This window comes from Oryx dammah, unplaced genomic scaffold (genome assembly GCF_014754425.2).
Source record: "Oryx dammah isolate SB20612 unplaced genomic scaffold, SCBI_Odam_1.1 HiC_scaffold_13, whole genome shotgun sequence".
Taxonomy (NCBI): domain Eukaryota; kingdom Metazoa; phylum Chordata; class Mammalia; order Artiodactyla; family Bovidae; genus Oryx; species Oryx dammah.
The window spans coordinates 11,174,030-11,226,884 of record NW_024070197.1 but is presented as its reverse complement, the minus strand read 5'-3'; the positions used below and the strand labels follow the sequence as shown (position 1 = coordinate 11,226,884).

Below are 52,855 nucleotides of genomic sequence, written 5' to 3'. Positions count from 1 at the left end.
CCCCAAATTAATGCCAGTGGTCACGCGTGCTCTCTCTAAACCTATGCAATGGGATTGATGGGGAGGGAGCAGGGGGTGGTCGCGGGCAGAGCACAGGATTCACAGTCTGGGCCCCTCCTGGCCACCCCCAGATGAAGGTGAGGCGGGCATGCCCACCACCCGCCGGCTGGCTCAGGGAAGATGGCTGGGCGCTGGGCTGGGGCACTCGTCAGGACGCACCCCACTCTCTGGCTCCAGGAGGCTAGTGGTCACGTTTGGCTCATTTGCTCTTCATGGGCCCCCTCCCCGGGAGGAGGGGGGGAAGCACCAGGGGCCTGAGGCCAGGCCCAAAGTGAAGGAGCGCCGGGGGGAGAGACCCCCGCCCCCCAGTGTCACCGCTGCAGCTGGAATGGGCAGCCAGCACCAGCAGCCTTTCCTGAGATGGTGGTGGGCGGCAGAGGGGGGCAGCTCAGGCCCTGCCCCCTCGGTCCCCGCCTCCTTCAGACGCCAAGTCCGTCAGCCCTCTCTCCCCTGGCCCCTCAGCCAGGGGCCCAGGAGTCCACGTCTCCATCAGTGCTCCCCGGGGCTAGGCCGGGGCTGGGTCGGGAGTGGCTGCCCTGGCCCACCCCTGGGTCGGGCAGGGCTGTAGTCCAGTATGCTACATGGTGCAGAAAGAGTCCCCCGCGCTGGCCAGGGCGTCAGGAGTTGGGAGGGTCCTGCCCCCCCGGGTCCCCGACATCCACCGGGCAGGTACAGGCACCTAATTGGGCTCCACCTCGGGGGCTCCGTGGCCCCCGGGGAAGGGCAGGAGTCCCATGATGAGATTGTACAGGACCCTCCAGGGCGAGGGGCGGTGTCGTTGCCGCTCCTCTTGTCTCTGGGGAAAGGGAGCAGACAGGAAGTTAGACGGGCTAGATATGGACAGGTGGGGCGCACAAGGGGGTCAGGCTGAAGGGCAGTGGGGCAGGAGGCACAGACCCTCCACCAACCTGCTCAGGGTGGTACTGTTATTATCGTTCATTGGGTCATCTCCTGGCCTGGAAGAGACTAGGAGGGACAGGATGTGGACGAGGCCCTCAGCATAGGGCCCGTGCGTATCAGCTCTGATCTCCTAGTCCCTGGTCTCCAGATGAAGACAGTCACCCGACCAAAGTCACCGGGGCTTGAGGGGTAGGCTAGACCGCAGCCCACCTGCCCTCCCATTGAAAGCTGATGAGACAGACACAAAGAAGGGAGCATAGAGCCCCCCTGTCTCAGCGATTCTAGAATACTCTGTGCAAGAACTGGGAACTATTCAGTGCTGAAGCTGTACAGAAATGTTTGGGCCAAGCAAACCCCCAGCCCCTTCCTGAGTGGCAGGATGAAGGCTGGGGGCAGCCTCTGGGGCTGTCACAGTTCCACAATGCTAGAAAAGTGGGAACGAAGGAAGCTAGATACAAGAAAAGGTTGCCCTTCAATTGAAATGAACAATACTCAATACTTATGGAGAGCTACCGTTCTCTCCACTCTGTGCTGAGTGCAGGCCTAGGTCCTGTGCTAAGGAACTAATCTCATCCCCACCAGATGGGAAGAAGAAACCCATTTTACAGACGTGAACAAGAAGGTCAGATCAACCATGCTAATGATCTTAATGGGCGCCTGGGGGTGGGCTGCCTGATACCATATTTGTCTCTGCCTCAGTCCCCGGCGAATTTTCCAGCCAGGAGAAGGTGACCAAGGGGGCACATGAGATTGGCAGAAATGCCACCGTCCCACTGTGGAGTGCCACTTGGCACAGTCACCTTGCTGAGCAAGCCAACTATTATTTATCAAGGCTAGGGGCCGGAAGACCAGCCAGGTATCTACTGTGGAGACGTGTGTGCTTGGAGATACGCATTTTTTGGAAGAGCCAAAAGAACAATAAAATTAAATTACATTTAAAAATTTGAGACACTTCTGGAATATCCTAAATACCCACCAATGAGAAGATGAAGACGGATACTACATGGTGATCCGACAGAATGCTATGCTATGTGGCAGTGAAAATGAATGAACTGAAGCTCCCTTGTCTGTGGCTGTATCTCAAGCAAAACACTGAGCAGGTGGGAGCAGCTTTGAGAACACACCAGATCACGTTTAAGTCTGAAACGCCTCGCAATCCTAAGTATTGTTTGTGGCCTGGTGAATGTGTTGTAAAAGAATCAACACCTGCAGACCAATGGGACAAGCCAATCTGTGAGGCTTCCTTTGAAAGCGGGGAGGGGAAGAGGGTCAAGGGGCTTCGCAACATCCGGTTTTTGTTTTTTCCCTCGAATAAGCAAGCAGTATGGCTGTAATATTCAGGTTGGACAGAGCTGGGTGGTGGGCGCCCCGGTGTCTGTTATTCTCCGTTCCACCGCCTTAGGCTTCAAGTATCTGGTAGTAATGAGAGGCCTGGCTGAGGGCCCCGGGGGCGGGGCCTCCGGGGGGCGGAGCTCCAGGCCCCGCCCCCAGCCCCTGGGAAGCTGGGTGGCGCGCCGCCGCCGCCGCCGCCGCCGCCGCCGCGCGGGTGGGTGGGAGGGGCGGGCGCGGCCGCGCCGCCGCTGCTGACTCATCGGCTATAAATAGCCCGGGATATATGAGCCGCTCCACTGAGCGCCGCCCTCAGTCCCCACGGCCGCGGGCCCCCGGCGCGCAGCGGCGCTTGCGGACGATCCGGCCCCGGCCCTCAAGCCGGGCCGTGCCGGCCACGGCGCGGGTCCTACGGCGGCGGCTCGGCGACCACGCCGCCCCTCCCAGCTGCCTGTCCCCGGCGCGACCCCGCCGCGCAGGGCAGCAGCTGCCGCACATCTGGCTGGGCCGCCGCAGCCTCCTCCCCGGCGGGAAGTCCCACCTGCCGTCTACCCCTCCCCCAGCACTCACCCGCCGCTCGTATAGCGCGTTGAGGTCGTCCGCCATCCGCCGCAGCTGGGCCCCGATCTCTCGGGCCCACTGCTCCTCCTCCCCCCGGACTCCCGGGGCCGCTTGGGTGGGTCCGCCCGCCAGGGCCCCCGGGGCGCTGGGCACTGGCGATTCCAGGTGCTGCTCCGCGGGCGAGAGTGAAGGCTGAGGACCTGGGAAAAGCCGGGGCTGGGGTCACACCCACCACCCCTCTAAGGCCCTGCAGTGGCCCGGAGGAGGGCCGGCTGGCTAGGACTTGCTTCTCCCTTTTCCCGTCGCCTGACTTCTCTTCGGCTCCCCACCTCATCTCGAGCGATGCCACTTTGCCCTCTTAAGAGCTAGATTTCTTAGCTCCTACTTCCCGGGGGAGAAAAAAAGTGCTGGGGAGGCCTTCCTGGGCTCACCTGTCTAGCAGCCAGCTACCACCCCACTCCCCGTGTTAGTCTGGAAGTGCTTCCTCTTATCCTACCGAAGTTGTTTGTTGATGTTTAGGTCGCTCGGTCGTGTCCGACTCTTTGCGACCCCATGGACCATGGCCGGCCAGGTTCCTTCCAAAACGATTGCCAAATTTGACTGCTCTACTCAACCGACAGGGAAACTGAGGCTCACCCTAGGAATGGGGCCCAAGGTCACACAGGGATACGGTGACTGACTACACCCCGAGTCACAAGCCTCGGGTCTCCTGGCCTCTAGTGTCCAACCACAGTGAGGCCACACCCCCGGATGTGGCAAAGGCCTGGAAACCCAGAAGGCCGGCCTGTGTCCCCCTGTGAGCCTGGAGGCTAGGATGCGGGACGTCCACACGCACTTTCTGAGTTCCTCTGACGACTCTTCCTCCCTCTGTCACGCCGGGTCCTGGCCTAAGGGATCCCTGAGAACTAACCTCAGGGCCTCAGTTTCCATGCCTGTCATTCTGGTCTAGGAACCGGGTCTCCTCCAGCCTCCGCTGGCCAGGGAAGTCTGCCCTCTCCTGACCTCTCCGGGTTCCGGGGACAGGTGGGGAGGGACGCGGAGAAAACCTCTCCCTTGCCACCGAGCGGGCCGGCCGGGCACCACGGAGTTAACAGCCCAGCAGGCAGGGGACCTTTAACCCTTCCCTCCCCAAGACCCGCCCCCCCTACCCTTTCCCCCAGACAATGGCCCCTCCCCCTCCTTCCTCCTCTCTGACTGCAGAGAGGGCGGGCCCTGGCCAAAGAGATGCAGATAAAGGCACCAGGCCACCCACGACCCCTCCCCGAAGTCCTGAAGTGACAGTCCCCTCTGCCCACACTCTTTCCAGCTGCAGTCCTCAAGGGGCTCCCGGGGACCCAGACCTGGAGAGGGTGGGGGGCTGGAAAACAGCTGTTGCCCCGGCCCCGGAAAAGGCCGTGGGCTGCAGCTCGCGGACTGCAGTCCGATTCCAGGAGGGACTTCCCAGTCGGCCTCCCCCCACCCCCCAGCCTCCCACTCCGTCTTCCTGCTTCTTGCAACACAAAGACCACACTAGCCACACCCTCCCCGTGGCCCGGCCGGCTCGCCACCTCCCCCGACTCGCTCCCCTTTCCCGGGTTGCTCGGGGTCTCTCTTTTCCCAGCTCCCGGCATCTCGGGTGCGGGGCAGGCACTCACCGTCGGGTCGCGGGCCTCGGGGCCGGCTGCGGGGACCCCCAGGCCAGCGGGGGGCCCCCAGGGCGGCAGTGACGGCGGGCGGGGCGGTGGGGGCGCAGAGGTAGGCGGCGGGCAGCAGGGCGGGGGCGGCGGGGGCAGCAGGCAGGCCGGGTTCGCAGAGGCCACAGGACACCGCCGAGGGCACCAGGCGGCTGAGCGGGAAGGGGCGCGGGCCGTCGCGGGCCAGGCCCTCTACGGGCTCCGGGGAGCTGCCCTCCTGGCGTGCTCGGGCCATGGCGCTCCCTGGGGCCTGCGGGACAGCGCAGATGGGCACGCTCAGCAGCGGGGCAGTGCAGGGGGAGCCCCACGAGGTACCCACCCCACGCGGGGTACACAGGGTACCCCACTTCTGCCCGCACGGTGGGCTGGGGCAGACCACGAGGGTCCATGACACACAGAGCTGTGATGGAGGGGACTGATGGCCCCTCACACAGCCCCTCCCCGGGCTGACCCCAGGCCCAGCCAACCCAGAGAGCTTCCCCCAAACATGGTGACCGGCACACAGGAGGGACCAGGGACAACATGGTGACCGGCACATAGAAGGGACCAAGGACGAGGAGGCACAGGACAGTTCTCACAGCAAAGACGGGCTCACGCAGGTCCCAGACTTGTGGGCCCGTCAGCAGTGTGTGTATAAGGGCTGAGAGCCCCCCAACACACACTCAGCCAACCTGGGACTCACAAAGGCCCTGGGCTGGCAGGGTTAACTTTTGGAACACAGCGATGGGCGCGTGCACACACACACACACACACACACACACACACACACACACACACGGAGGGCAGCCAGGCACTGCGATTGTTCCCACAACAAACACCAGGACTCACACAGGACCAAGAGAGGGTGTATGTGGAGGGTATACAACGCACACAGGGCTCATGCAGGACTGGCTCGCCTGACCTCCCACCAGGCCTCCTATTTGTATCCCAAAACACTGAGAAGGTCCCAGGACACACACACACACAGACCACGGAATAGCTATCCACACACTGCATGCTGGCTGGTACACCCCAGCCCCTCCATCTCAAAAACACAGATACACAAACTGTCAGGATGTCACCCACTGACCCGCTGTTAATATGCCCACAGAGCCACAGAGACTCACAATGCGGCCGTCACAAGCACAGACAGAAACACACCAGCTAGGGCACTGTCCCTTCTCAGGCACACGTGCCCCTCCCCGTAATGCACCCGCAATAGATAAGACCTACACCCCTCAGGACTCACACACATTATCAACACAAAACAGACCTCCGTGGACACACAGGGATCCGTACAACTGCAACACACCCACTTGTCACCAACTCTCAGATCCCGGGACACATGTAAAGCAGGCACACATGTCATCAGATCTGGATGAGTTGCCACATGCCAGCAACAACACGGAAATGCAACAGCAGACATCAGCCCACCCTCCTCCCCGAACCTCCAAACACCATTACCAACTGTCAGCCCTGGACACACACGCACACACACACTACAGCTAATCCCACACTGGCCTGGCAGGGCGCACACCTAAAGCACCCTCAGAAAACACTGGTCTCACGTGACTGACATAAACACTACACACACGCAGCCCACATGATACACATGAGCCAGCCGATCACAGAGACAAGCCCCTCAGACTCATCACACTCTCTCTCTCTCCCTCTCACACACACACACACACACACACACACACACGGGCTCAGACATCCCTGTACAAGAGGCTGCCAGCAGCATCTACTGACTGTTCTACTCAGACCCCACAGAGCCTAGCTCCTCAATTCCCAGACGCGGATGCCAGACACACAAGCCAAACACAGACTGAGACAACCCCCCCACCACACACACACACACACACACACACACACACACACACACACACGACGCAGAACTCACACAGACACCTGGACAGAAAAGAGACATCCGCAAACGCTGAGCTGAGCCAGATGCCCTGGAGATAGACACAGACACAGTCCACACAGACAAGACACACAAGCACTCACAAACACAGCCCGTCGGGCAAGACGCACACGTAAGCGCACAAACAGCTCACTCAGGCAACGCGCACACACACTATAGCACAAGCAGGCAACCAGGAGCCAGGGACTCACCCCCAAACAGCACACACAGACAACTCTCAGAGAGAACACACACAAGTGCACCACACATCAGCAGAGCGCCCACCCCTCAGGCGCGGCAGCACACACGGAGAGAACCCCTTCACACACACACGGGGACGACGCCGCACACCCCGACGGGGCCACAGCCCCAGCACGCCCCGGGACTGGTACAACCACTCCCTGCAGACCCCAGCACAAACTCGGAGCCAGACACGCGCACACACCCAGGCGAGACACCTGCAGATCCACCACCCCGCACACGCGCGCTCCCACGGCGGGCCCAGACGCCCCCCTGCGCTGTCACGGTCCCCCCACCCACCACGCCGCCGCCGCCACGTGCGCCCGCCCCGCCCGCCAGGCGAGCGCGGGGCCAATAACCGGCTGTTGCTGGGGCGCAGCCCCCGCCCGCAGGAGCCGCAGACTCCACGGCCCGCGAGCCGCCCCCTGTCGCCGCCCCCAGCGGGCGCGCGCCCGGGGTGTGGCCGCCCCTCCACGCCATCCCCCCCACCCCCAGCCCCCCCCACCCCCCGCCCCTCCGGGACTGCAGGGGCCGGGGCAGTCCGGGGCGACTTACTTCCCCGGGCCCGCGCTGGCCGCCAGGGGGCGCTGCCGAGCCGGCACCCCATTGTTTGTAAACAAACCCGCCGGACCGCGGAGGCACCTGCGCTCTTGGACCCTCAATGCCTCCCGCCCAGGGACCCCAGCCTCGAGGAGGGTGGGGAGGGCAGGGAGAGAGGGGACCCCGGTGTGGGGACGCAGCGCGCCCTGCCCCCGCGCTGTCTCTCCGAGTGCACTCCCGCCACCTCCTCCAGGGAGCCCACCCGGCCTGGCCAATCGCAGCTGGCGGGGACTCGGGGTGCGCACACTCACCCCGGGGGCATGAACACGCCGGAGGGGATGGTGATGCGGGGCGGGCGGCTTCCTTCAGGAGGGCGCGCCCGCCGAGCGCCGCTCGCTGCGGCTGCTGCCGCTCTAACTGCAGTGGCTGTTGCTGTTGCTGCCGCAAGCTGCTCCTGGAACCGCAGGCGCGTTCGCGTCCTGGTCGCTGCTGCTGCTGCTGCTGCTGCTGCTGCTGCCGCTGCTGCTGCTACTGTCGTTGTTGCTGCCGCCGCCGCTAAGCGCCCGCTCGCATGTGGCTCGCGCCGCGTCTCAGGCCGCCCGGCGGATCCCGGGCCCGCTCGGCGGCCGCGCCGCCCCGCCCCGCCCCGCCCCCGCCTGGCGGGTCCCACGCCCCGCCCCCGAGTGACGCCACGGCCGGGCCCGCCCGCCCGCCGCGGACAAGTCGGGACTTGCAGGCGCGCGCCGCGCCCCCTACCTCGGCGCGGGGGGTTTCCCTGATGCCGGGGGCGGGGCAAGGCTTGGGCCTGGGGGCGGAGGCGCGCCGATCGGCCGTCCAGACGGGCAGGACAGCTGGACACACACACACACTGACACACTGACACACTGACTGGGACCCACAGACACACACCCTCAGACGTGTATGCAGGCTGACCGCCTGGCGCTCCAGGGTACGCAAAGTCACGTGCTGTCAGGGCCACGGGGCCAAGCCCACTCGCAGACACGCCAGATACACTCCCTGGACAGGGGCGTGGACGCACAAACTCACGCCCTGACGAGGCACTCACCCATTCAGGCACAAATCCATAGGTAACGTGACTTCCTAACAGTCTCACTGGGACGCAGTGTCAGAGACACAGAAGTTGCACAAACACCCGCACTGCTGAGCACACCTAGGCTCACAAAGCAATCATGTTCACAAGCTCTGTCTAGGTACCCACAACACGCACAGTGGTGAACCCACACAGACACCCACTAAGAGCTTGTTTCATTGGCACACAGAAACTTCCTGATAGGCAGAGCAGGACACACACACACACACACGACACCTGTCACTGGCACACCTGGACACACTGCTTGATCTACAGTGTGTAGAAACACTACAGGGACACACCTCCAGCAGCTTACACACAAACACACCCCCAGCAACTCATAGCTGACACATGAAAACTGCCAGAAATTGACCCTCCCGGACACAGATCAAGTCAGACATAAAAAGACAGACTCCCCCAACAGACAGTCACAAAGTCACACCTGTGACAGGTTCCTAACTGGCCCACTGCTGGGACACGCTCCGGAAGCATGTGCACCTGTCCGCACTCACCACGAATCTGGTGGGGGACCCAGGGGAAGAAGAAAGCCCTGGGCAGCTGGCACGGGACATGCCCGGGCAACCTCTGCAGTGGCTCTCACCCGGGGTTTTCTGCCTTTCAGTTCCCTTTCCTTTCTCGGTCTCCCTTCGTCACTCCTTCCCCCACTCTGATGTGGTGACGTGAGGCGGTGCCTAAAGGCTCTGGGGCTCTGTCTCCCCTGCACCCTCCATTCCCTTTGCATCACGCCCCAAACCCCACGGCATCATCAGAGGGCAAGTGGCCTCTGAGTGCCCAGCAGAGGAGGGTTCTCAGGGGGTTGTCGAGGTTCTCAAGTTTGGCCAGATGCTTCGACTTCCCAAGAGCAGAGAATGCAGGTCTCATGTGTGATCTCCCTCCTTCAGATACTGGGGACCAGTTCACCCTCCCTCTCTGCTTCCTTTCCCTCATTAATTCAATCATTCATTCATTGACCTTTCCTTCCATCCTTTCTTCCAATGTGTTTCTTTTTTTTTTTTTCAATTTATTTATTTATTTATATTTATTTTGGCTGTGCCACCCGGCTTGTGGGATCTTAGTTTCATCCTTGGTAGTGAAAACAGTGTAGTCCTAACCACTGGACCAGATCATCAGGGAATTCCCCTTCCAAACTGTGGGTCATGCCCCATGTGTGTGAACCATGCATTGTGAAATCACTGGTGTGGATCTTATTCTGAGTTCACTGAGATGTATTTACATACCATAACATTTACTCTTTTTACGTGTATAGTTTGGGGAGTTGGGACAAATGGACATTGTTGTACATCACCACATCCAGATTTGGACCCTGTCTGTCGCCCTCCGCAAGACTTCTCTTGTGCTCCCCCCTTTTTCATTTTTTGGTATTTTATTTATGTATTTATTTGGCAGGATCTTTGTGGCATGTGTGCCTTTGTTGTGGCATGTGGGTTGCTGCAGGCAAACTCTTAGTTGCCACATGTGGGATCTAGTTCCCTGACCAAGGGTGGAATCCAGGTCCCCTGCATTGGGAGCACGGAGTCGTAGCCACTGGACCACCAGGGAAGTCCCCCCTTGTGCCCCTTTATAGTCAATCCCTTCTGCCTGCAACTTTAGTGGCTCTTGACCAGACTCAAAACAAAACAAAATGATATCATTTTAAAAATGTTGCAGTCAAAGGAAAATATGTTTTTGTGAAAATTTGATTATAGCGGTTACATACCAAACCACAAAGAAAATGGATGTATTACTGCCTATAGATTGAATTTAAAGGCGTTTTAGAAATGCTGCTTTAGACATTTATTAAATGAGATCACGCGTGGAAGTCAGTGAGTACAATGTCTCATGTATGTGCATGTGTATATGCTCACAGGTATAAGTGCCTAATAAATGTTAACTCCAGGGAGGTCTCCAGGTGATGCTAGTGGTAAAGAATCCACCTGCCAGAGCAGGTGATGTAAGAGACATGGGTTTGATCCCTGGGTTGGGAAGGTCCCCTGGAGGAGGTCATGGCAACGCACTCCAGTGTTCCTGCCTGGAGAATCTCATGGAGGGAAGAACCTGGCAGGCTATAGTCCACGGGTTCACAAAGAATCAGACACGACTGAAGTGACTTAGCACGTGTGCACACACACTCTATCACTAGTATAACTAATTATTGTCAATGTTTGCTCTGGGCCTGGCAGTGATGAATCAGGAGAAAGGCTCATGGACCAGCCAGGACTTCTTATCCACTGGCCAGTGCCCTCAAGCTGCCTCGTCTTGGGCTGGACACCAGGAGGTCAGATGTGCTGGAATGTTCTTCTGAGAAGAAAATGAGGGTGAAGGAATCTGGCTTGGTGAGTAAGGGTGGGAGAGGAGAAGGCCAAGAATCTACCAGGCCACAGGCAGTGGCACCAGTCAGGACCCTTCCCACCATCATCCTGTTCCAAATTCTGGTATCCTCTCACTCACCAGACCAGGGGTCTCAAACTCAAGACCATCATGAAATAAATGAGAGAAATGAGTCCAGTGTAATACAACAGGGCATGGTGGGGACTGTGGCTAAGTGGAAAAAGTATGTGTCTTCTGGAGGCCTACAAAGTCAAAATTAGAAACTATATGGGTGGGCTTGCCTGGCGGTCCAGTGGTTAAGAATCTGTCTTGCAATGCAGGGGACACTGGTTCGATTCCTGGTCTGGGAAGATCCCACATGCTGCGGGGCAACTAAGCCTGTGCGCCACAACTACTGAGCTTGTACCCTAGAGCCTTGGAGCCACAATTGCTGAAGCTCATGGGCATCGAGCCTGTGCTGCGCAACAAGAGAAGCCACTATAATGAGAAGCCTGAGCACAGAAACTAGAAGCTCCTCCTGCTCACCGTAACTGGAGAAAGTCTGTACAGCAACAAAGACCCAGCACAGCCCAAAATTAAAAAGTAGATAAATTTTAAAAACCCTATATGGACCAAAAAAAAAAAATTATGACTGGCCGAAGGGCTGCCTTTTTGAGACCCGCATCCTAGGAGCCCAAGGAGGGATAAGCCCCAACCTCCATCTTCCAGACTAAATTTCCCACCACCACCACCCCAGCAGGTCTCCTGAGGGACCCAGGGACTCCCTCCTCTAATTTTCTGAAGAACCATTCCCTCCAACCCTGCCTCTGGTCCCTGCTCCCCTGGAGAGGGGACAGAGGGTTCTGAAGCTCTGAGGGGTCACCAATACCTTTGACAGAGGACGAGCAACAGAGGCAAATAGAGATACAAAGACAGGAAGACTCAGACCAGGGGAGTGGAGGGAGTCGGAAAGAGACCAGGTGGAGAGAAAATAAGAGGGATCAGGGATGGGTTGGCTGAGGGTAGGGGAGGTCAGGCTTGGCAGAGAGCAAAGTTTTGCTTTTTGGCCCAGCGGCAGGCATGCAGGATCTTAGTTCCCAGACCAGGGATGGAACCCATGCCCCTGCAGTGGAGGCACAGTCCTAACCACTGGACTGCCAGCGAAGTCCCTAGAGCAGACTGCTCATCTCCTTTCTACTGACATGTGAGGTCGGATGAGTCTTTGTTGTGGGGACTGTCTGGTGCTTTGTAGGCTATTTAGCATTCACCCTGACCTCTATCCCCTGGAGGCCAGTAGCAGGCCCTCCCTTTGTGACAATCAAAAATGTCTGCCAAAATAAAAAAAATGTCTGCAAACACTGCTTAATATCACCCACATGCATGCTAAGTTGCTTCAGTCGTGTCCGACTCTTTGAGACCGTTTGGACTGTAGCCCGCCAGGCTCTTCTGTCCATGGGATTCTCCAGGCATGAATACTGAAGTGGGTTGCCATGCCCTCCTCCAGGGCATCTTCCCAACCCAGGGACTGAACCCTCAGCTCTTAATCTCCTTCACTGGCAGGCAGGTTCTTTACCACTAGTGTCACATAGGAATCACCTGGCGGAGGCAAAAATCACTCCAGGTTGAGAACTACTGGCTAAAAGAAAGTCACCAGAATCTCCATAACTGAGGCCCATTCCCCCCTCCCCCAAGAAGGCACAGAATCTCACCAAGGAGCTGATGCTCTGTGGAGTTGATGGCCTGACCTAGAATCCCCAGCTCTGCCACCTTCGGGCTGTGTGACCCTGGGCAAGTGGTCCCATCTCTGTTCCTCGATTAATTTGTGAGTTGGGACAGCACAGGTGCCTACCTCAGGGGATTCTTCTGAGTAAGAAGGTCAGTAAAAATAAAGCACTGGGCTCTAATGGGTCCTTCATACATCATTTCTCTGTGTGGGGGAGCTATTGATTCTCTGAGAATCCAGAGAAGGTCTTCCAGCTAAGACCCTCAAGTTGGAGCAGGGATTTCAAGTCCGGCCTGTGGGCCAGCCATTAGTGTGTTTCACTGGCAGGCACAGTTTCTCAGTTTGAATATTTTCTTTATTTGGCTGCACTGGGTCTTTAGTTGTGACATGTGAGACCTAGCACCCCGACCGGACCTGGGCCTCCTGCCTTGGGAGTGCAGAGTCTTAGCCACTGAGCCACCCGGGAGGTCCCTCATTTGGACTATTAATGCCTCTCAAAGGGACAGTCAACACAGTGAAGATATACACCATCCAGATTTTGGAGCCAGGCTACTTAGGTTCAAACGATGACCTTGAGGAAGTAGCTTCCTCCTTCTGAGCCTCAGTTTCCCCACGTGTACAAAGACGATCGCCATAGGATCCCAACTTCAATGTGAAGATTAATCAGTGAGCTCCGATTTGTAACGCAGGTAGGACAGTATCTTATCGGGCAGTGCTGGGCTCCATGTGAAGTGCTGGGTGAAGAAAAACAACGTCCCAGCTAGTTTACTGCGGACCCGCAACCTGCCCCGGTATCTTGAATGCCGTTCCAGGGAAGTAGATTTCTCAGCACCGGAGAGGGAGTTGGAAAGGACTTAACTTTTCAGAGCAGGCTATGAGTCCTGGCTTTCCGCGGTGGGGAGGGGGGGTCTCCTGGGTTCCCTCGGTGCGGCCGGCCTCTCAGGCCCCGGGGCTGGACTGGAGCCGGGTGGGGGCTGGGCGGGGGCGCCGGTGTCCGCAGGGTCCGAGCGGCCGGCGCGTGTGAAGGTTACCGCTCCCCGGCGGGGCGGGGGCCGCGCGCTGTTGCTGGGGTCTGCGGGGCCTGCCCGCGCCCGAGCCCCCCCCTCCTTCCCGGCCAGCCAGTGAGCGGTACCCGCCGCCGTTGCCAGGGGAAACTCGCCGCCCCGTTACCCAGCAACAAGCCTGGCCCAACCAGGCGCGAGGACCCTCCAGGCCCCGCCCGCCGCTGCCCACCGCGTGCCCAATGCCAGGCGGGCAGAGCCGGCCCGGCTCCCGGAGACGGCGAGCGCGCTCATTGGCCGTTGCCGCGCCCGCCCGCCCGCCCGCCCGGATCTGGGGGAGCCCTCGGCGCGGGGGGCGGGGAGGCGGGCCCCGGGGAGCTGCCGGGCTCACTGCCTGCAAGCCTGCGGCCGGCTGGGGTGAGGCCCGGGCTGGACACTGCCGCCCCCACCTCCCCGCCCCCCCGGCCCGCCCCGTAACTCGCACTCCCTGACGAGGATGGGCACTTGGGATGGGCTGGAAATAGGGGCCGCGCATCCCGTCCCTCCCCAGGAAGGCACGCTGGAGTCGGCCTTGTGGAAACAGGGAGCAAGCCTCCCCTTCTCAGAGGGAGACCTGGGCATCCTGACTCCGCAAAGATAGGAGCTGGTTGTCTGCACATGCCTCCCCCCGCCCCCGCTCAGACCCTCCCCAAACAGGATTTAGGCATCTTGACTTTAAGAAAAAACAGGGGCTGGGGAATCTCTCCCAGAAAAAGATCCCATAAAAATAGGGGTCTCCCCTTCTCCCCAAAGGACTCAGGCATGCCCTGTCCTGTGACAACGAGGATATGAACCCCCCACCAAGGAATGCTAGTTTCCCAGTCCCTGGAAAGAAGCATTCAGGCTGCCCCCAGAAGGGAACCCAGGCAGGTCGGCTTCTGAGAAAGTTAGAACTGAACTCCCCACCCCCACAGGAAGCAGGGACTCTGGTCTTTGGGCCCTCAGGCAACGAGATGTCTCCGAGTCCGTGGGCATCCTGGCGCCTCACCATACTGATGCTGGGAGACTCCACAGATACACCAGTTACCAGACCCTCAGGTGTCCAGTTCATCCAGACTACCACCTACCCAGCCCCAAGGGGTAGGCTGCGAGCTCGCCTCCCCTCCGAGTCATTTCCTCCAGGGTCTAGCTTGTTGATCTCCCAGGTCGCAGGCATCTGACCCCACAGCCACGCCCTCTGCTCCCTGGCACTCAACTTCCCCCCTCCCCCCACCACGCACATGCCGGGAGTCGAAGCCCCAAGTGTCACAGAGCCTCCCCCTCCTCCAGTCACCTGGCGAGGTGACCCAGCCCCTCACAGTGTGCAGGGGGTCCCTTCCAAGTCCTGGGGCCCTGGGATGCCCAGGACCCTAGGTCTGGTAGATCCTGTCTCCCAGTGCTTTAAGTTGGCCACCAGGGATCCGGGACCGCAAGCCTGCAGCCCCAAGGGACCCTGATGTGAGCACCCAGGCTACTCCAGAGAGGCTCAGATTCCTCAGTCCTCACCCCCAGGAGACCCAGGCAGCCGAGCCCCCAGCTCCAGACGCGGGTTGAGTCCAGGTGCGGCCCGCCCCTACCCTGGTACCTGGGGTGTGGGGGGGTGGAGTCGAGGATTACTCAGCCTCCAGAATGAGGCGATGACATCATCCTGGGGGGGGGTGACTAATGGCCGCGCTGGGGGGGGGGGGGGGAGTTTACCCGGTAACAGCGGCTGCCGCACGGCCCCGCCCCCGGGGAAGGGCCAGGAGAGGGAGGCATAAGCACACACACACACACACACACACACACACACACACACACGCACACAAGCACACATACATACACAGCCCACTTAGCATTTCCCCTCCCCCCAAGCATCCCACATCACACACATCCTGTTGGGGCAGGGGCAGGGATGAGTACGTGTGTGACTGTGTGTTTGTGTGACTGCGTGGTTTGTGTCCTGCAGAGTTCTCTGTCAGTCTGCTGGGCTACTGTGCTGTGTGTCCAGGGGTTGACTTATCTGAGCTGTGTTTGTGTAAAGTTGTGGTGTGGGACTGTGTCAGTGAACTGTCGTGTATCAGCTGATGGTGTGCGTCAGAGGGATGATGTTGTGTGATGGCATTTGTCCCACAGGGTGGCTCTAAGTCTGCGATTGTGTGTCAGTGTGCTACTTGTATGATATTTGGGCATGCTGTGTGTGTGATGGTGTATCTGTGTGTTTGTGTTCATGTGCTGTTTTGTGCAACTTCCTGGTGTGCATAGATGAGGTGATGTATGTCCCTGTGGTTGTGTTTGTGTGACAGTGGGATTGGATACGCATTGGAGTGCTGTTGTGCATTAGCAGAAATGTTTGTGGACATGCTGTGGTTGTATGCAACGGTGCAACTGTGTGGTTGCATCACTATGATTGTGTCTGCAATGCTGTGTGATCCTGGAATTGTGTGTGTGTACCATCATGGTTGTAAGTGTGTGTGCACAAAACTTCACATCCTTGGGGTTATCTAGGCCACTCTGTGCCTCAGTGGAATTGTGAGATTTTGTGTGGTACGTTGTGTGTCACTGTGATAGTGTGTGCCTGAGTGCTTTGCTGCATGTCAAGGGGAAAATGTGCGTGCCTGTCACTGCTAATGTGTGTTTGGACAACGCTGTGTATAGCAGGATCTCTTGTCATTGTATTGGAAGTGTTGTGAGTCTGTGGGACTATGTGTTACCGAGTGTATGTACATCAGTGCAGTGCTGTGTGTCCTTCTGATTATGTGTGTCGTTGTGATTGTGTTTGTCAGTGTGATGTGTGTCCATGAGACTGTGCCTTTGTTAATAAGGTTGTGTGTCTGTGCAGTCTTGTGTCACTGTGATTGAATGAGTCATTGTTGTGATTGTGTGTATCACTGCGATAATGTGTGTGCCGTGTGCCATGACCACTGGCATTGTGTGTGCCACTTATATTCTGTGTTCTAGGGTCTAAGACGTGCAGAATGCATGGGTCTGGGCAACACTGGGTTTCAGTGTGGCTGTGTGTTAGGGTAATGTTGTGTGTCATTGTGATTGTGGTATCTCGGCAGTGCTGTGTGTCCTGGAACTGCGACTGTGTCCGTGAGATTTTGTGCGTCTGCGATGCTGTGTGTCTCTGCGTGTTCCTGGGGCCGCGTGCGTATGACACGATGTGTGTCGCTGCGATCGTGTGCGTATGGGGGGCAGGCGATGCTGCGTGTCCCTGGGACAGGGTAAGTGTGTGATTGTGTGGCCGCGTGCTTCGCTGGGTGTCGGGGGAAGGTGCATCTCCAGGCCTCCTGCCCGAGAACAGCTACGCTGCTCTCTGATTGGCTGCGGCCTCGCCAGTGAGAAGCTTCCGAATCCTGCGGTAACTTGGTAACTCGTAACTCGGCCGCCGCCGCCGCCGCCGCCGCCGCCGCAGCCACGGTGGGGATGAGGGGGTAGGGAGGGGCCCCGCCTATATCCCGCAGGGCTCGCCCCTGCAGGCGACCCTAACCCCGAGTGCCCCTCCCGGATCGCCCTCACCCCACCGCTCCCCAAACTCACCTCGGTCTCTGCAGCCCTGACTCCATCTCCCTCTCCTTCCCCATCTCGGCCACTCGCTAGGACTCTCTCCGCCTCTGTCGTCCCCGTTTGTTTGTTTCTCCCTATGTGTGTGTCCTCGTTTGTCTCTTTCTCTTTTTGTCTCTGTCTCCCGCCTCCCACCTCTGTCTCTCCTTGATCTCTCTCCCCATCTCTCTCTTCCTGTCTCTGTCCCCCTGAGACTTTCTCGGGCTATCTCTCTGTCTCCCCCTCCTCTGCCTCAGTCTCCCCATCTTTGCGTCTTCCCACGTCTTGGCTCTGCCTCCCTCCCTTCCCCGTCCCCTTTCTCTCTCACTCCCACAGTCAAGCTCAGAATTCACTTTTCATTCTTCTTAGGCAGCCCGGGGAACGACCATTCGCTACTTCACCCTCGCCCCTCCCCGCAAACCCAGGCTTCAGCCAGCAGGCCCCACGCAGGGCAGACTTCAGGAAGGACTTCCCTCCCTGGTTCAGCACTGGAGTTTTATCGCTCGGGCCAGCCGGAGCCCCGGAGGCCCCGTGGCTTCCGGAGGCGCCCGGGCGGGATGAGCTCACTGCAAGTTGGCTTGGATTTCATCAGCTTCCTCCGCCGGAGTTGCCCCCGTTCCTCATCCCGCGCGGGCCGAGCCGGTGAATCCGCTGGGCGCCTGCTGCCTCCGAGCGGCGAAAGGAGGAAGCGCAGGCTCCGGCGTAAAAACCCAACCTTTGCAGTTCACGATGTCACCAGCTCACGAGTGCGGCAAATAGGAATCCATTTCATCCTCACAGCAACCCCATGAGACAGAGACAATTTTCTATCCCATTTACAACTGGGAAACTGAGGTCAGAGCCTTGAGGTCGGCCGCCTGAGGTTACATATCTGATGAATAGAGGTTCACATGTGAGAAGGGAATGCTAGTAATCACCCAGATGTCTGCGGTCATTTCTTCTTGTTTTTAAGATTTTTTTTTGATGTGGATCATTTTTAAAGTCTTTATTGAATTTGCTACAGTATTGCTTCTGTTTTATGTCTTGGCTCTTGGCTGCCAGGCATGTGGGCTCCTGGCTCCCCGACCAGGGACAGAACCCACACCCCCTACGTTGGAAGGTAAAGTCTTAACCACTGGACCACCAGGGAAGTCCTTCATTTATTCGTATATTCAGCAAAGATTTTACTTTCTATGCCAGGCACTGTTACAGGCGCTGGGGACACAGAAGTGAAAAAAACAGGCAAAAATCTCTGCCTTCCTGGGGCTGATACTCTAGTTTGGAGGAGATAGGCAATGGATAATAAAATTAACAATATAAAATGAGTCTCAAAGTAGATAAAAGAAGCAGGGAAGGTGGACCGAGAGTGTTGAGAGTGGTCTTAATCACCACGGTGACCAGGAAAGATCTTCCAGAGAAAGTGATACTGGAGGAAGAGCCCAAAGCAGGTGCCCCTGCAGAGGGAAAGGCAGGTACAAAGGTCCTAAGGCAAGAGTGGACATGTCCAGAGGAGACAGGAGCGCTGTGGGGCTGGAAGGGCGTGAGTAAAGAGAGAGGGTGAAGTCCATACAAGATTAGATCGTGCTGAGGACTTTACTTTTTACTCGGCGTCAGGTGGCAGCCACTGGAGAGTTCCCAGCAGAGACGGGGAGGTGAGCTGACTTCGTTCTTAAGGCGCCCCCTGGCGGCCAAGTGGGAAACAGATTGTCGGGTTGTGGGCAGAGCGAGCAGAGAACCCCGGGAGCATGCGATTGTAATAGCACAGGTTGGGATGGTGGAGACTGGACCAGAGTGGGTACTGTGGAGTCAGGCTGAACGTGGAGCCGATGGGACTGGCCGAGGCACTGGGTGTGGGTGTGTGGGAAAGAGGAATTTAGAGGGTTTTGTCCTGAGCAGCTGGAAGGATAAAAAGGCCATGATGATGATAATAATAATCATAATAATGGCGATTCCCACCTTCTGTGCACCTACTATGGTGAATAATGGCGATTCCCACATTCTGTGCACCTACTGCCAAACTCTGTGACAACTCACCGCTTTACACACCCGTCCTGGTTAAACCCTTCTGACCATCCTGAGAAGCCAGAGGTGGAGGGGGCCAGTGTAGTATTCTGGATTTATTGAGATTTTATTTTGCAAGTAGAATCTACATGATTTGGTCAGTAGCTATGTGTGGATTTGATGGATAATAACAATAATAGCCTGCACATAGAGTGTGTGTTTGGAACCGTTCTCAGCACTTTAACTGTATAATCTTATTTAATCCTCACAGCCTCCCATCATTAGCACCATTTTACATAAGCAGAAACCGAGGCAAGAAAGATTAAGTATCTTGTCTAAGCACAACTAATAATTACAAAAACTTATTATAGAGGTGTTAGTGTGGGCTCTGGGAATCAGAAGGATCGTTTTGGGTTCAAATCCCAGCTGGATGTGTGACCTTAAACAGCTCACAAGGACTCCGGGTTTCGGTATCCTGTTTTATAAAATGGAGATTGCAAGAGTACCATTTTTACCAGGACTTGGGAATGAATTGCTGAGGAACAAAAGAGAACCACAGAGAGACTTCACTGGCGGGTCCAATGATCAATGCACGGGAATCCCACACTTCCAATGCATCAATGCAGGGGAACGTGGGTTTGATCTCTGGTCTGGGAACTAAGATTCCTCATGCACCACGACAAGACAAACAAAACCCACCACCACCACCACCAAAACTCAGCGGTAAGAAAGGCTTAAATATTAGTACAGACTCCTTTGGGGGCTTCCCAGGTGGTGCTAGTGGTAAAGAACCCCCCTGCCAATGCATAAGAGATGCAGGTTTGAGTCCTGGGTTGGGAAGATCTCCTGGAGGAGGGCATGGCAACGCACTCCAGTATTCTTGCCTGGAGAATCCCATGGACAGAGGAGCCTCGAGAGCTATGGTTCACAGGGTCACAAAGAGTCAGACACGACTGAAGCGACTTAGCAGGCACACACACTCTCTTTAAGGCCTGGGGCTACAGAGACGCGATCTTAAAACAATCCTGATAAAACAAATATTCAGTCAGTCACCTCAGAGGGCCTACAAGGTGTGGTGCCCAGAGGGCAAAAGAGCAAGATAAACCCAAAGGGCCTCAAAACAAGGGGACGGAAAGCAGCACACCCTTCCTGCCTTTCCCTCCAGATTGCAGCTGATGCAGAATATCTGAGCCCTCCTGGGGAGCACGGCTTGTCCTTTTTTGTCTAAAGGTATCCGTCCTGTCCTTCTTCCCCACAGAAGGAAAGTATACATACTTCATCCAATCAGCAAAGGACTCGAAAGCTGTCTAGCCCATTCTTTTGTTCCCTGGTTATAAAAACAGGCAAATGACCCATATTCCCTTGAGCTGGCCCGCTGTTCTAACAGTGTCTCCCACTCTGATAAATTCTTCTTCTCTTGTTCTGCCTCCTGTCTGAAAATTCTTTTCAGGGACCACAACACAAGGTTTGAGTCTTGCGAGGACTCCTCCAGGCAGGACTCCCTGATTGCCTCCTTGCTTCCCCAGGCTCATAGGAGCTCGTCTTGTCTGTACCTCTGCCTGCGCAGCTTGTGTCAGGGAATATGCCTCCCAGTGCCTCTTACTGGGCCAGGATGGGCCTGCCTCAGCCTCCCTTTCTATCTTACAGCAAGGAATGGAGCCACCATATTCCTCTCTTCACCCGGGACACGGCTCTATTCACCTGGCTTGCCCCAACGTTTCACTCTGATCTCTACTGAAATGTCGCCTTCTCCGAGAAGCCTTCCAGGACCATCTTTGCCCCCTCACTCTGCCTTATTTTGCTCCACAGTTCTCCTTTTACATATTCATTTGTTTAGCTAGTTACAGTCTGTTTTCTTTAGTTGAAAGTCACCTCCATGGCGGCAGGGACATAACTGTACTTTCGACTTTCCATTTCACAGATTGAAAAAATAAAAACTGATCAAGGCTCCTCCGCAAAGCAGGTTTCATGGTTCAAGGACTATTTGTTGAATGAATGCGTCTGGGGTGGAAAGCGGCAGAGAGTGCGCCACACCGCCCCCTGGTGGCGAGTGGGAAACTCGCACCGCGGAAGTACCCTGCAGGCTGTCCCAATTTTCTACAGACGTTCAGGCCCTCTGTTATTGCCTGTGTACTAATACTAGGACGGAACCCCATTTCACGTTAAACACAAAGTATTGTTTACGATTATTTTTTGAACTTTCAAATTTTCCTTTTAAATGCTTTAAAACGTTGCTTTAACTGAGGCAAAACTTCCATACTTTTGTAAGGCTCACAAATCCCACGCGTGAAACTCCGTGTAATACGTACACCCTGCCCAGGGTCCGAGATGGGGGATGCAAGACACAGACATTACCCCTAGGAGCTTCCCTCAGACGCCCTCTAGTCACTGTTCCCCCGGGGTAACCATTATCCTGAATGCTAACAGCGGGGATCAGTGTTGCCTTTTCTAGAACTTCAGACAAAGGGCACCATGCAGTATGTGCCCCTTCGTGTCTGTCTGGCTCTTGTCCCTCGGCTTCATGTTTGTGCCATTCGTCATGTTGCTGTGCATCATCGGACACCGTTTGTTTTCTGTTTCCTTTTTGGCTGCGCCTCGCTGGCACGTGGGATCTTAGTTCGCTGGCCAGGGATCGAACTCACGAGCCCTGCATTGGAAGTGCAGAGCCTTAACCACTGGACCACCGGGGATGTCCCCCGTCCTCGTTTTTGTATAGTATTCCTTGGTAGGAAAACCCCACAGCGTGACCATCCACTTCGTTGACAGGCATTTGAGTTGCTTCCGGTTTGGGGTTGGGTTAGTCTCCTTAGGGGTGCCATAAGAAAGTAGCACAGACTGGATGGCCTAAACAACAGATACTCATTTTTTCAGAGTTCTCAGACATCCGGATGTCTGAGATCAAGGTCTTGGTGGGGGTGGTTTCTTCTGAGGCCTCTCTCGTTGGTTGGTAGAGGGCCACTTTCTCTCTGTGGGTTCCAGTGGTCTTCTGTGTGTCTTAATCTCTTCTCATTCATTTTTTGGCCTCAGCACAGGGCATGTGGGATCTTAGATCCCCTACCAGGTATTGAATCCACGCTCCCTGCATTGGACATGCCAAGTCTTAACCGCTAGATAGCTGTGAAGTTCCCCTAATCTGCTTTTCTTATAAGAATACCAGTCATCCTAGACTAGAGTACATTCTAATGATCTCATATTCACTTAACTACGAGAGACACGTAATCTGTCTCAGTGAGGTCACACGCTGGGGTCCTGAGGTGGGGGTTAAGACTTCAAGATATACATTTTGGGGTGATACAAATCAGCCCGTAAGAGGGCCTATTATATAAAAGCTGCTATGAACATTCTGATTCGTGGCATATCTTCTGGGCACACGTGTACGCGGTGCATGCGTGCTCAGCCGCTTCAACTGTGTCCAACTCTTGCGACCCCATGGGCTCTAGCCCACCAGGCTCCCCTGTCCATGGGATTCTCCAGGCAAGAACACTGGCGTGGGTTGTCCTGCTGGACCACAGTCTAGGTCAGGTGCTCCTCAAGGCTGACCCTGCCAAGGAGGGCTTCCTTGCTTCCCTTTTTTGTAAATGATTTATTTGGCTGCACTGAGTCTTAGTTGGGGCACATGGGATCTTCCATCTTAGTTGTGGTATGCGGGATCTAGTTCCCTGACCAGGAATCAAACCCAGTCCCCTTGCACTGGGAGTGTGGAGTCTTAGTCACTGGACTACCAGGGAAGTCCCAAAGGAGGGCTTCCTGGAGGAGGTGACATCTGAGCTGAGCTCTGAAGGATGAAGAAGACTTAACCAGTGGAAGAGGCTGTAAAGGGTGTTCCAAGCAAGAGGAATGGCTTATTTCCAAGGCCCAGATGAGGGAGAGCATGTTATTTTCAAGGAGCTAAAAATATTGTTCTGTATGGCTAGAGGAGGGTTTCTCAGCATCGGTTCTATTGACTTTCGGGGCTGGATAAGTCTTTGTTGTGGGGGCTGTTCTGTTCATTGGAGGATGTTCTGCAGGTTCCTGGCCTCAACCCAGTAGATGCTAGGGGGACCCTCTCCTTAATCTTCCCTAATCCAAGATTATCTGGGCTCCACCTCCTTGCTCTAACCACACTGGCAAGGCCCCTGTATTCCAAACAAGGTCACAGTCTGGGGTTTTAGTTGTGATAACCAAAAATGTCTCCAGACATTGTCAAATGTCACCTGAGGGGCAAAATCGTCCCTGTTGAGAACCAGGAGGTGAGACGGTGGAGGGTGAGGATGGCAGAAAGGGAAAGAGGCGGCCCGAGAGGTCAGCAAAGGGCTGGGCACCCTCAAGTCTCCTCTTTCCACCTGAGGGACTCTATGGAGGATGGGCCATGTGGAGGCTGGCCGGCCTGGGGACTGGGTTCAAATTCTGACCCCGCCACTGCAGTGACTGGATCATGGTTTCCGAGATAGGTCCACTTGGAACCTCAAAACATGACCTTATTGGACTTCCCTGGTGGCGCAGTGTATGAGAATCCATCTGCCAACGCAGGGGACACAGGTTCGATCCCTGGCCCAGGAAGATCCCACACGACAGAGGAACTAATCCCGTGCGCCACAACTACTGAAGCCTGAGCACCTAGAGCGTGTGCTCTGCAAACAAGAAAAGCCACCACGATGAGAAGCCTGCGCACTGCAGCTAGAGAGTAGCCCCCACTCAACTCGAGAAAAGCCCACACACAGCAACGGAGACCCAGTGTAGCAAAAAAATAAATAAATAAGTACATTAAAAAGAATGTGAACCTACTGGGAATAAGGGTCTTTCCGGATGTAGTGAAAGTTAGGAACTCAAGCTGAGATCATTCAGGATTAGGGTGGGGCCTGAATCCAATGACAGGTGTCCTTATAAGAGACAGACAAGGAGAAGATACAGAGAAATCCAGAAAGGAAGGCCTGGTGAAGGCTGAGGTGGAGACTGGAGTGATGGGTCTGTAAGCCAAGGGGAAGACTTGCCAGCGGCCTCCAGAAGCTGGGACAGAAGCAGGGCTTCCGGAAGGAAGCATCTCTACTGACACTTTGATTTCAGACCTCTGGCCACCCGAACTGCGAAAGAATGTATGTCTGCTATTTTGAGTCATGCTGTTTGTGATCATTTGTTATCTGACACCAACCCAGCCACTCAGCCGCTGTGATACCGGGGATGGAGAAGCCTCACTGAGCCTGTCTTCTCTTTCTGTAAAATGGGTATAAACAAGGCACCCACCTTTTAGGACTATGACGCAGATGAAAAGAGAGTATCTTTTTAATCAATAAGTTAGCAAATATTTGTGACATGTTCATAGATCATCAGCTGGCCTGTTATGTGGTCAGTGGTATTACACGTAACAGAAATACAATCGAACCCAGGTCTTCCGCATTGCAGGCAGAGTCTTTACCAACTGAGTCATCAGGGACGCCCAACAGAAATATAATAGTGGCAGTGAAATGCACTTAATGTGTTCTGGGGACAGGTTTTTTTTTTTTTTTTTAATTTACTTAGCTGCTCCGGGTCTTTGTTGCGGCACGTGGGATCTTTGATCTTTGATGCAGCATGTGGGCTCTTTAGCTGTGGCACGTGAACTCTTAGCTGTGACATGGGGGATCTAGTTCCCTGACCAGGGATCAAATCCCTGCATCCTGCATTGACATTAAGGAGGCTTAGCTACTGGACCACCAGGGAAGTTCCTGGTCATCGTGTGGAGTGCCTCTTGCTGCTATCAAACAACACGTGTATTCTCTTACCATTCTGGGAGTCAGAGACGCAAAGTCGATTTCACTGGACCAAAATCGAGGTGTCAGCAGGACCACACTCCTTGCAAGGCTTGAGGGGAGAACTGGCTGACTGACCGTTTCCAGTCGCTATTGCAGCCGTGGTCTGTGCACTCTCTGACTTCCGGTTCCTTCCTCCTCCGTCTTCAATATGAACAGTGGAGCATCTTGCTTTAATGGCACGTGGCCTTCTTCCTCGTCAAATCTCCCTCTGCTTCCCCCTCTTTTATTTGAAAAATGTAATTAATTATTTTAATTTCTTGGTCATCCTCTGTGGCATATGTGGGGGTCTAGTTCCCTGACCAAGGATTGAACCTGGGCCTCTGGCACTGGAAGCATGAAGTGTGAGCCACTGGACCACAGGGAAGATCCTGCTTCCCTCTTCTAAGGCTCCTTGTGACTGGCATTGGATCCACCCCAGTGGTGGATGGTGCAGGGTTATCTCTCCATCTCAGGTTTCTTGACTTGATCATATCAGCAAAGTCCCTTTTGCCACATAACATAATGTTCTCAGGCTCCAGGGATCAGAAGGCGGGTATCTTTGGAAACCACTATTTAGCCTATGAGGTCCTTGGTGGCTCAGTGGTAAAGAATCCGCCTGCAGTGCAGGAGATGCAGGTTCGATCCCTGGGCTGGAAAGATCCCTTGGAAGAGGAAATGGCAACTCACTCCAGTATTCTTGCCTGGGAAATCCCATGGACAGAGGAGCCTGGTGGGCTACAGTCCATGGGGTCACAAACGGTTGGACACGACTTAGCAACTAAACTCCTACCACTGTTCAGCCTGCAGCAGCCCCTGCCTGGTGGCCCACCGGAGTGGGCACTATACTTGTCACTCTACAGATGAGGACCCTAGGGCTCAGAGAAGTTAAGTGACTTCCTTGTGGTCCCACAGCTCAGGTGGCAGAGCAGGGATTTGAACCTAGACAATCTGATCTCAGAGCCAAGATATCACCTGTTCTCCTCACTGGCTCTCTGGGGTCAGGCAGCCCCAGGTTCAAATTCCAGGTCGGCTGCTGATCAGCTGGATGACTGGGGGCCAGCATCATCAGCTGAGTCTTCATGTCTAACATGTGCGTGAACATACTACTCCATATAAAAGTGATAAACAAGGGCCTACTGTAGAGCACAGGGAACTGTAGTCAGTATCTTGGAATAACCTATAATGGAAAAGAATCCGAAAAAAGGACACATATGTATGAGTACCTATGCTAGGTCGCTTTAGTCCTGTCCACCTCTGTGCGACCCCATGGACTGTAGCCCATTAGGCTCCTGTGTTCATGAGATTCTCCAGGCTAGAATATTGGAGTGGGTTGCCATCCCCTTCTCCAAGGAATCTTCCTGACCCAGGGATCAAACTTGGGTCTCCTGCATTGTAGGTAGATTCTTTACCAATCTGAGCCACCAGGGACACCCACTTTATAATATATCAACATATATACCCAATTGAATCACTTTGCTCACCTGAAACTAACACAACATTGTAAATCAACTATACTTCAATTAAAAATTAAAAGAAAAAAAAAAAACAGAGATGTCTCTAATGGTCCAGGGGTTAAGACTCTGAGCTTCTACAGCAGGGGGCGTGGGTTCGATCCCTGGCTATGAAGCTCAGATACCACAACCCCCAGCAGTGCAGTTAAAAGAAATAAAATTAAATAAAAATTTATTTAATAAAAATATAAAATGGGAGTGAGAATGCTCACCTCTTTGACTGGCTGGGTGGGGCAAAGGGATCAAGACCACGTGGGGCCTCAACCTGTGGCCTTGCTCCAGGCAGGGACCCAGGCACTGGCAGCTCAGTGGACCCTTGAGTTCTTCTTACTGGGCCTCTATGCTCTCCTTTGTAAAGTAGAGATAATAAAGAATTCCCTTCACTGCCCAGAGTTCTGGTGAAGATGCTGAGTGTCTCAAGGAGGGATTCTCAAGGTCTGGCTCACTCTTCTATCTCACCTTCTCATCCCCAGTAGACATACCAAAAGTGCTCGGTTTCCCTTTTTAAAAATAATTAATTTTTGGCTGGGCTGGGACCTCATCGCTGTGTGGGCTTTGCTTCAGTCGCAGCGCGCGGGGGCTACTCTCTAGTTGCGGCCCGCGGGCTTCTCATCACAGTGGCTGCTCTTGTTGCGGAGCACGGGCTCTAGCGCGCATGGGCTTCAGTAGCTGGGGTTCATGGGCTTAGTTGCTCGGCGGCGTGTGGGATCTTCCGCGATCAAGGATCCAACCTGTGTGTCCGGCACTGGTAGGTGGATTCGTTATCACGGAGCCACCATGGAAGACTGAAGTCTCACTTTTTAATCAGAGAGTGGCCACTCAAACTACACTGAGACAGACTCTTTTTGGCTGTGATATTGGCAAAGATCAAAGAGGGAGAGTACCCCTGTCCGTGAGGCTGCCAGGGGACCTGCACCACTGTCCCGCCTGGAAAAGTGGAAGTGAGCACTAGGTCTTTCCTGAGCGGCCACCATCAGAAGTGGCTTTCCTGTGAAACGGAGGAAGTGCAACCCTCTGGGTCCCCACATTTCCACAGCTTTGCCCAACACCCTGGGAGGTGCCCTTGCAGGCTTGTACATTTTTTTAAAGGCTGTGGGATCTTAATTTGCTGACCAGGGATTGAACCCTGCCCCCAGCAGTGAAAGCGCCAAGCCCTAACCACTAGACCACCAGGGAATTTCCCACTCTTTTTTTCAGGAGGGTTTCCAACTGGTATAAACTTCAGGTTCTACATACCCTGGGTCCACCTCTCTTCATTCTTTTTTTTCCCCTGGAAAATAAAAATGGGAATTAACCTGTGATTCAGCAATCTGCTTTCCTAGAAGACAGAAGAATGGTTTCCATTTATTGAGAACTTACAATATTTCAAGCCAAGCACTGGGTGTCTATTAATTCATGAATCCATTGAATTCTGAGCAACAAACAGTAGGATGGTGTTATGATCTCCGTTTACAGATGGAGAAGATGAAGGCCAGAGAAGTTTCCTATGCGTGTTGCCCAAGATCACACAGTTGGTAAATGACAGAGCCAGGATTCAAAGCCAGATCTTCTGGCTTCAGAGTCAACAGCCTTAATCATGACATTAGGAGCCCTTTTGTGAACAAGATCACAGATCATGCAGTCATCAAGCTATGCGCCTATAGAAATTCAATGCTGCATCGCTGGCAACCTCCCCAGTTGGAAACAACTTGAACATCCACGAGACCAGTTGGACTAAATTATGGCTCATCTGTAGGACAGAATTTCACATGGCAGTTTAAAAGCTAGTCAACCATCCACGGGCTAACTTCAAGGTATAGAATTTCAGTGCATACGTTTTGTTTCATAAACAAGGAAGAAAATAATACTACTAGCCAAGATTCAGTCAGGGACTTCCCTGGTGGTCCAGTGGTGAGGACTCCTCGATCTCACTGCCAAGGGTAGGGTTCAGTTCCTGATCGGGGACCTAAATTCCAACCCCCTGCCAAAAAAATCACTCATTCATTAAACAAATAGGTTTTGAGAGAGACTCTTATGTATGAAGCACTGTTGGAGGTACTGCGGACATAACACAGACAATATAGTTGAGAAAAAAGTCAGTAAACAGTCAATCCTACAGTAAATCACCCTTCAGTATTCACTGGAAGGATTGATGCTGAAGCTGAAGCTCCAACTCTTTGGTCACCTGATGCGAGGAACTGACTCATTGGAAAAAAACCCTGATGCTGGGAAAGATTGAAGGCAGAAGAAGGTGACAGAGGATGAGATGGTTGGATGGCATCAGTGATTCAATAGATATGTTTCAGCAAACTCCAGGAGACAGTGAAGGACAGGGAAGCCTGGGGTGCTGCAGTCCACGGAGTTGCAGAGTCGGACATGACTTAGAGGCCGAACAGCAAGAGAATAAAGTGAAACACGGTAGTTTAGGGGGTAAACAGTAAGACGGAGACATAAAACTGAAAGAGAAAAGCATGGGAGGTTTCGAAATTTTCAAACGAGTGGTTTCAAGGAAGACCTCAAAGAGGCGAAATTGAATACACGACTGAAGCCGGTGATGCAGTGACTTTGGGAGGCATTTGAAAAATTTTTATTTATCTATTTATTTCTGTGCCTGTGCCTCGAGGCTTGTGGGATCTTAGTTCCTGATCAGAGATTGAACGTGGGCCCCATTTGTGAAAGCACCCAGTCCTACCCACTGGCCCACCAGGGAATTCTTGGGGAATTTTAAGAGAATTAAATTATATGTGTAGAGAAGGTCTCTGAAAGGCTGTTAATGGTAACCATATAGGGGCAGTGGATTGCCAGGTATTTTCCCTTCCCATGTTTTAGACCACAAACTAAATTTATCCGCAATCTCAGGAAATCTGGTCTGCTCACTTACAACTGTCATCACCTCCTGTAAGGGTGTTCCATAGCATTTATCGTCACTTGCAACAATAGGTAAATTATGTCTAAGCTTTGTTTAATGTATGTAACCCTCTTGACTCTGTAGCAAAACCCAGTAGGTCCTCCTCTGAGCATCTTCCAGTTCCCTAGAAGCACCAGTTCACTCACCACAGGGCCTTTGCACAGGCTGTGTCCCCTGCCTGGACAGCCACCCCCTCTCACTCTAGCCTCATCTCTCTCACAAGACATCCCCACAGTTCTGTTTTCTGTCATTTCACATGTACTTGTGCCTTCCCTCAAGAGTCCAGGGGTGGGGTCTGCCTTGTTCATCATCTTAACCCCCACTTCCCTATCCCCCTAGTACAGAGCTGGCACTCAGGGCTGATTCAGAGGATGAAGAAGAGATTCTTTCCATTGAAAACTGTGAGCTCCTACAACTAACTATAAAGTTTCACTGGCAGGAGGGTGGGGGACCCCCGCCCACTTCCCAGCACAAGCTGGTAGGTCAGGCTTCCAGGAGTCAGTCCAGTGCCTGGCACCTACTTGTACGAACCAGGAAAGAGGAGACGCAAATAGAGACCAGAGAGAGGATGGTGTTTCCTTTCCCTGGAAGGAGGTCATGCAGGTAGAAGACAGTAGAACAAGCTTGCAGAACACTCTGTGCGCCCGCTCAACCCACTCCCGCCTCCACCCGGCGTGGGGGGTTGAGAGGAGGGGGTGTTGGCGGGGAGGAGCACCGCGCCTTTAAGGCTCCCGGAAACAGGCCTGCAAGACCGGAAGTAACCCGTTTTAGTTCCCTTCTTCACGTGGTGCAGGCCGGAAGTGACGCGCGTGGCCCGGGAGCTGCAGACGCGGAGGCCGACGGAGCCGGAGTCGCGGACGCCGCGGGGTCTCCGGGACAGGTGACCGGGGGAGGGGGCCGGGAGCGCGCCCGGAGAGGGCGGGGCCTGACGCCCCACGTGGGGGGAGCGGGCGCCGGCGCTGGCGGGGTAGCCCGCCGCCCGCGGGGGCGGGGTCAGAGTACTCCGCGGGGGGCGGGGACTGGACGCCCACATGGGAAGCTAGAAGGGTGCTGAGGGGGCGGGCCGTCGGCGGGGCAGGGCCTGGGTGGGCCGGGCTCCGGACGCATCCGGAGCTTTGGTGGGCAGCTGGGGCGGGCCCGTAAAAAGTTATGCTGGGGCTGGGGGCGGGGCCAAGTATTACCCCGTGGACTAGGGGCGGGGCCGGAAAGTTTCGCGCGTCCTGCAGTGGGTCCAGGAAGTCAGGGGCGGGGCCAGGGGCTGACCTGAGGGTCGGGGCGGGGCCAGGCGCCGGTAGGGCGGAGCCAAAAAGTTTCGCAGGAATCGGCCCCTGAGCCAAAATTTAGGGGCTCTGGGTAAGGGGCCAGACACTGACGTGCGGGGCGGGGGCGGAGACAGGGGGCGTGACCAGAGGCTGGGCTCAGCAAATCGGAGGCGGGGCCAAAGTGTTGGCTGGTGAGCCGGGGGCGGGACCGGTGCCAGAAGGCGAGGAGGAGGGGGCGGGTTTAGGCTGCTGCCTGGGGCTCCTGTGGGCGGGGCCAGGAAGTTGGCCGGGGCGGTCGGACGCCGGAAGAGGGTGGGGTTAGTGACGCGCATGTGGGCGGGGTCAGAGGTTTGGCGGGAAAGGCGGGGCCGGAAAGTTTGCCTCTCTTCGGGGCGGGGCTGTGGCGTTCCGGACCGGGTGGAGACTGGAGCCTTTCCCTAGAAAGCCGCGTGAGGGCGGGGCGGTTTTGTCTGCGTCTGGGCGGGGAGGCTATTCACCCAGGAGGCCAAACCAGACCCGGGAAGCCTGGGTTGGAGGAATCTTTGTTGGGGTGCTGGGGGCGGGGCTTTAATATCCCTGAGGGTAGGGGCAACGAATAGGAATGGGGCTCGGACTATTTTTTGAGTGTAGGGTTATAAGACGTTGCTGAAATGCCTGGGGAAGTGTTAGGTGTAGATTATTAAACGGGATGTAAGCAGCACCAGGTTGAGCAGGGGGAGTCGGACTTTCTTGCTTAGGTCGTGGGAGAGGCTCATCCTAAAGCTCTCTTGGGGTAGAGGCCTGGGTTTTAAACTCCCAGCACAGGGGTGTGGAGACTGAACTAGGATTTTCATTTTGAAGGGAGCAGTGTGGGGTGTTTCCCTAAGTGGTGGGGCGGGCCCAGAACTTTCCCAGGGTGTGTGTGACTACATTGTTTACAGAGGAATGGATGGGTCCAAAACCCTCTTGAGAGTACTGAGTCTAAACTTTTCCTGGTAGAGAGTGGGCTAGAAGAGGGGCTACAAGAAGAGGGACTGGGAGTGAGGGTGAGAATTCCTTTGGAGTGAAGGGTGTGTGTCTGTGTGTGTGTGTGTCCCTTATAGTGAAGGGAGAGTGTGTGTGTGTCCTTTGGAGTGAAGGGGTGTGTGTGCGCATTTGAGGAGCCCCCAGTCTGGAACAGGAAGAGACAGATTGAGTGGAGCCATTGGCCTTAGTCCTTCTGTTCCCTCTGCCCTCAGGAGCCCCCAGTGCTGTGTCCAGATTCTGCAGGGGAGGTTTGCTGGGACCCAGGCCCCACCCTGCCAGTGGAATGGTGAGAAGAAAAGTGGGGTCTTTGAGATCTGAGCTTTGGGGCAGGGGGCTTGGGAGGAGAGGTTCCTGGCCCGCAGACCCTGGGGCAGGTAGAGGTTTCCAGCCTCTTATCTGTCCGCCCCTCTCAGTCAGCCGCACTGGATCTGAAATCGAAGGAGGAGAAGGATGCTGAGCTGGACAAGAGGATCGAGGCTCTTCGGCGGAAGAATGAGGCCCTCATCCGGCGCTACCAGGTGCCCTAGCCCCGCCCTGGGAGACCCCATCCCCTCTCCTCCCCGCAGTGAGTTTCCCTCACCTCTCCTTTCTTAAAACCTTTTCATGACTCCTCATCACTGTCAGGGTAAAAGCCGAGGGCCTTAGCCTGGGATTCCTCCTTTCATTCCATCATTGGTTTGTTCGTTCACAAATATTCACCAGGGCCCATTGCTCAGTGGCACTGTGGCGGCAGCGGTGATGGAGGGGACCCCGGGCCTGCCTTTCCAGGGCTCACAGGCCAGTAGGGCCCCAGCCATGGCTTCAGTCAGTGATGAGCGAGTGGGCCAGCCTGGGATGGAGGAGCTCAGGGTTCTGTGAGAGCCCAGGTGGGGCTCTTCACCCAGCCTGGGGGATATTAAGGAGGACTTCCTGGAGGAGGGGATTCTGAGACTCAAAAGGTGAGTAGATGTTAGTCGGTCTTTTTTTGTTGTTGCACCGCATGTCTTGTGGGGGTCTTAGTTCCCTGACTAGGGACTGAACCCAGGCCCATGGAAGTGGAGCACGGGGTCCTAACCACTAGACCAGCAGGGAAGTCCCAGCTAGCTGAAAAGGAGAGCAGAACACTCCGCACAGAGGGGACAGTTTGTGCAGAAACTTGGAGCTTAAAGTTGGAGGGTCAGATGGAGGATATTGACCTGCAGAGACCTGCTGGGGCCCGGCCACGCAGGGCCCAGTAGGCCATAAGGCTAAGAGTTTGGACTTTTCCCTAAGGACACTGGAGAGCCATCGAGGGCTTTGAGTGGAAGTGGGGCCAGGTCAGAATAGGTTTGTAGGAAGACTCCTTTGGTTGCTGTGTGGTGGAAGATGGGAGGAGAGGACACTGGAGACAGGAAACTGGGGCAGGGTCTTCTCGGGGGGCGAGGGGTGCGGGGCCGTATGGAGAGGAGGTGCCTGGCCTGGGACAGGGCTGTTGGGAGGGACTCAGTGACTGATGGGCGGTGGCGGGAGGTGAGGAGAGGTTCCAGGATGAAGCCTAGGTCCCTGTCACAGGTGCCAGAGTAGGTGTTGGGGCTGTCCCTGAGGTAGGAGGAGGAGTAGGTTTCATTTATTCATTCTTCATGCATTCATTCATAAAAAAAGTTAAAAAGGATGTTGGGCCTCTGTTGTGTGCCAGGCAGTGTTCCAGGCTTGGGGTATACATCAGTGAACAAAACAGACAGATATCCCTGATTCAGAGTAGATTCTGTTATGGGGAGGAACCAGATAAGAAGCAAAATAGACATACTGTCATGTTGTGAAGGGGGCGGGGGGAGGGCGGGGTGGTGTGTGGAGTATGGCAGGCGAGCTGATCAGGGAAGGCCTTCCTGAGAAGGGAACCTTTGAGCAGAGACCTGCAGGAGGTGGGGGACTGGAGAATCTATGGAGAAGGGGCATTTCCGGCCAAGGGAACAGCAGGTGCAAAGCCCCTGAGGCAGGTTTGAACCTGGTATGTTCCAGGCACAGTGAGAGGGTCACAGTGAGCGAGAGGAGAGAGTGGGAGATGAGGATGGGGTGGTAACAAGAGCACGCCCTGTGGAGCCCCAGTGGCTGTGGGGGAGCCTTTGACTCTGGCTCAGAGGGTCTGGGCAGGGGAACCGCCTGGTGCGCTTAGAGGGAAGAAGTGACCAGCTTTCTTGTCTAGAGCTCCAGACAGAGGTCTGCGCTGGGGCCGACTTGGGGATATTCAGGGGACTGTGGGAATCTGGCCGGTACACAGGACTCCTGATAGCCACTCTCTCTGGTCTCCCAGGAGATTGAGGAGGATCGGAAGAAAGCTGAACTGGAGGGAGTAGCGGTGACAGGTCCCCGGAAGGGCCGCTCGGTGGAGAAGGAGAATGTGGCAGTGGTGAGCTCCACGCCAGGGTGGCCCTCGTGAGGGCGGGGGGTGAGAGTGAGACCTAAGAGCCTTCCCCGCTGCCCCAGGCCTGTGGGGCCTCGACCCTGGCAGCCGCCCTCTGGGCCTGCAGTGTCCTGGTCCCCCTGCCCCAGTGATCTTTCCCCCTTCCCCCCTTTCCAGGAGAAGAACCTGGGTCCTTCCCGGAGGTCTCCAGGGACCCCTCGGCCTCCAGGGGTCAGCAAGGGAGGCCGGATCCCCCCTCAGCACGGAGGCCGGGCAGGCATGGGCCGGACATCCCGCAGCTGGGAAGACAGTCCCGGGGAGCAGCCTCGGGGAGGTGCTGGGGGCCGCGGCCGGAGGGGTCGGGGCAGGGGTTCCCCTCATCTCTCTGGAGGTGGCGATGCCTCGATTGCCGACCGCAAATCCAAGGTAGGAGCCGAGGGGGCTGACGTCTGCCTGAAGTCCGTTGGGGACGCTCAGTGTTGTCCTGTTGCTCTTTCTGTTTTGCCCTCAAATGGATTTTCTCCTTCATCCATTGTTTACTGTCTTTGTTTTCTTTTTTGGACCCTCGCTCCGGCTCTTTTTCATCTCTTTCCCTTTCTTCTTCTCTCCCCCAGACCAGCGCTGTGGGTACTCTCCCTGTCTCTGTCTCCCGTTTTGTGCTCTGCTGTGTGCTTGGTCATCTGCCTTCCCTTCCCTTTGTCTCTTTTTGGTGGTATCTGGTGGGTTCTGTCCAGCACGCATGCTTTCCTCATTCGTGTGTGCGTGCGCACATGCTCTCTCTGGGTCATTCCCTGAATTAATTGGTAGGGAGCAGTGAGGTTCCTACTGTACCTGCTCTCCGCACCCCACCACGCAGATGAGCAGAGTGGGAAGTTGCCCAGCCTGGTGGCTTAGGGGACAACTTTCTATGAGTTCCCTGTCCTCGGGCAGCTCACTTCCCCTCTAGGAGATTCCAGTTCTCACTCTTAAGTAGGAATGAAAATCAGGTTTAAAGGTTTTTACAAGCATCGTGTGACATCAGGCATAGAAACCTTCAGATTAAGCGCTCAATGTATGTTGCTTAAGGATGTTTAGAAAGACCCCAAAGTGCCATGGCATTAATCAAATGGAAGTTTATTTCTCTCTCGTATGCTCAGTCTTGGAGATGCAAGTGTTTCCAGCATCTTGGGCACATGCTCATCTAAAATTCTGTTACCACCCGGGGTGGGGGGAGTTGTTACCTAAGAAAGGGAGGAGAATGGATGGTGGGGATCACCTGGCCATCTGTCAAGTTGTTACTGTGGCAGTTGTTGAGGGGTCCCCAACCCCTCTGCCAGGCTCAGCATTTTGCCAGAAGGATTAACAACTGAGATTTATTACAGGGAAAGAATAGAAAGCAAAATGGCTCATGAGCCAGAGTCTGGAGGATACTAGGTGCTAGCTTCCAAGAGTCTGCGTCCAGTGGAGACACAAATTGTTGTTTAGTCACTAAGTTGTGTCTGACTCTGCGACCCCGTGGGCTGTAGCCCGCCAGGCTCCTCTGTCCATGGGATTTTCCAGGCAAGAATACTGGAGTGGGTTGCCATTTCCTACTCCAGGGGATCTTCCCCACCCAGGGGTCAAACCTGTGTCTCCTGCATTGGCAGGCAGAGTCTTTACCACTGAGCTACCAGGGAAGCCCAAAGACACACAGGCTGCACTTAATTGTTCTTCATTGACAACATATGTCAAAGTTCATCTACTGGGGACTCATTAGAGAGCTAGTACCCAGGCTACTTATCCGAGGCTGGTCACATAGGTCCCCTCTGGCTAGTACACACACCAAATTCGTAGAAGGAAAGTGGGTGTTCAGCATACACTGTATTTGCAGAAAAAGTCTGGGCACGTGGAGCCCCGCTTACTGGTTAACTGTTGACAGGACGTGCAGAGAGCCAGTGTCCAGGTGCCAGCCAGGGTCTCCTTGCATAACAGGTCTAAGGAGAGAGCCTCAGATGGTGACGAACGCTCAGATTGAGTGGTTCTTTCTGACGCCCTGTGTGTCTCTCTCTGTCCTCCCCTCCTCCCGCAAACAAGGAGTGGGAGGAGCGGCGGAAGCAGAATATCGAGAAGATGAACGAGGAGATGGAGAAGATTGCAGAGTACGAGCGCAACCAGCGGGTCAGTGCCACGGGCACCACCTGGCGGTGGGGTGGAGCTGCCGGGTCGGGGGAGCGCCCCAACACCCCCACCCCCAACCAACTCCGCATGCCCGCAGGAAGGCGTGCTGGAGCCCAACCCGGTGCGGAACTTCCTGGACGACCCCCGGCGACGCAGTGGGCCCCTGGAGGAGCCTGAGCGGGACCGCCGGGAAGGCAGCCGCCGGCACGGGCGCAACTGGGGGGGCCCTGACTTCGAGCGGGTGCGCTATGGCCTCGAGCAGGAGCGGCAGGTGGGTGCGGGCGGCTGGGCCACAACTGTAGTCCAGCAGCCTGTCTCTGGGTTCCACGGGGAGGGATGTATGTTGAATGCCAGGCACAGAGCAGGAAGAGGCTGCAGCCCCGTGCTCAGGCTTCCCTCTAGTTGATGGTTGCCCCAGAGCCATACTCCACGGGCTCTTCCCAGGGGCTTAGAAGGCTTCGGGGAAGGAGTGCAGGGGTGAGAGTGGTGGGCGGAGCCGTGACTACCCATCTGCTTGGGGCAGGGCCGCAGGGCCGGCCTGGGCGGCGCCGGGGACATGACGCTCTCCATGACTGGCCGAGAGCGATCTGAGTACCTGCGCTGGAAGCAAGAGCGGGAGAAGATCGACCAGGAGCGGCTGCAGAGGCACCGCAAGCCCACCGGCCAGTGGCGGCGGGAGTGGGACGCGGAGAAGACGGATGGCATGTGAGTCTCTGCCTTGTCCGCGCCCGTGGGGCTCCTCGACCTTGGCCCTGACCTCTGGCTCCTTGGCCTATCTCGGGTTTCTCATCCTGTGTATCGGTTAGCACGGGCTAGGTAACACTGAGTGAGCATTGCCTAATCTCAGGGCACAGAAAAGCGTTTCTTTTTCCTTTTTTTTTTTAAACACCTAAAGCATTTTGTATTAGGGTATAGCGAGTGTAACAACAAATGTTGTAATAGTTTCAGGTGAAGAGCAAAAGGACTCAGCCATACGGTTTTTTACAACCATTTATTTATTTATGTATTGGCTGCGTCGGGACTTAGTTATGATGTGCAGGCTCTTCATTGTAACCTGCAGGCTCCAGGGTGCCTGGGCTCAGCTCTTGTGGCAAGCAGGCTTAGTTGCTCCGGGGCCTGTAGGGTCTTAGCTTGCCCGACCAGGGATTGAGCCCAAATCCTCTGTCCTGGAAGGTGGATTCTTAACCACTGGACCGCCAGGGAAGTCCCGAAACATTACTTTCTCCTGTGCTCACTGGTCTTCTAAGTTGGCCTGATTCAGGCTGGACTGGAAGCTGTGGGTCCAGCTGGGGTTGAACTCACTTCCGCCCTGCACGTGTACATTCTGGGGTTCGCGCTGAGGGAAGGGGCTGCTGGGGGAAGCACTGGCCATAGTATTAGCAGATGTGCAGGAGGGAGAGTGAGACACTTCCCCGTCTGTTAGCCAGCAGACCCCACCTTGCTGCGGCAGGAAATTACACTCTGTCAACTTGATAGTACTGCAGTGATTCCACAGCCAAGGGTGCGGATGTGAGTTCTCATGCAGGGAGGGCGTGAAGAATTATAGCAATGACCCCTTGGCATCCTTCTGTCATCCCTTTCACCGTGTCCCCCACCTGCCCAAGCACCTTATCCTGGTGGCATTACTATTCTCAGGTCTGACTCTGTCGCCTCTCGGGTCCCAGGAAACATCCCATTAGTCAAACTTAAAGCGAAGGCATCATCCACAGGAGGGTTGACTGCCATAGCAAAGGTGGAAAAGATTCTGGAAGACCTGCTGAATGGCAATCTTAAGATGGACAGCTGTCGTTTTTACATCTTCCTCTATCCTTTGCCACAGTGCTGGCTAAAGAAAGAGGATCTTGTCTGTGTGCCTGGAGGTCGGAGCATTTATTTTTGGATTGTGAGCTAAGCCTTTGCCAGTGTGAGAAACATTTTGCACAGCTATCGTAGCTGATGTTTCTGAAGGGGAGGCAGGTGAGCTTTTGTGGAGATGTTCTTGGGCTTAAGACTGAGAAAGTCCTCTTAGGTCCCCACAGCAGCCTGCAGCAAGGCTCACGTTTGCATTGAATAGAGCAAATTGTGCAGTGAATAGAGCTAATGTCACATGCTGAAGAATAGTGAAGCAGAGTATGGAGAGGGTTGGAGGCTACTGTTTCAGACCTAGATAACGTATGTAATTGGGCTTCCCAGGTGGCGCTAGTGGTAAAGAACCCACCTGCCAATGCAGGAGGCATAAGAGATGAGGATTCAATCCCTGGGTCAGGAAGACCCCCTGGAGGAGGGCACGGCAACCCACTCTAGTATTCTTGCCTGGAGAATCCCATGGACAGTGGAGCCTGGTGGGCTGCAGTCCATGCGGTCGCAGAAAGTTGGACATGACTGAAGCAACTTAGCACGCAACACAATGTATGTAATAATACGTGATTGGAAAGGTTAGGAAGGCCTCTAAGTTGAGGCCTGAAGGAGGTAACGGAGCGGGCCCCAGAGAGATGGGAGGAAGCGAGCCCCGGGAGCAGCATGTGCAAATGTCGTGAGGCAGGACCTCTGTGGTAGGAGAACTTGCTAAGCTCGGGAGGTGAGAGAGAGTGATGGAGCTGAGGCTGGACAGGAAGCTGGGGATGTTGAACTTGTACATTCTTGTTGAGGTGGGGAATTGCTGTCAAATACTGATCATTTTTCTGTTTGTACTACCACGTCACATGTGCCTTTTGTCTTTCACCTGATCCTGAGCTTTAATCAGTGACACGCTCCCCCATCCAGGTTGATGACCTTGCGGTCTGTGATCTTGATTTCTAACTGTGGCCCCTACCTCCCCCGATGACTCTTCCCGCCCTACCTGTTCTCCCTGTGCGACCAGCTGCCTGCTCACCCTTTTCTCTTTCCCAAGGTTCAAGGATGGCCCAGCCGTGGCCCTGGAACCATCCCACCGCTATGGTGAGTGGGAGTTCTTGGGTAGGGTGAGGCAGCTGGCTAGGCTGGGGGGGTTGGGGCAGGGTGGGGTAGGGATACCTTATACTGTGCCCTCTACCCCCAACTTCCCCTGGGTTTTATTGCAGATGACCAGGCTTGGGCCCGGCCCCCCAAGCCCCCCACTTTCAGGGAGTTCCTGTCCCAGCACAAAACTGAGGTCAGCCGCAGAAAGAAGAAGAGCAGCCGACCCCAGCCTAAGGCAGCGCCCCGTGCCTACAGGTGGGGGCCCCTTCCCCTTGCACATGCACAACCCCAGCGGGACTGTGTGGCTCTACCCCTGGTTGTTCTCTGGCTTGTGGGTTTGGGGGATATTTCTGTCCTTTCTTGGCCCTGTCTGTCTCTTGGGCACTCGTCTCCCTGTGGGTCAGGCACTTGGTTTCGGGGGCGTCGGGGCCTGGCTGTCACTTTAGCCTCATCTGTCCCCTCCTGCCCTCCCACCCGTCTCTTCTGCCCACCTGGCCCCTCTCTGCCTGGTCACCTCTGACACCCGGGACACACGCCCTGTTTCCTCCTCGGTGCTCTAGCCTGCCGGCTCCTTGTCTGGAAATCCCGAAGACCCGCTCTCTCCACCTGTTGAATCTTGCAGCTCTGTGTCTGGGGATGAGCCTAGGGTGGGAAGCCCCTTCCTCCTGTCCATCTGGGCTTTATTCCTTTCCTCTGTCCCCTCCAGTGACCACGATGACCGCTGGGAGACGAAGGAGGCCGTGTCCGCAGCTCCCGAGCCCCCGCAACCTGCTCTCCCCAAGGAGGCACCCACGCAGGTAGGGCAGGCTCTCAGCTCCTGGCAGGCAGCACGGTGTGGGGGTGCCTGTGGCCTGCAGCCTCTCCCTGACCTGCCTCGTGTTCCTCATAGCTGCCTGAGACCCTGGCCCCTGCCCATCGGCCTCCTGAGGATGAAGGCGAGGAGGGCGAGGATGAAGGGGAGGATGGAGAGGATGAGGAGTGGGAAGACGTGAGTGAGGATGACGAGGAGGAGATCGAGGAAGAAGAGGAGGCTGATGATGAGGAGGAAGAACCAGCCGGAGATCACCAACCCCAGGAGGCTGAGCCCAGTGGGAGCCCCAGCGGGAGCCCCACCAGGGAACACAGTGACAAAGAGCCCGCCAGGCCGGAAGAGCCCCTGCCACTCCCCCAGGCCCCTGCCACACCTTCCAGCCCCTTCTCGCCCCCCGGGGGCCACCACCCTGTGTCCGACTGGGGTGAAGAGATGGAGCTGAATTCTCCCCGGACCGCCCACCCGGCAGATGCTGTCTCTCCGGGTGAGGCCTGGCCGTTTGAAAATGCATGAAGCTGGCTGCTTGTGTGTGTGCTCGAGGGGTGCATGGGGGACCCTCAGGACCCTGGGACCCCGTGTGCCCTGGTGGCTAGGGGGGACAGTCCATGCCTGTCTCTAGAAGGCCCACCCCCAGATCCTGCCCTGCCCTGAGCCATTCAGAGCGCCCTCCCCAATAAAGAGATCACTTCCTCAAATGACACTTCCCACGTGTGTCCTTAAACCCCCTCTCACTCCCCCAGAGCCTTCTGTCTTGGTTGGGGGGTGGGGCGCGGTATTTGGAGGGGAATGGGCTTGACTGGGCCTCCCCCTTCCCCAGGAGGTGACCAGCCAGTCCCTGCCTCCTTGGAGAGTGGGCCCAGCGCCCCAGGAACCCAGAAAGCTGAAGAGGAGGGGTCTGAGGCAGCTCCAGGTTGGGGGAGTGGCTGGGGTGGTGGAGGTGGCTTTCCTTCTGATTCCTCTTGGGTTGAGGGGAGGAGAGTTTGGGGGCAGTAGAATGGAGTGGATTCGTCTCCATTATGGGTGTGGGGTAGCTGCTGGCCCGGGGATGGGGGAAGGGGGGAGCTGCTGGGTGGGAACGAATCCAGGGTCAAGGGGGTGGAGCTATAGGGAGGACTTCCCAGAGGCCGAGTCACTAGGAATTGAGTGTGTTTGGGGGTGAGTGGGTGGAGCCAGGGTGGGATTAGGAGGTTGAGGGCTACCCCAGGGGTTCTGCAAAGTAATCTAGAAACAAGGGGGTGGGTTAAATTGATACGAGCTCAGAGCAGGATTTGAACTACAAATCGGTCTATTTAAAAATAAAGAACCGGGGAGGAGTAAGGGATCTAGCTGTGGGCGTGGTTACAGTTTTGAGGTGTAAATTAGTAAATGGGGTCAATTAGAATAGAAATACATAACACACTGGGGTAAAAATTGTGGAGTCTAGCGGACTTGGAGCAACAGGCAGAACCCAGTCTCCACCTCCACCAGGCGGAAGCCGGGTTGTGGACCTCCGACCTTCCCAAGGAGTAGGGGTTAGGACTTGGGGGCATAGCCAAGGAAGGTCTGGTTAGGACTCAGAAGGTGGGCAAGGGAAGTGGAGGTAGATCCTGTAGGGCAGGCTTGCTAGAGGTTGGCTTATGTCCGTGGGGGTGAGGCTGGGATGAGAGAGGACAGAGTTTAGGGATGGCGGCTGAGGTCGGGGTACCCGAAGCGCTTTGTCTTTGGGTCACGTGACTGCGATCTCGCTCTGTCAGATTATGTATTCGATGGTAAACAGGGATCTGTTGTGGGTGTGTGTGTCTGCGTAGATCCTCTCCGAGGATTAAAGGAGCCTGAGACTCGTAAACCGCTTAACGCAGGGTGGGCGGCAGCCAGGCTTGGTGGGGTGGAGGGGCGGGGCTAGGGTGTCCGGGGGCCGGCGGTGGGGGGCGGGGTTACTGTTGCCCTCAGGTGACCGCCTCTTCTCTTCGCAGAGGCGGACCCCGAGGGCCAAGAGACGGCAGAGATCGCCGACTTCGAGAGGGTGCGTTTCTGCAAAGTGGTGGCGGCCGCTTCGCCACCGGGGGCCGCCCGCTGACCGCGCCCGCCGACTGCGGCCTCCGCCGACTGCGCCCTCTGCGCTCTGCACTAACCTTCCGCCGCCTCACTCCTCTACCCTCAGCTTCCGCCACTTCAGCCAGGAGAGGGTTAAATGTAAGGGCGGGGGGAGGAGCCAGGGATAGTGAACCGGGTGGGGCCAGGGCAATAGTCCAGGCTCACACATAGGGGGCGCCGTGGCACAAGGGTGGCTGAGACATCCCCGAGTTACCCACTTTTGGAGGCCATGGGGGTGTAGGTGCCAGTTCCCCGGGCCGTTTTCCGCCTCCAGGAACTTACATCTGGGGCATGGCTTAATAACCAGTGACTCTTGAAGGACCTGACTTCCCCGGCCGCAGAACTGGTCCCTATTAAACGCAGTGCTTCCGCTAACCTTTGAACTGTATTTCTGGCGGGGCCAGGCTGGGTTGCTGTGCTTGGCGGGCTTGTCCATGGCGGCAGAGGCGGGAGGAAGGGGCTCTTTCTTCCTTCACCCCCCTGATACGTCTTCCCTCCCCCCTCCCACAGGCCTCCCCGAATTCCTGAAGACGCTGCTGGGAGGGGACTGACGCTTCCCCCCCTTGATGGGGAGGGGGAGGCAGGAGGGGCTTAGTCTGGATCTCCGAGCTGTGCTCTGTCCTCCCCGGAGCCCATTGACCCTATGGCTTTAGAGAGGGAGAAATTGAGGGTGGTGGGGGAGGAGCTGGGGAGGGGGCGTGACTGGGTTGTGGGGCGGAGCTGGAGCTTCGGGGTCTGAATTTAGATCTGAAGACAAAATATGGAGGAAGAGGCGCGTCCAACGAGGGGCGTGGTTAGGATGTTTGGGGCCCGCATTTTAATGGAGTTTAAAACAAGGAAAGGTGTTAGGACGTGAGGTAGAACCACAGCGCAGATTTAGATGAGAATCCAGCATCAGAGAGCTTGGTTTAGAATGGGGTGCTCAAACTAGTGGAGTGAGGAGGAGAAAAGAGGCGGAATCTGGATTGAAGATAGATGAGGGTAGGGGGAGAAGACGGTGGAATCGAATGCTGGAGTAGCGTTTAACTTGGCTAAAGGCAAATTACAACTGGGGCAGGATTTAAAGGCTTGAGCTTGGCAAGGGAGCGGCGAAGCTAGATGCCGGGGAGAAGTCTTGAGTTCCGAAAGGGGATGGGTAGGGCGCGGGGAAGAGGAGAGAAGAGAGCGGAGGTAAGCTCCGGGGCGGGCATAACGCCGAAGCCTGGTAGGAGTCGGCTGGGCCGAGACCAACATTTGAGAAAAAGCGAGGTATTGCATGCTTGGGGCGGGGTCAGAATGCTGTAGTTAAGCTTTGGCTTGCTAGTGTTTGGCCGGAGGCTGAGGAGGGGGCGGGCCTGGAGCGCGGAAGAGGCCCGCCCGTTCGGGGGCGTGCCCACGCTGGCGGGGGCGGGGTTGGGCAGGGAGAGTTAGCGCGGAGGCGGTCCCCTGGAGGGGGGCGGGCCCTGTGCGGGCTGTGGCTCCGGGCCGAGTGGGCTGCGGGGATGCGGGGCACGAGCTGCGTGGGCGGCGGCGGCGAGAGCCCGGGTGGCGCTGGGCTGAGCGAGGGCCCGCGAGGCCGTTGGCTGCGCCTAGCCCCGGTCTGCGCCTACTTTCTCTGCGTCTCGTTGGCTGCCGTGTTGCTCGCTGTCTACTACGGTCTCATTTGGGTTCCCACGCGGCCCCCTGCAGCCCCAGCCGGCCCGCCGCCCAGCGCGCAGTCCTCTCCGTGCGGAGCCCGCGCGGGTGCGCTGCCTGCCCCGGCGCCCGCTGCCGCCTCGGTCTCTTGCCTCCCGGGAGCCCCTGGAGGGCCGAGACCCCAGCTCGAGCTGCCGCGCAGCCGCCGCCGCCGCTACAGCGACCCCAGCCGCCGCCGCCGCCCGAGCCGCCAGACGCTGGGGAAGACGCAGGAGGCCGCGGGGGGCCGAGGACCCGGGTAACCTTCCTTTTCACCCAAGATGGACCGCCAGCTTTCGAGAGCCCGGCGCCCTCGCCGCGGATGCGCCGGTTCCGAATTGGTGTCTGGCTTCCTCTTCATGACTAGCGTCTGCGGAGCTGTCATCCTGAAGAATGGGGGGCGAAGGGGAGCCGGCTCTAGTCCTCGATCCTCGCAGCTCCTCCGCCGTCAGGCCGGGTCCTCCACCAGGCAGACCCCATACTGATCACTGCCTCCTGCTCCTCCCTCCGTAGGATTCTGTGCACGGAGCCCTCAGCCTGACCCTCTCCCTCCGTGTGCCTCTATCCACCTGCAATAAACTCCAGCCCCAGCTGCCTCGTGTTGTGTTTGTCGTGTTGTCTGCAGAGGGGCCTCCCCTCTCAAGATTGTGAGGGCAAGCCCTTCCTGGCATCACAGCATTGCCTCTCACTCTGGGTGGGCTGTGTGCGTTTTCCCCTTCCCTGGGCGGGGATAGTGGTGGTGTCATTTTCTTCTTCCATCGCCATCGTGTATTTTCTGGGTTGGGGTAAGGAGAAGACGCTTATCCGCAACAAGGTAGTTGAAGGTCAGACGGTATGAAGGACTTTGCAGATTTTTGCATGCTTGCAGAGGACAAGTGCCTCTGGAGGGGAGAAAAGGGCTGGCCTCCGGTAATAGCACAGGAGACGAGACGAGAGATGGGGTGATCTCAGCGAGAACTGGGTTTCTGAGGATTGTGATTTGTATAACTACAGTGTCCGGAACGGAAGCTAAATCATCTGGAGAAGTCAGGATACTGCTGAAAGAGCATGAGTTCACATTCCTGGGAGCTGAGAGATGAGCGTGGACAGGCGTGGTGGTAGGACCCCTCTGGAAATCACAGAGGAAACTATCAAAGCACCCAGCTGCCTTTGAAGCTTAGTACTGCCTCTCTGGTCTGCAATGTTGCCTGCAAACCAAGGCAGGGCAACCTGAGTCCTGCTAAAAAGAGGTGGCTGAGTCCGTTTTCCTACCCAGACGACTAAGGTCTAGCTCTGGGCAGGGTATAGGACCTTACGAGCAGGAAGTGATTTCCTGTCTGACCACCTCCCTTGAACTGGAGACTTCCTTAGGATGGTGAAGTGGAGCCTCTTTGAGACTAGGACAGCTGTCCATCTGTACCCAGCTAGGAATGTCAATTTGTTTACCTCCCCTCCTTCCTTCTACCCCTCCAGCACCACTTCCCAGAGGGTGTCTCCAGGATGAATGGAATTCAGGAAGCCGGCACTCCTTTCCAGTTAGAGTAGATGGTCGTTAGGAGCACTGATCTTGGGGCCAGCATACTCAGGTTCAAATCCCAGCTCTTCCTCTCACTAGCTGTGTGACTTTGGGCAGCTAACCCAACCTCTCTGGTCCTGTAGAATGAAGATGATCATAGTATTTATCTCATAAAGTTTTTCTGAGGATTGAAGAAGCTGGTGATCTGAAGCCTTTAGAGTACCATGACATGTTCTCACTAGCCACCCTCCTCTGTCCCTGGGGCTTTAAAAGCCACAGCTTGGATCCCAAGGGATTGCCAGTCAGTCCAGGGCTCTGGACACCAGCCAATGGAGAGTGAGAGGGAGGGACTCTATCCTTGTTCCCACTGGCTCCCCTCTCTGATTCTCATCGCTCTTCTCCCAGCCCGCTTTCCTGCTCTCTTTTTCTGTGTCTCTCTCACCACCTTCTCCTCTATCCTCTTTCTCTTTCTGTCTGTATTTGTCTCTTTGTCTCTCAACGTTTGTGTGTCTCTGTCTCTCTCATGTCTCTCCATGTCTCTGTTTCTATCCCTCACTCTGTTCTGACTCATTCTCTCCGCTTTGATGCTCTGGCTTCAGCTATTTCTCTCCCTTCCTCACTTTTCTCCTCCATCTTTTTTTTTTTTAAAACTTTTGGCTGCGCCACATGGCATGTGGGATCTTCTCTGACCAGGAATGGAATGCACCCTCCCCCCACTCCCGCCCCCCATTGGAAATGTGGCATCTTAACCACTGGATCAGCAGGAAAGTCCCCTCTCCTAAACATCTTGACCCAACCCTCCTTCTCATCTCTCCCCTAATTCAGCTTCCCTTACTCCCCTATCTCCTCCCTGCCCCCTCCTCGTTTGGTCTCTCTTCCCTCTTCCTGTTCCCCTCAGGCTCCGTTTTGGTCCCTATCTCTTAATCTTTCATTTAACAAATATTTATGCAGCATTTACCGTGTGCCAGGCTCTATTTTAAGCATTGGGGAAACAGCAAACAAAAGAGGGAGACATTTATACTCAGTGGAGCCAGTATATCGGTGGGGAGACAGACAAGAAATAGAGATGAATAACTTATGGATGTGTTATGTCAGGTAATAATAAACACAAAGGAGAAAACTAATCAGGGGATAGGGAGTGAAGAAGTTGCTGGTTACTGGCTAGAAGCCTCAGAGAAGTGAGAGCAGGACCTGCAGGTCTTGGGGTAATAGTGGTCTAGGGGTCCCAAAGAGCAAGTGCAAAGGCTCTGAGGCTGGAGGTGCTCGGTTTGTCCAAGGAACGGCAATGATGTCAGTGTGGTCAGAGCAGAGTGAATGAGGGGGCTAGTGGGAGAAAAGAGAATGGAGGTAGTTTGTACAGAACCCCATGGGCCGGGGTGAGGAGTTTGGCTTTTAGTGAGGTGGAGGCTTAACCTCTGTTAAGAGATCCTCTTAACAGGACCCTCTTACTGCCACGTGGGGAATGAAATGTAGGGGGTGGGGGCGCAAGCTGGGAGCCCAGAAAGGAGATCACTGCGGTGAGTCAGATGAGGGATGACGGTGGCTAGACAAGGGTGGTGATGGAAAGGAGGCATCATACGCAAAATGTGTGTGTATGAAATACGTATGGCATAAAAGTAACTATTGTCACCAGTCTGAACTGTGCAATTCAGTATATGAAGTACAGTTACAACGTGTGCAACCATGACCCATCAGTCTGACACTTGTGAAAGGACAGAGGGAGGGGCTTCCCGGATGGTCCAGTGGCTAAGACTCTGCACTCCCAATGCAGGGTTCCTGGGTTCGATCCCTGGTGGGGAACTCGATCTCTTAGGAGACTGCATGCCGCAAGTAAAGATCCTGAAGATCCCACCTGCCGCAACTAAGGCCCGATGCAGCCAAATAAATAAATATTAAAAAAAAAAAAAAGGAGGGAATGGGTCAGGGGAGCCTCTGGCTGTACCTCTCTGGGTGCCGTGGGGTTTATGTGTCTATGGAGCTGTCCTTGAGCAAGAATTGCCCATCAGAAGACTCCTGGATGGGGCTGCAATGGACTGGTGTAAGTACCCACTGTGTGATCCCAAGGGAGGCATGGTCTTGGCACCAATGTGGTAGGGCTGTCAGACGGCTGTGCTGTCAGCAGCAGAATCTCTTAAAGGGACAGCTGCTCAGCGCCATTCAATGGCCACCACAGGGATCTAAACTGTTCCCGATTCTTTCAGGTCTCATCCCCAAGGGGCTTCACCTGGTGCCCACAGATCCAGGTACCTAAGAGCTCCTCATTACCGTCCTTCAGAGATAAGGGAGGCTAGGTGCCTCCTGGAGTCAAAGGGCTTTCCTTCAATCTGATTGGATCAGCTTGGGTCACATGACAAAGAGCCAATGCTTGTGCCAACAACCTGTCCCTGTCGGTTAAAATGTGGGTCCCTGAGCCACTCACTGTTAAGTGAAGGCGGGATTACACTGAAGATTTAGACCAATCAGGACCTACCGCGGTATCTGGCCCAAGCCGGTAGACAGGCCAACTCCTCAGCCAAACTGCAAGGACTGGGGCTGCCAGGAAGGGGCGCTAAAGAGCCGCCGTCCCCCAGGCTCCTGGCGTCTTCCCTCACGTCCAAGTTGAAGTCGAAGATTGACGAGAGTATAGGTAAATGATGTGTGAAGGGCCTGCGGATAGAATCCGCTATTCCTTATTTGAAATTCCGAACTTCAAAAATCCCTGAAAACCAAAAAAAGTAAAAATTTTTTTCTTCTTCTTCTGGGGGTTATTTTGGCCCAGACTCACATGGTGGCAAACCAGCTAATATGCATTCTTAACAGTCTTTATTTATCTCCGTTGGCGTGAATTTTCACACGTTTTGCTGCAAATATATTAACATGTTTGATGGAGAGGGGTCGGCTTCAAGTCCCTGGGAGTGTTACATAATATACGGCATTCGCTCAGAATTGCCCTTCTAAAATTAGAACATTTCTGAGTTCTGAAATGCGTCTGTCCCCAAGGACTTCAGCTAAGGGATTGTGGGCCTCTAATTGGGCGCGCTGCCAAACCTAGATTCATCTTAATTATTTGTTCAACATTTATTTAATGGCTTTGGGAAGAAACTCATTTTCCATTACAATCTTTTTTTAAAAATAGAGGATGATGTTCATTTACTTGGTCCCCTTTATTAACGATGCGATATTTTTAGTGTGTATGTGTGCATGTGAAAGTGTGTCTGTGTGTATGCCTATATGAGTGTGTCTGTGTGTGAAGCTGTGTCCTTTGTGTGTGTGATAGTATTTCTGTGTGTATATATGGGGGTCTGTGTGAGAGATTGTGTGTAAATGAGTACGTTTGATCTTGTCTGTGTGTCTATGTGACTGTATTTGTGAACATCTGCTTGTGTCTGTGTGTAATTTTGTGTGCATGAATGTGACTGTGGGTTTCTGAATGAATATGTGTGTGTGTGTTTGTGTGTGTGTGTGAATGTGCAGGAGAGGAGGCATAGTTCAGAGTTTAAAATTAAAATGCTGAAATAAAGTCCTCATTTCATGAGACCATCTCTGCCTCCGTTTTAGAATTTCAGCCAACGCTACAAATGACTCAGAAATTTTGCGTTGCCAAGCAATACCTTATACTTCCACCAGAGGGCGTGTCTACTTGCGCCAGAAGAAACTAATTTCTGAGAGTTTGCAGATTCTTGCAGAGAAGTGCCAGGGGCAGCTAACTCAGGCTCACCTCAGGTATACGTGGAACAGCAGTTCTCACACTTGTTAGTCTCAGGATTCATTTTACACCCTTAAAAATTCTTGAGGACCGAGGAGTTTTTTTTCTTTTTTGTATATGTGTTACATCTATCAATAATAAGTTAAATATTAAGATTGAGAAGTTACAAAATTTAGTAATTCATTTAAAAATAACCATGGTAAGTCCATTGGATTTCTGCACTGATTTTATTGTGGTAAGAGATACACAAAAACTTTGTTGTTGTTTAGTTGCTAAGTCCTGTCTGACTCTTGGGACCCCACAGATTTTGTTACTCACCAGGCTTCTCTGTCCATGGGATTCTCCAGGCAAGAATACTGGAGTGGGTTGCAATTTCTTTCTCCAGGGGATCTTCCCCACCCAGGGAGGGAACCCACATCTCCTGCATTGCAGGTGGATTCTTTACTGCTGAGCCACCAGGAAAGGTGGTATAAATGGTTAAAATGGTACATTTTTAAAGTATATAAGTTCAGAGGCATCAAGTAAACTCACACTGTTGTGCAACCATCACTACTATTCATTTCCAGATCTTTTTATCTTCCCAAATTAAAACTCTATAGCCATCAAACAATAATTCCTCATCTTCCCAGTCCCGGGTCACTTCTATTCTACTTCAGGTCTCTGAGAATTTGCCTATTCTACTACCTAATGTATAGGAAATCATGCAACATTTGTTCTTTTGTATCTGTCTCATTTCACTTAGCATCATGTTTTCAAAGTTTATTCATGTTGTAGGTGTCTCAGGCTTTCCTTCCTTTTTAAGATTGAGTTATATGTCGTTGATGCCACATTCACAGATACCACATTTTATTTACCTATTTGTCTGTTGATAGACATTCAGAAACCAGATTTTGACATAACACTTTAAATGAGAAATATTGTATTTTCTAAAATAAAAAAATTAATGAGAAGAGAGTGACATTACTATACATTTCTGAGAGTGTGTAATGTCCGGCTCAAGAGAAAACAACTGGCTTTTCAGAGGCGCTTCTGCATTTGATCTGTTGCAATATCACAAGTCATCTGGCCTCTGGAAAAATCTGGGTGAAGTCCAGTCAAGTCATGGGAAATCCTGAGCGTGGGCTTTTCCAGCCTGTTAACCCCTAACCACACGACCCTGAAACTTCTGTGGTTGCAAAACCGCCTTTAGCCTTCCTTGTCATCCGCATTTACCATCTGGTCTGGGTAATTAATTATGATTTTGCCAGGGCCATCTTGCTATGTGGTCCATGGATCATAAATAAAATAAAAATAATATGGAGGTCATGAGGTCACACTGTAGCTATGTAATGATGATAAGTCTGTGGATATATAAGTCTCTTAACACATCAGATGGGCTTCTCCTCTGGCTCAGCGGTAAAGAATCTGCCTGCAAAGCAGGAGACTTGGGTTCGACCCCTGGGTCAGGAAGATCCCCTGGAGAATGAAATGGCTACCCGCTCCAGTATTCTTACTTGGGAAATCTCATGGACAGAGGAGCCTGGTAGGCTACAGTCTATGGGGTCACAAAGAGTCAGACATGACTTAGTGACTAAAACAACAACAGTATATCAAATATATTAAAAAAACTATTTAGTAGTAATTGAGTAATTAACTATAGTTGGGTAACAACCAAAACCTGTGTGTTGATGTACACACATTTTATGTAACTGAAAGTGAATGAGGTCTGGCTGCTTGCCATTCAGAAGCCAACAAAGAGGCAAGGTTGGTGGATAGGAACGTTTGCTTTATTTTGGATGCCAGCAACCCGGGGTGGGGAGGAGGGGAGACTGCTTGTCCCCCTCCACTGACATTCGGTGGGTAAGAGCGTTCATAGACAGAGGGAGGGGGCTCCATAGAGAAACAACACAATCAGCTTTGACAGTCACCTTGAAATGGGTCATCGATGGCCTGCTTAGCGTCATCCTAAGTACAGTTAGCCTTCAGGTCCAGTTCCCATTTCCTTGAGGTGAATTCTCAGAATTGTGGCAGCTTGTCTCAGGGCTACAGTTTGGTCATTGTGTAGTTAACTTCTTCCACCTGGTGGGGGTTTCAGTATCTACCAGACAACTCACAGGACATGGCTCAGAATATTATCCATAGCCCTTGAGGAGAAAGGTCCTTGACAATGCTTAATGACTCAACTATTATTATTTAGTATTGTGGGCTGTTTCCCTCTGCTTCTGCATTTTCTCACTTCTCTGATTAAACTGATTCTTTGGCTAAACTTTTTCCACGGACAAAAGGCAGGTGGAGGACACGGCAGGGAAGGACCGTAGTGTCCTGATTCATTTCAATACGAACATGTATTGAGCTCACGCTGAGAGTCAGCTGATTGTGGCTGCAGGCTCTGCTGATCTTGGCTGGGCTGTCCCGTGCATCTGAGGTCATCTGCGGCTGGAGGTGACTGCCTGCCTTGCTGATCTTGACTGGGCTGCCCCAGGTGTTTGTGGATGCACCGATCTTGGCTGGCCTTGACCGGTATACCAATGCTTGGCACTTGCGGTCTGTCTCAGGAATGTTCCTCTTACTGTGATGGCAGAAGGGTGAGCTTAACTATACAGGTACACGTCAAGCCTCTGTGTTCTGTGTACCATCATGCTGTTGGCCAAACAAGTCACACGGCCAAGCCCAGTATAGAGTGCCAGAAGTACATTCCTTCCGAGGTGATGAGGTGGATGGAGTGAAGGTTTCCAAAAAGGAACCTAATCTGCTGTGTGCTAAGTCGCTTCAGTTGAGTCCAGCTCTTTGCTCCCCATGGACTGTGGGCCCAACAGTCTCCTCCGTCCATAGGATTCTCCAGGCAAGAATACTGGAGTGGGTTGCCTTGCCCTCCTCCAAGGGATCTTCCCCACCCAGGGACCGAACCCTCATCTCTTACATCTCCTGCAGGTTCCTTACCAGTAGCACCACCTGGGGAGCCCCAATCTAATCTGCCACAGGTGGTCATGGCCCGGCCTAGGCCACATGGAGGACAGTAGGGGTCTGGAAAGGACCTGGATATTGTGCTGAAACTTGAAATTGAGAACCAAAGTATGAGCATCCAGCAGGGATGATATGAACGGCATTAGCATTAATATTGTGCCTCAGAGGGGTTAAATAGCAATTTGCAGAGCAGTAAGTGTGTGTGTTGGGGTGGTGGGTGGGTGGGAGGATGAAAACCCAGGCCATCTGACTCTGAACGGTTTCATTTCACTGTTCATTTTGCTTCTTAGCCCAAACCATATGGAGAGCCCACATGCAGGCATTCTGGTTAAAAATCCCTGCTGTGCTCCCACTTGACAGACAGAATCAAGTGCCAGCTGGGTGAGCAAGCCTCCTGCGACCCCCAGTCAGTCGACCCTTCAGATGAGTGCTGTCCCAGCCAACATGTGACGGGCCAAAGAGGCATTGTCTGCCTCTTTGTGACCGCACAGACTGTAGCCCATCAGGCTCCTCTCTCCATGGGGCTCTCAGGCAAGAATCCTGAAACTCTTCAGGGTTGCCATTTCCTCCTCCAGGAGATCTTCCCCACCTGGGGACTGAACCTGCATCCTCTGCGTTTCCTGCATTGGCAGGCAGATTATTCCTGAGTCACCTGGGAAGCTCCAGGTCGGGCATGTGCTAGTTCTTAAAATCCCCATACTGAATTGGTACATATTCCTTCTTCTCACATTTCATTGGGCAAGGAAAGCCAAATGACCCCGCCAAACCTCCAATAGGCAGACGTGTGGAACCCTACAGACGTCTAGAAGGGTTAGAAGGTGTGCCCTGGAGGGCTGGAATGTTTGAGACCATCTTTAATTACTGTTGCAACGGGTTGTTTCTTGCTCTGAAATACCAGTCACACCTTCTGCAGATCCTCCTGTGAAAGGCACACTTTTTGACTCGTAGTTGGGCTTGTTTTCTTTATCTTTATTGTTGTTCAGTCGCTCAGTCGTGTCCCACTTTTTGCGACCCCATGGACTGCAGCACGCCAGGCTTTCTTTATATATTTTTGTAAAAGAAGATAATCATCATCATCCATTAGTGTCACAAGTAAAAAGTGGCCCAAAATCCCCTCACTTACGCCCTTTGCATTGTGAGTCTGCAGGTCCTTTCAAGGGTAGGGTCAGTTTCCCTTCTCCTTGAACCTGAGCTGACCTTGACCAGTAGAATATGGCAGGCATGATGCTTTGTCAGCTCTGAGTCTACGTCCTGAGAGTCTTCGTGCCTTCCGTTTGCTTCCCTGGAAAGTTGTCACTGCCGTGGGAATAAGACTCGGCTAAGCCTGTCGCGCTATAGTCCGTGGGGTCGCAAAGAGCCGCACACAACTGAACGACTTTCACTCACTCACAACCTGCTGCTGGAGGGCTTCCCGTGTGGCGCCAGATTTTGTAAGGAACCCACCTGCCAGTGCGGGGGGAATAAGAGATTCGGGTTCCATCCCTGAGTTGGGATGATCCCCTGGAGGAGGGTATGACAACCCACTCCAGTATTCTTGCCT

General features: G+C 54.6%; 3 protein-coding genes across 5 annotated transcripts in view; 2 read left to right on the top strand and 1 right to left on the bottom strand.

Annotated features, from left to right (window-relative positions):
• The window catches only part of BBC3 (BCL2 binding component 3), a 7,846-nt gene extending 259 nt beyond the window's left edge, over positions 1 to 7,587 (bottom strand). The window contains exons 1-4 of the mRNA XM_040252446.1: positions 7,500 to 7,587; positions 4,485 to 4,773; positions 2,860 to 3,050; positions 1 to 856 (exon numbers count right to left, since the gene is read on the bottom strand). The exon at positions 1 to 856 is cut by the window's left edge and continues 259 nt beyond it. Of these exons, the coding sequence (XP_040108380.1) occupies positions 740 to 856; positions 2,860 to 3,050; positions 4,485 to 4,758 (582 nt within the window). The 5' untranslated portion in view covers positions 4,759 to 4,773; positions 7,500 to 7,587 and the 3' untranslated portion in view covers positions 1 to 739. The remainder of the gene's footprint in view (positions 857 to 2,859; positions 3,051 to 4,484; positions 4,774 to 7,499) is intronic.
• Positions 7,588 to 29,751: 22,164 nt separating this feature from the next.
• CCDC9 (coiled-coil domain containing 9) lies at positions 29,752 to 42,576 on the top strand. 3 transcript variants are annotated; one of them, XM_040252441.1, is made up of 15 exons: positions 29,752 to 29,857; positions 31,457 to 31,530; positions 31,658 to 31,762; positions 33,514 to 33,609; positions 33,781 to 34,029; positions 35,656 to 35,739; positions 35,837 to 36,010; positions 36,263 to 36,444; positions 38,609 to 38,655; positions 38,778 to 38,910; positions 39,362 to 39,452; positions 39,545 to 39,950; positions 40,284 to 40,376; positions 41,419 to 41,468; positions 42,050 to 42,576. In XM_040252441.1, the coding sequence occupies exons 2-15, from the start codon at positions 31,528 to 31,530 to the stop codon at positions 42,065 to 42,067; spliced, it is 1,731 nt and encodes a 576-aa protein (XP_040108375.1). In that variant the 5' UTR covers positions 29,752 to 29,857; positions 31,457 to 31,527; the 3' UTR covers positions 42,068 to 42,576. The 3 variants fall into 3 exon arrangements, with proteins under 3 accessions (XP_040108375.1, XP_040108377.1, XP_040108376.1); XM_040252442.1 differs by lacking the exon at positions 29,752 to 29,857 and adding an exon at positions 30,572 to 30,768; XM_040252443.1 differs by lacking the exons at positions 40,284 to 40,376; positions 41,419 to 41,468; positions 42,050 to 42,576 and having other exon boundaries at positions 39,545 to 40,166.
• A 366-nt stretch (positions 42,577 to 42,942) lies between these two features.
• INAFM1 (InaF motif containing 1) lies at positions 42,943 to 43,787 on the top strand. Its single transcript, XM_040252445.1, has one exon. The coding sequence runs from the start codon at positions 43,021 to 43,023 to the stop codon at positions 43,453 to 43,455; it is 435 nt and encodes a 144-aa protein (XP_040108379.1). The 5' UTR covers positions 42,943 to 43,020; the 3' UTR covers positions 43,456 to 43,787.
• The last annotated feature ends 9,068 nt before the right edge of the window (positions 43,788 to 52,855 follow it).

What these genes read in the sequence shown, in the direction of transcription:
- CCDC9 (XM_040252441.1), top strand. An exon ending in CCCTCATCCGGCGCTACCAG is followed by an intron (nt 31,763 to 33,513) that starts GTGCCCTAGCCC and finishes CTGGTCTCCCAG; the next exon opens with GAGATTGAGGAGGATCGGAA. An exon ending in TTGCCGACCGCAAATCCAAG is followed by an intron (nt 34,030 to 35,655) that starts GTAGGAGCCGAG and finishes CCCGCAAACAAG; the next exon opens with GAGTGGGAGGAGCGGCGGAA.
- INAFM1 (XM_040252445.1), top strand. Translation starts at nt 43,021, where the DNA reads ATGCGGGGCACGAGCTGCGTGGGCGGCGGCGGCGAGAGCCCGGGTGGC.